This window comes from Melanostigma gelatinosum, assembly GCF_949748355.1.
Source record: "Melanostigma gelatinosum genome assembly, chromosome: 4".
Taxonomy (NCBI): Eukaryota; Metazoa; Chordata; class Actinopteri; order Perciformes; family Zoarcidae; genus Melanostigma; species Melanostigma gelatinosum.
This window is the reverse complement of record NC_136637.1, coordinates 29,809,988-29,882,076: the sequence shown is the minus strand read 5'-3', so window position 1 is coordinate 29,882,076 and position 72,089 is coordinate 29,809,988. Positions and strand designations below refer to the sequence as shown.

At 45.2% G+C, this 72,089-nt stretch overlaps 1 protein-coding gene across 1 annotated transcript; it reads right to left on the bottom strand.

Moving 5' to 3' along the window:
- Nucleotides 1-20,009: 20,009 nt before the first annotated feature.
- Nucleotides 20,010-61,271, bottom strand: prdm5 (PR domain containing 5). The gene is made up of 16 exons (XM_079267333.1): nucleotides 61,056-61,271; nucleotides 59,555-59,638; nucleotides 59,176-59,298; nucleotides 55,896-56,064; nucleotides 55,595-55,772; nucleotides 54,550-54,642; nucleotides 53,493-53,614; nucleotides 50,711-50,790; nucleotides 49,072-49,156; nucleotides 48,835-48,992; nucleotides 48,004-48,097; nucleotides 46,686-46,846; nucleotides 42,696-42,789; nucleotides 29,648-29,733; nucleotides 27,018-27,122; nucleotides 20,010-21,682 (listed from the first exon to the last, which is right to left on the bottom strand). Exons 1-16 carry the CDS (start codon nucleotides 61,152-61,154, stop codon nucleotides 21,521-21,523), a joined length of 1,893 nt encoding a protein of 630 aa, XP_079123459.1. The 5' UTR covers nucleotides 61,155-61,271; the 3' UTR covers nucleotides 20,010-21,520.
- Between the last annotated feature and the right edge of the window lie 10,818 nt (nucleotides 61,272-72,089).

Genomic DNA, 72,089 nt, shown 5'->3' with positions numbered 1-72,089 from the left:
AGGTAGACAGAGAGACACAGGTAGACAGAGAGACAGGTAGACAGAGAGACAGGTAGACAGAGAGACAGGTAGACAGAGACACAGGTAGACAGAGAGACAGGTAGACAGACAGACACGCTTTGCTATCATTATATTATAATTCACTCTTTCTTGCACGCGAGGAGTCAAATATTGTGGGAGCATTTTCCGTAAATGTGCCGTCATGTTTGAACGAAGCCGTAATTAAAATGGTACAGTGATGACACACATGTCATCACTGTACCAGATGAATGAAGCCAGCGATGTTGCGTAACTCCTTCCTTGTTAAATATCGTTCCATGGCTATTATTATTGCACCAGAATGGTTCGAGGCAAACGCCGTCTTTCATGTGCTTGTAAAAGCAGTTAAACGTTGTGAGTCATCACACCGATCAGGACGTGATCAGAGAGCAGGCAGAGGAACATTTCCTCACCAACAACATTTGAAAAGACCGTAACTTTGAGATCATGTGACTGACTGAACGATAAGTCTGTGTCTGTATCACACTTCACAGCTTCAAACACATTCCTCCTGTGTGCTGAGAGCTTCACTTTGAGGAAATGGAGTTGAAGTAATCCAAAACTCCGGAAATGTGAAAGAGAGATGTTTTTCATGCACTGGTCAATTTAGAGATTTTGGTCTATTTTTCCTCCATAACTCGTCTTCTTTCAGACTAGAGGAAATAAAATATTTATTTTATTACTTTGTCTGTTTACGTCTGTAGATTTCGACTAAATTCACCAAAAGTTACCATTACATAATGCCTCACTTGCATATTTAAACATAACATTTCAGAAAACATCTAATACTTAGTTTATTTAATTATTTTAAGTCCAAGCTAACGAAATGTTTTTTTTGCCTGAACCTAACTGAAACCGATTCACGGTAACGAGGTGGCGTCAAATGAAGAAAAGTCTATAAAATGCATAACAACGACACTTAAAAAGCGTCATGCTATTTGCACGTCTCCCCGTGAGATTGGGTTGGGCTGAGATGAAGTGCTGTCATCAAGGTATCGCCTGTTACATGCATCCGTCTGCCGCATGATGTCATGTCTGTGAGGTCCAACACGGTGAAAAAAGCTGGGACTTTCTGGATTTCCTGCCAGAACCTGTGTGTGTGTGTGTGTGTGTGTGTGTGTGTGTGTGTGTGTGTGTGTGTGTGTGTGTGTGTGTGTGTGTGTGTGTGTGTGTGTGGTGACGTAGGGAAACTGTGATGGCAGAGCTCTGATCACAGGTACAGGGCAGTGAAATGAAGCGCTCCCCTGGAGCAGAGGCCATGTGTTTGGCGTGAAATGTTCCAGAAGTGTTACATTTTTCCTGCACGAAACTGAATCTATTCCCCACATCGTCACTCCGGTTTGGAAACGTTCCATCTCCCGCTGACACCCCTCCAAGATTTAAGAGAAACCACTTTTTTTTTAAGCTTAAAACCAACACATATGTTTATGTGTCTTGATATTTTTGTGCAATTATTTGAATTCTACATATTGTGGCTAACTGGCGACCGACCCTGCAGGAGGACTTTAGTGAAGAGTAGCTGTTACCTTTCAATTAGCCTCTGAATAGCTCAGACTAAACGCTTGCACTAATGCTGATAGCTAGCATACATACACTATGTCCCAGCATTGCATGCAAACTATAACTCACAAATGTCTCACAAGAATTAATTCTACAATTTGTCACCATAACAGACCTCTTACCTAAGCATAATCATTACAATATTCATTAGCCATTAAAGCTAGCGATTAGCATAAGCTAATTAAATGGGTAACAACTGTGCTGAACGTTAACTTAAAAACAGTGAAGATCAACTAAATGTTAAAACAACGTAGACCAAGCCAGCAGTTCATGTGGTGCTTTTTATGTTCTGACACTGTGGCATGAAATCTGGTTTAGTTAGCTAGCTAGCTAACTAGCCAGCCGCTAAAAGAGTCAAATTGAACGTCTTAATGCTTCATGAGAAGTGTAGGAACGTACATCAGTCATCAACACTGATTCACGAGTTTCGTAATGTGCTGATGTTTTAATTTCTAGTCGTAAAGTAAGAGGGAACGGCTTCTGTTGTGCCTGTAATGCTGCACTGGTTACAGATAATTAGCCAACGATAGCCACGATTGGCGTGAACACAGCATTAGACCTCCTTTTTCCACGTTTGAGAGGCATTATTAACATTTTTCCAGGGTAGTTACTTCAAGGCAAGGCAAGTTTATTTGTACAGCACATTTCAACAACAAGGTAATTCAAAGTGCTTCACATAAAACCATTAAAAGCATCAAAACATAAGGCAAAAGAAAAGGAGATTTAAAAACAATTAAGAACATTCATAGAAACAATAAAAAAACATAAAAAAACAGTGTAAGAAATAAAATACAGTAGTAAAATGCAGAAATTCAGCCAAAACTCTGACGTTTAGTTACTTTTTAAAGTCTTTTAAATGTTTATTTTTCTTCTGTACATTCCTGTATTACAAGTAAACAGTCATAATAATGGAAATGTCCTTTGATGACTGAAGTGAAAAAGCACCAGACATTGTCTCTCAGGGGCTCCGACTGTTGTTCAAAGACCTACAGCAGAACCATAACTCCGCTTGAACAATACACGAGCCACGCTGAGGCTTCTGGGAGCTCGTCTGAACACCTGAAACAGCAGGCCGAGCGCAGGATGGGAAATTCCCATTTCGTCAAGAGCGGCACGGTGTCGTATCCTGAGGGTTGCAGAGAGAGCCTGCATAGCGTGTAATTACCGGACTGCAATATATAGCTGCTTACTCACACTCAGACCCCACACACTGCATCAGCGTCAGCGCGGAGACGAGAGAACGAGACGTTTACTGTGAGCGACAAATGATGGAAGTGTTTGTAGAAAGGAGCCGCTTACTGTGGAGTACGTGAATGTGACTGTACGTTGTACTCATGAGCAGCACAGGTGTCGTTCAGAGGTACAGTATGTGTATATTCTGCTCAGTCGAGGTGTAATACAAACCATATGCACTGTTATGGGATTCAGTCTGGCAGCAGGCTTGAAATGTACAGCTGTGTAATTAACTTATTTATTTCCTATACTTTGAAAGATGACGAATACCTTCACTCTTCATTTCTGTACTGCAGCACTGAGGAGGAAGCACTGCACGTCTCGGTGCTCCTGAGCACAGATTTTAACTCGTTGCAAAAACAGTCCAATTCTCAAAGATTAGATCCCAAATAGTGTTTCTCTCTGTTACCTTTAAATTCCTTCCTGAAGTTGTGAGGAATCCCGTTGCACGTTTATGTATTTAGCGCATGGATTAGACCACAGCCTACGTATAAGACGTGGACGTCGTCTTCCCTCATTGCTTCGTGATGTTTTGAAGCCTTGAGTTCGCCGTCGCCATCTTGGATTACAGCGTCTAAATTTGCGATCAGATTTTGTCAGTTGAAGTCTTAAATATCACTTCCAGACAGTCGGCGTGTTACCCGTGTGTTTCTGGTAAAAGAAGAGAGTAAAGTCATGACCAATGTTCAATATTTAGTTTTTTTTAGTTCATAAGTAAAATGCTTGACTACGCCCACTAAGTGCAGACTTGAGTGCAGCGTTGACGTAAAGAAGAGGGTACAATAGACACAATCTGGAAAAGTAGTTGAAATGATTGTCTTTAACTTTAAGAGCACGTGGAGGTTTAGCTGGCGACGACAGGAGCGGTGTTTGTGTGTCTTACTCTGACTCGGGGGCCACGGGGCCCCTCGTGACATGAATGAGCGCTGACTGGATGACAGACGCTAACGGCAGAGCCTTGTGTCAACACGGCCATTGAAGGCAGCGTCAGTCAGCGGCCCAGATTACAGCTCGGCCGTTTAGTCGAGTCAGGAATCCTTCAGCGGCGCTTCAGCACAACGGGAGCACGAATAGAAGAAGAGCCGGCGGACCGACTTCACCCGCACACAACGAAACGCTGTGACTGTGAATTATGGGAGATGATCAGAGAGGCTGGGGATGTAAAGCTGGAATAGCTCTGAGATCAAAGCTTGAAGGAGAGAGCAGTCAGAGAGCAGACCAAGGCCAAACGATTGGCCGGCACTTCACAGAGTCACAGAGTCACACAGCTGTGTGGACTCAACTCAGTCTCACTGCAGTTACCGAGGTCGGCATGGAATGCAGGCGATCGCGTTCTATTTCCTGCGCTGTGGAACCGTGCTGCTGGTTAACGTGGTGCTCATAACCTCTGCTGTTTGTTGGGCCGAGGGACTCAAAACGCTCACGTTCAGCCGGCTGGATTCTTCAACACAGCATGATGTTCATTTAGTACATTATGGTCCATTTAGAGTCACACAGACCATAAAGCAGGGGATGCTTTAGGGCGGGGCTACAGTGATTGACAGGTCGACACCAGAGACGTACACGGCGTCTCTACGTCACTCACCCTCAGTCCTTATGTGGTCACTTCCTGTTCACTGGTTGCAAAAAAACTAACATGGCGACGCCGGAATCCAAGATGGCGACAGCAAAATCTCCAAACTCGAGGCTTCAAAACATCAGTCCACAAACCAATGTATGACGTCACGATGACGACGGCCACTTCTTAAATCCAGTCGATGGTGAAAATGAGGCTTCAGAAGAAAGAAGCAGACAAATCAAGTCAGCATCTCGCAAGCTTCACGGTTATTACCAAGCTCCCACTGGATACATCTGAATTCAGCTGACTCTCAGTGTTACATGTCCGTTTTAATAAGTGGAGAGCAATGACTACTGGTGCAGCGACTCTCTCTAGACGGTTGCAGAGATCCTCATTGGGAACAGTTACAACCCGCTGGCTGTCAGAGGAAGGTGCTCTGTGCACACAGGCCTCACAGAGCAGAGGCTCTTGTTCGAAGTTCATGCAGGCAAAGTCAAGTTCGGGTCTTTTCTTCATTTCATTCTAGCGCTCCTCTTTCACGCAGGTCCACACATTCCCGGGTGCCGCGTCGGCCGGGCCGAAGGTTAAGTGCCTTGCCCCAGAGCACCTCATCAGCAGTCATTGAGGGGAAGGAGAGAGTTACTCATTCGCTCTCCGCCGCCAAACGTTCCCCCTCAGCCAGAGTGGATGCGGTGCCAGCCTGGAACAGCCGTCCTCGCTGCAGCGCTGCTGGCACGCTGCACGAGCACATTCAAACACAAACACTGACATTCCTGAGCCTCTGGAGGCTCCTCGCTCCTCCGCCGCACGCTCAGCTGAGATATACGATCCAGTGCTTATTAAACTGAGCTTACTTGTAATTAAGCCTCCCAGATGCTTTGCTTGAGGTTCACTTTAAGCCTCTCTCTCTCTCTCTCTCTCTCTCTCTCTCTCTCTCTCTCTCTCTCTCTCTCTCTCTCTCTCCGTCTGTCGCCCTAAAAACAGTGAAGAGTGATCGGCTTCATCATGTGCCACAGAAATATGTTTAAAAGAACGGAAAGGGAAACCTTAAACATTCTATATTTATCTCATACAAGTCAAAGTGCAGACAGGATCTCCAGTCATGATGTCATCGGCCCGAATGAGATAAAAGGTTTGACTCGTCCACTGACCAGATCCCCGCACGGCATTCCTGTCTTTGACGACGTGCAACACGAGGAGCGCGGCGCTGCACAGCTGTGCCGGGAATCCCTCTGATGCACGGTGAAGGACTCGGACCTGCACCGCACTCACGGCCTCATACGGAAACATCTGGCCGGCGACAGGTCTTATTCTCCTCTCTCCTGCCAATTAGTGTTCCACTGCACTGCTCGACACACACACACACACACACACACACACACACACACACACACACACACACACACACACACACACACACACACACACACACACACTCTCTCTGTCCCGCCAGGTTGGACACAGAGAACGCAGGAAAAAAAACATGAAACGAAACCAATTTAAAAAAGGGCTAATCTACCCGCTTTTAACATGGAAGTTTATTTTTACAGTCTCCAGCTGGACGTGCTTGGAGTGTGTGGAAGCAATCAGGAAACAGAGGGGGGGGGGCTGGAGGTTAAACTGCAGAAGTGTATTGTAGCCCGTTGAGGCTGATCTGACTCTTGGATGTGGCGTTCTGTTTTTATTTGCTGAAGAGGTTTGTGAGCGGGCAGCTTGCCGATCATTCGCCACTTCAAAGCGCTGGTTTGTCGGTCGGTGCGTTTGTTTGTCGGCCTCTGAGTCTCACCAACACGTGTCCGGCCTCGCTGTACGCAGTCATACCTTTCAATATGTTGCTCCTGCAGTAATGCCTCTGTTGTGTGTTTTTAGTGCGTCTGTATTTAAAGGGGCAGGAACATGTAACTCTCAACCTCCTCACTGAATCAATGCTGATACAGATCATGTGACTTTAGAACGAGGAGCAGGCTCACAGTGGGCACCCTGCCCTTGATTTGATTGGCCGTCGGGGCTCTTGGAGTTCGTAATGATGGGATGTTTCGTGTCATATTGTCAAGATGGAAATCTCTGTTGTACATCTTCCTGCTGACAACGTAACAGAAGTGACTGCTGCCATCCCAACGTGCACCAACAGCAGCACGTCGGAGGTGTTTGTCAGGCTTAAACCCTGTTTGACCGGGGGGCCGATAGCCTCCGCGCTCACTGTTTGACATGTTGCTCCTCTGATGGATGTCGGCCATCTGGACGAGGTGGTCCGGCGCTTTCATCAGGCCCTCAGCAGGCCGAGGGGAGAGCATCCCGAGGCCTCGGCGCCGGAGATACAACAACAACCGTCCCATGTCACCACGCGGGGCGAAGATAAAACAAGGCTCCTCTTCACAGCTCGTACATCAACATTATACCAGCTGACGCCAGGAAGCAGCAGAGCATGCTGGGTAGATGACACACCTCGGAAGATGGATCTCTCTAATCTGAGGAGCAGAGACATTCATTATCCCGGGTATATCTAAGCCTTCAGTTCAGCTCCTGTTTATTTAGAATTCATTTCACCGGCTTGGGGAACGAGATTGAAACACTATTTATGTTTGTTGTATAAGTATCTGTGAGTGTGTGATCGTGACATGGCATCATCCTGCTGGCACAGTTAACCTCAGCACTTCATCTTGGAGTCCAAACACGTCGTCCTCATGTCTGAATGCTGCAACGCAACATCTCCTGAAGAGCAGAGGAGACGCAGAGGAGCTGTGACGTGTTGCCCTCTGACCTTTACTCAACAGAGGGGAAGCCCCTCCCCTCCCGGACTCCCTCATTGGACCTTGTTTCAGAAAATATGTACAGATGATCATTAGTACCATTTAGTTTTGAGTAAAACCACGATCGATATATTGACGATATATCATGTAAACCAGTTTAACATTCGTGTTTCATTTCAATTCAAACCTGATTAATTTCTATTTAAATTAAAATCGTATTTCGTATTTATTCTCATTATTATTGTCAGTGTTTTGGTTCATTTTGTAAAAAAGAAAAAAAAACAAGTTGAATGAAATCCAAAGTAAAGAGGTGAAGAATGAAACATGAATATGGCTTTGATCTTCTACCTCTTGTTGTTATTTGAGGTATCGTCGGAGCATTGATCTGACAGCGACGGTGATTCTGATCTTTCCCCGTTTCCTGTTTGCAGTCTGACGAACACTTGACACGAGAAGCTCGATCGCTGCTCTGAACCTTTCAAAGCACATTTACATGAGAAGTTGTTCTGATGGCCTCCCGTCCTCCTCCTCGCCGGACGAAATGTGTTTCTCATCGTCTCCTCCGTGCTTCATGTTCCTCTGAGCTGCTGCACTGTGAGCTGCACGGTGTTGTGTTCAGATGCCCGGTGGCCTGCGGGGGGGGGGGGGGGGGGGTCTGTTTATTTGGAGACCTGGCACTCAACATTGTCTCAACAATCAAGTGCACCGCGAGCCTTAATTACTGGAGTCTGAAATGAGGCTCCATTAAAAGGAATGACCTTCATTAAAGCGGTATTAAGGGACAGATGCCTTTGCTGGTGGGTGAACATGGGGGGGGGGGGGGGGGGTCACTTGACCAGACGTGGCTAAACAAACAGGTTTTTCTTTCCTTCGCCCTCGTTGAGGCGAAGCACTGCGACCGCCATCTCGATTACAACCACCTGGCGGTGCGTCCCGCTCGGCCCGCACATTTTAATCACGGATGAAATTCATTTACATGTTGCGATGATTGTGCCTAATTGTTTCTTTGAAGGGGGACTGAGGCCGCAGCATCTGGCTGACATGTGGCTGGACGCTCGTGAGAGCTTACTGCGGGTGAACGCCAGCAGCAGCGTGGTGTGTCCGTTGCTGCGCGGGCACAGAGTGCTGCAGTGTGTTTGTGCATTCCATCACGAGGTCTGTGGGCCACATGCAACGTACAGTACAACCAGCAACGGCCAGCCAGCTGCTGTGCCCCGGCAGGAAGAGAGCGTGGGCCCGATCGCCTCTTATCGTCCATTCAGCAGCGAGTGAGTCCGAGCCTCTCAGGTCATTGAAGACGACCTGGTGACTGAGTTGGACCTGAAAGCGCTCCGCTCTCCTCCACATGTGCGTGAACCCCACTGAAGGCGTGTCGTCGGCCAGGCTTGGCTGGAACATGTTCTTCTCTTTAGGAGTTCGGCAGCTGGCTGCCCGTTGCTGGTTGTACTGTACGTTGCATGTGGCCCACAGACCTCGTGATGGAATGCACAAACACGCTGCTGCTGGCGTTCACCCGAAATAAGCTCTCACGGGCCAGAATCCCGGGAGTTACCTCCATAATGAAGGATTTACATCCACTGCCAACATTTTACACCAGAGCAGGAAGTGGTGTGTGTGCAGCGTTCATAGCTATACAAAATAGAATGCGCTGTCATTCGTAGATATTGCACAAAATCAAATCGTACGTAATCCACGTCATCGTGAACCGGACCGCAAAGCCCACAAACGCCGGCTGGGAGTGGAGGTGGAACAAAAAGCGATCTTTCATCCAGGAGGCCGCCCTCGTTCCCCGTGACACGAGAAGTCTACGTTGTTTTAATTGAATCGTAATTGCGTACGTCGGTAACAGCACTTCTGTCGCTATTTTAACCCGAACAGCAATCTTTTCCTCAACATCTCAGCAGCTTTGTTCTCTAAACTAACTGTCAAGGCGTGAATTTAGTTTGAAAACGGGCAGAAATAAACACGAGTTGTTAGCTTTCGTAGGAAAATGCACAAAAACCCTTTTGTGGGATATCACATTATGCGGAATCGTTTAATACCCAATATTACGTAGAAATCGCTGTGTGAATCTTAGTTTTCATTTGTTCATGTAACACACATTCATCACAGTTTTGTACACACACACACACACACACACACACACACACACACGGACATAAAAAACATTGAACACAATCCGGGGTTTTGCAGGACCAACGTTCAACGTGTGCAGGCAGGCTCATGAATGCACAGCTCCTCTGTGATTAAAGGATGTGTGTGTGTGTGTGTGTGTGTTTCTCTCTTTCATACACTCTCATGTACTACAAGGCAAACGTTGTCACTGAAACATGCGCACACAAACCTGCGAGCAGTCGTTCCCATGTAAACACAACCTTCCCCCCAAAAAAGCGTCCGCAGATACAAACACAGGTCGCCATTGAAGAGATGATTATTTTTCTCTTTCTCTCCTTGAGTGATATTCTCATTCACGCTGAGAGCCTGTCAGCCCCCCCGCCTCATCACTGAGTGTCGTTGATGCTGACATGTCACATCTGGAAGCTCTTCCCTACATGTGCTTCGTAGACATTTCTCTGCTCACTTTCCCAGGAGGCTGATTGTGAAGCTCCTGTAATGATGTGAGAAGAGGAGCCTGAGATCTCCTCACCACAGCTCTGGGCTAACGAAGGCTCCTCTGGACACATTCCTCCCCCCGATGTTACGGGATCGGTTTCCTCAACAGACGGGAGAATGAAGGGAGATCAAAATGGAAGCAATTTGCTGCGAGTCCCGGAGTCTTTAACACCTCGTTTGTTCCGAGGGGCTCTTTGTGTAAGGTCAGAACAGTCAAACCTATTTTAAGATGACATGGATGAGACGCTGTGTGGCATGTGTGATGGCATCGCATCCCAAATCTCATGACACATGACACTTGTTGGCTTAGCAGGCGGCAAAGGAGCAACTCCAAGTCTGTGTTTTCTGTAAAATATAAAACCCAGTTGCTAAAGAACATTTTAGCAGCACACATTCTTGCACAGCACAGATGAATGTCGACGTTTCTGAAAAATAAATACGTTTCCGATCAGTCTCGTATCACACTCGCAGAAACGCACAACGCCACAAGGTTAACATTACGAAATGATGGAAAGGTTTAGGACACAAAACGTCTTGGTTCACGTGACAGACCAGAGTTTGTGTGAAAATAAACAACGTAACACATCGACGTAATGTAACGACGTAACATAACAACGTAACGACGTAATGTAACGACGTAACATAACAACGTAACGACGTAATGTAACGACGTAACGTAACGACGTAATATAACAACGTAATGTAACAACGTAACACATCGATGTAATGTAACGACGTAACATAACAACATAACGACGTAACGACACGGCGTAATATAACAACGTAATGTAACAACGTAACGACGTAACGACATAACGACGTAACGTAACGGCGTAATATAACAACGTAATGTAACAACGTAATGTAACAACGTAACGACGTAACGACATAACGACGTAACGTAACGGCGTAATATAACAACGTAATGTAACAACGTAATGTAACAACGTAACGTAACGACGTCACGTAACGACGTAATATAACAATGTAATGTAACAACGTAACACATCGACGTAATATAACAACGTAATGTAACAACGTAACACATCGACATAATGTAACAACATAATATGACGACGTAATGTAACAACGTAATGTAACGACGTAGCGTAACGACGTAACGTAACGACGAAACGTAACGACGTAACGTAACGACGTAACGTAACGACGTAACGTAACGACGTAACGTAATGTAACAACGTAACACATCGACATAATGTAACAACATAATATGACGATGTAATGTAACGACGTAACGTAACAACGTAATGGAACAACGTAATATAACAACGTAATGTAACAACGTAACACATCGACACAATGTAACAACATAATATGACGACGTAATGTGATGACGTAACGTGACAACGCAATGTAACAACGTAATGTAACAACATAATGTAACAACGCAACAAAACACTATACAGCGTAGCGGTGCGGCGCAGCGGTAGGCGTAACGCTTAGAAACAACAAAGCAACTTAGCTCGTGTAAATAAATAATTAACGTAAGAAGTGTAACAATGTTTCATAACAAGTGTTATAACTAAGGCCGGTGGGAATCCACGTGAATCCAAAATTCACGGGGACTCCCACCGGCCTTTCTCCCTCTTTATACTTGTTATAGTAAACATAACACATTCAACGTCATCGGGTTTGCAGAGATGTATAATGGCAACATTTTTTCCTGGCGTCCACGTTTGGAAAATATATGCTAAGTGTGCTACTGAGCTGGTTACAGGCGAGGGTGTTCCCTCTGCAGCAGGGAGGATGAAAGAAGCATGAATACGTCTGACGGGTAAATGATGTCATGCACGGTGGATAAATGAAGCTGTCACGCCGGATGAGATGTTCGCAGAGGGACTGACACTTTGGGCGATGATGTTTCACAACCACAGATATGTTACACACTGAACTGTAAGGTACACTGCATATAACAGCAGAGGTGTGCGCACACACACACACACACACACACACACACACGTAGCCCAGCCCATTGATGAAGGGAAGGACGATCTGCTTCCAGTTAAGGTTGCACACTGTTCCTGTTCGGCTCGCTTGCAGAAGGATCCAATTTCAGGACATGCTTTTCAAACTGAAACACGTTTCTGATTGGAGAACAAAGACAGAGAATCAAAAGCTGCTTGGCGAAGTGACCCGGGCTAAAGCGTGCTCACAGCTCTAAACACCAGCTCTTCACAAAGGGCCGACTCCAAACAAGGCCCCTCCGGAGCGTCCTGTTCCCCAAGCAGCCCGACAGACTTCATCCCTCTGGTATCTAGGATTACGTGTTGTTTTGAAAACTGTGGCTCACGGATAAACTACGATGCAGGTTGCTTATGACTTCCAGAGATGTAAAGAGCAAAAGCTGAGGCTACTGAAACCTCTGAGAGCTTTGAAGACGAGAGACATTTAAAAAATCAGTAGAACGAACGGCAATCTCAAACATATGTCGCCTTCTGCAGCACAATGGTGAAACGTAAACATCGTGAATAAAGTTGGATGAGAAACAGTTCAAACAGGAATATTCCACCACGGATGTATTACAGAGTGCGTTGAGCTACGATTGTTCAACGTTTCTGTAAATGATTGCATTTGTTTTGTTGCAGAACGTTGGATGATGAAAGTCAGACCACTCTCATGGCATGTAGTCAGCATAATTAGCTTAGCTTAGCATAAAGACTGGCAACAGAATCTGCATACCAGCACCTCTAAGATGGACTAAATAACACATTATATTCTCATTAGTTAAATGTGTGGAGAAATGTGAGTTTTTTACTTTGGTTTTTGTACGAATTAAACGTTACGCTGCAAACCTGAGAGGTGCTTTGAAAGAGACGTTGTCTTCGTGCTCAGCTGGCTGCTGTATTTGTGTCCACCAGATATGAGAATCAATGGAATAACATAACTCTCACAAAGAAGACGACTTCCAGCTCTAAAATGACAAATATACGAGATACAAAAGCAGACCCAAAACTCTCCTTCCAGCAGTGTCGTGCTGCTGTCTATGGGAATAAACCTTGAAGATTGCTCAATCCTTTGTAACCTCAGCTCAACACACAAGACCACATGAGCACAGATCCCATTGAAATGGTCCGGACCAACGTCCCAGAGGTGAAGAACATTCTGCAGTCAGCCCAGGAGGGAGACTCATTCCTCCCCACAGAGACGCTGTGGCCGGTGGTCTCTGAGCTCAGCCTGCACCTGTGGACGGAGAAAAGAACAAATACAGTGAAGAACAGCCCCTCGCTCTGATGGAGCTGAAGAGTGGCCGTGCTCACTTGCCGTGAAGAACAGAGGGCTTGAAATGACTTCCAGCACCACGGCTCAGAGTGTGAGACTCTGGCTCTGCTCTGCAGGAGCAACCGTGTGATCGTATCCGTCTGAACTGTGTGCTGCGTGAAACGGAGATGTGAGAGCAACGACTGAAAAGGTTCAGTGCAGAGGTTGAATGTACGGGTTGCTCACATTTGCAGGAGAAACAAGCGTAAAGTCCAACACAAACATCTTTGTCTGCTACTGAGGCGCAGAGACGGAGGCTCCGTGCATCAAAGACTCATTCAAGGACCTGGAGGTCTCAGTGCATCAAAGACTCATTCAAGGACCTGGAGGTCTCAGTGCATCAAAGACTCATTCAAGGACCTGGAGGTCTCAGTGCATCAAAGACTCATTCAAGGACCTGGAGGTCTCAGTGCATCAAAGACTCATTCAAGGACCTGGAGGTCTCAGTGCATCAAAGACTCATTCAAGGACCTGGAGGTCTCAGTGAATCAAAGACTCATTCAAGGACCTGGAGGTCTCAGTGCATCAAAGACTCATTCAAGGACCTGGAGGTCTCAGTGCATCAAAGACTCATTCAAGGACCTGGAGGTCTCAGTGAATCAAAGACTCATTCAAGGACCTGGAGGTCTCAGTGCATCAAAGACTCATTCAAGGACCTGGAGGTCTCAGTGAATCAAAGACTCATTCAAGGACCTGGAGGTCTCAGTGCATCAAAGACTCATTCGAGGACCTGGAGGTCTCAGTGCATCAAAGACTCATTCAAGGACCTGGAGGTCTCAGTGAATCAAAGACTCATTCAAGGACCTGGAGGTCTCAGTGCATCAAAGACTCATTCGAGGACCTGGAGGTGAACTGTCTCAGACCCAACGCCAGCTGAGACCTGAGGATGCAGACGAGCTCTCTGCCTTCACTATCTGACGGACAAATGTCCACTCAGCAGGTTAACAGGGAGAGAACAAAGAAAGAAAAGCCGAATGTTGACTCAACATTACAACATGTGTGTGGAATGAACAATGTGTGGAGTATTGAATTCAACAAGAACAGTTTTTTGTGCAGACGTTCTGACATAATGTTAAATAAAATGTTAGAAACAATGAAACAAATCATCTTAAAGAAACAACGAAACTACTGAACTAAATAAGCACGCTGAGAAGACTTTCTTACATTATGTCACATAAAACTGAACAAAATAACGCAACGGAACATCTCAATGCAACGGAACAACCGCGCCGACGGCACGTTCTCACGTGTTGAGTGTTGGTTTACTGTTGGTGCCACACGGGCACAGATGAGGGTCTCCTGGTGAAAGTCCTCTTTGTTTGACCCCTCATGCATCCCACTCACCTTTCTCGCTCTTATACTGCAGACAAAAGACGTTTTCTGCCTTGAATCCAGCACTGGATTTTATTCATAATGAGGGTGTAATTTATGAGAATCTGAAGGCCCTGACTATTCCATCACCCAGCTCAGACTCTCATTCTTCAGCATGACAGGGCTGCTCTCCTGGAGTTATGGGATCAAGGCTGATGTCTACCAGAGCACGGCTCGAGAGGACGGTGTCTGCACTTCCTTATTTTATCAGCTCTCCCACAAGTGAACATGAACACGGGCCGCGATAAATCATCTGCTTCTGGGGACAGCCCCGAGGCCGCGAGGCAGACCGTCGCCTCGTGTCCTACGTATGTGCCATCTTCTTCTTCTTCTTCTCTTGTTTTAGCTTAGCAGAAACGTAGCATGACAGACTGAGCTCTCCTCCAGCACCTGTGTGGGTGGAGTACAGCAGCAGCGTGGACGACTGAATCAGTCGTCCACGCTGCTGTACCAGCAGAAGGGCCTCCCTCCTGGGGACGCCTGGTCTACCAGCCAATGGGAGGAGACAGAAGGGTCTCCAGCAGTCAATGAAATACCCAGTGGCAAACCCCCCCCCCCCCGCCCCGCCCCTGCAGACGGTGGACGACTGGTCAAATGATTTCTGGGCCGCCGTTGCAATACCGCAAGTCACCACTTATGAACTGGTTCACTCTGTTCTCCTGACTCTTTGTGTTCTCACTTACAGAAGGAAGTGCGGCTGTTAAGCTTTTAAACAAAGCTGTTAATAAGTTTTCATACTTTTCTGTCACTAACATGACTCCTACCTTTACCACCGGGCTCTTTATGCTCACTGGGCGTGGGAGTGAAGCAGCTGCCTTCATGTCCACGGCCTTGATTCTCTTTCCTCTCTGCTGTTTGTGTCGACGGCAGAGAGGAAGAGAACGTGAACGCACACACATGAGCGCTCGTTTTTCAGTGTTTGCATATCGTGTGTGTGTGTGTGTGTGTGTGTGTGTGTGTGTGAGGGGGGGGGGCAGATCTTGTCATGGTCAACAAGACAAGAACAACAGATTCATTACATTTGTTTGACCAATAACTTCCTGTGGAAGATAGATGTGTTTTGGCACAGCAGCTGTTCGCTCTGACAACAGTCACTCCCCTCGCATGATGTCCTGTATGGCAGGGAATTATCATTCAGTGCACGTGTGTGTGTGTGTGTGTGTGTGTGTGTGTGTGTGTGTGTGTGTGTGGTCTGGGTTAACAGGTTCAGCGTGGCTAATTCAGAGGACCCAGACGGAAACGCTGGTCCCCACATCACACTTTTCAGAAGGGCCACAGACACTGGAGGCCTTTCTCCATGAAGTAAGCCTCCCGATGCATGTGTGTGTGTGTGTGTGTGTGTGTGTGTGTACAGGCAGGTTTTACCCATCTTGTGGGGACGCATATCTGACACATTATGGGGACTCGCCTTTTTTTTTTTAGGACAAAATGCAATTACACGTCTTCATAATGTAAATCATTACATTTCAAGGTGAAGACTTGGTTTCAGGTTATGGTGATGGTTAGTCTCCAGGAAGTCAATGTAACGCCCCCAAAGGCATGAAAACACGACGGTGTGTGTGTGTGTGTTCCACTGTTGGCTGGACCGAGACCTAAATCAGCACATGAAAGGTGTGTATCTCTGAGAGGAAACAGACCCTCGCCGGGGTGTTTGCTTTCTCCAAACTTGTTTCAAACATTGGTTCCAAATTCAAAAGAGAAATGCAGCACGAGTGGAACAACAAGGCCAATGTTATGTCACTGGTTGAGTTTGACTCCGCAGATTGCTCACTGCTGTTTCAAATGTATCAACGTGAAAGAAAAAAGGTATTTTGCATCCGTTGAAAATTGCTTTTAATGTCGTCCAACTAACTGATGTTTCAAATTGACTTGAAAAGCCTTTAAGCAGATTTAATCACTTCGTGTCGAGTGAATCCTCGTCTGTGTGTGTTCTCACAGTCACACAGTCATTACCACTGCTGCTGCAGCCCAGCAGGAGGTTGGTGTTATTTGTGTTGGGGCCGTGTGTTAACATGGGTCTCGCAAAGCGCCAAGATTATGGGGGCGGGGGGGGGGTAGTGTGACCAAAGAGAACAGAGAGGAATTATGGCCCATCTATCATCACATGTGCACAAATGTTTTGGCTACTCTTCTCTGTCATCACTAATCACCCGACAATAAATCCCCGGGCAGAGGGAGGAGTCACAAAGACGTGTTTTAGGGGCTCCGGTCTACACGTACACGCATATTTTTAAAACAGATGTGTTCCGCTACATTCTAAAATAACAATTTTATATTTACAAAATATCAATATGACTCCAAACGCGTACCGGACCAGTAGGTGGCGATGAAAACCTACGTCAGCAACACGTCAAATACCAGAGAAGAAGACGCTGAGCACGCTCAGCGAGCCGAGTCTAACAAATAGTGAACCATCGTGAAGCACTCGCTGAGCGTATGTCTGTACAGCGGTGGAGCAATGTTGAGTTTAAATGTCAATTGATCATTAGACGCATGGTTGTTACACAAAGCATCGAAGGGCACGTGTGAATTGGGGCGATGACGTCATCGTTTCCCAAACGATCCGTTTTACTCGTCGACACAAATACAAAGGAACCAGAGTCTCTTTAAACAGAGGGCTGCAGGGTTTGTCTGATGTCTTTTTGTCACTTTGCTGCTGTGATCCTGCACACGTCCCTGCTGTGGGAATAATAAGGATTCTCTGATTTTGTCTTAAAATACCCGTTTTGGTGAAGCTTGTGTGGACGAGCGGTTAAAACGTGGAGGATAATATCCGTCTGAAGAAATATCCGTACACGTGTCGACAGAACGAATGTGTTGAATTGGGTTCCTGACAGCTCATCGTGGGCATGCGCCCCCTCGTGGGTCACATGGAAGTCTTTGCCAGCTGCTGCTCTTGTGTCAGAGCACACTTTGTAAATAAGCAACTTGTGACTCGTGTATCTGTTCCATTGCTTCAATGCACGGCCACGAGGAGACACGGTGCGTCAGCCACATGCACATGAAGAGGACAGGCCAATAGCTCCTAATGAGGAGTGATGGCACCCAGCAACAACGTGCTGACAGAAGTCACCAACACCAGAGCTCCATGGTGGACCGGGACACTGACTGATGTCACTCAGAATGAGCCTCTGTGTCCCGAGACGCACCGCGCAGCCTTTCGTCTTCCGTTCGTCTCCAGTTAGAAGAAGTCACGGTTCTTGTTTATTGGAGTTAGCGGCGATACGTGGACATTCTTAGTGTTTAACATCCCAAAGAGGACAGAACTGGAGCAAAAGCAGACGATCCTCCATCATTCTTCTGCAGCGTTTCCTGCTCAGCTCTCAGCCCCTGTATGTTGTCGAGTCCTCGTCTTTGTGTCCGAGGCACCATTGTGCTCCAACGCTTCAAATGTGGTTCCATTTCCTGTTGGCATTTTGAACATAAACAACCGGGGAACTGTGTTTCCACCTCAATATACTCTATTTAGTTTCACATGGGTAACATGTTCCCATTCTTTCTTTAGTTTGATATCTTTACTCAAACCAGCCACTTCAGCGGTGAACACATGAGGCTGTAGCGCCAACTTCTGACCGAACGAAGCTGTTTATTCCCTCCAGAGAACTCCAGGAAGTGTCTTTTAGTTCATGCCAACAGTTTGTGTTTGTTGTTCGGTGACGTACGGATACTTTTTATGAGCACATTTTTGTGAAAACAGTTTGCGTTTGTTTGTTTCCGTGTATCGATAAAGTTTTGGGCTGTTTGTAGGTTGGGGGGGGGGGGGGGGGGGGGGGCTAGGAGTGGCTGTGTGCAGTTTCATGATAGTTCCTTTCTCATGAAATAATCCCGTCTACCTGACCTGATGCTGGCCTGGAGTCTGAAGAATGAATCAGAACCATCTTGTAAATCAGCAAGCGAGGCGAGGATGGTGTGTGTGTGCGTGTGTGTGTGTGCGTGTGTGTGTGTGTGTGCGTGCGTGTGTGTGCGTGTGTGTGTGTGTGTGTGCGTGTGTGCCTAGCCCTATGGCCTTGTGTCAAGCATTTGACCCGTTGCTGGTTTAGGTGTCGAGGCTCTTTAGGCACCAGAGTGTGTTTCCATGGAAATGTGGCTTTAAAGGAACATCCATCACCGCTGAAGGGCCGACCCAGAATACCCAAACACACCCGGCCCGCTCGCTTTAGAACCCTTCGGCATGGCATTCACGGCATGGCACGCACATTCCACATTACTCCGGTCAAGCGCAGGGGAATGGAAAAGGCTACCCGTTGCCACAGCAACGCCGGCCCCAAACACACAGGAGGTCAGACAAGCGTGTCCGAGTCGTTCCCGACGTGACAGCGGTTTTGCCATAAAAACCCGGCCCGGCGTGGTAATGATACTTCCCGCGCGGTGGGCGGGGCTCTCTGCGGACGCCCGGTCTGAGCCGCACTCGCTAACTGGGAGGAACACAGGAAACTGGAGGCTTCCAGTAAAAACATGTAATTAGAAACACATTGACTGGGAGCTCTGGCATGATACACCCAGCAGGAAGGGAGGGAGACACAAGCAGGCAGGGACGACTGAAGTGGGGGACAAGATCACTGGGTCACTGGGAAAGTCCCACGAGGAACATCAAAAGACATGGACGGTGACAGGCAGGACACATTGTGAGAGACAGAGAGAGATATCTCAACCGGTCCGACCTGCCAGCCCCTCGGGACACGAGGCAGACAGTAACACTGCGCCGCTGGAAGTCCCTTCTACTTCTACTGCTGTAAACAGAATGCTACTGTATGGGAGAGTGCGTCAGCACGGCCCGGAGGCCTCACCACTAACAAGCAGGCACCAGACCAGCGAGGCCACGCCCCGCACGGCCACGCGGTGAACCGAGCTCCAGAGAGCGAAGACGGTCACGTGGGATCCGAGAGTCGCCGCTAACCACGCTCCCCAGAACGAGGGATGCCCCGAAACCCGGCTCTCAACAGGAACTGGTTCTAAATGAGCAAACACTTGTTTGTGTTGATGCGGTCCAGAGTTACCGTCTTAGTTCCTGAGTGAGACGTCCTCGTCGCAAACGTTTTCTTCATTAAATGTCTTTTTTTTCTCACAAAACAATCCAAAAGAGCCGATGAGAGTATCAGTGATCTGGTTTGGTGCTGGTTTGAGTGAAACCTAATCTAACATGAACTCCAGTAATTAGCTGAAGGTTAAACAAACAGCACAGTGAAGCAGACATACTGTCGGAGTTCCGTGTTTCTTAAGAAGCCAAAACCACAAAAGACTTCACAGAACACCATCAGCTCCGCTCCACCGCTCAGCGCCAGACTCTCGCAGGACGCTCTGCTGGAGGGGACGGACGTGAGAAAGCGTCTCCGCGTCCACAGAGAGAGTGAGTGGATCTACAGAGCAGCCGAGTGGTGACTGTGGCCTCAGTGGAAGCTTCAATTAGCCCGACCCAAGAATAGTGCTTCAATTACCCCCCCCCCCCCCCCCCCCCCTTACATCAACAGTTCACAAACACATAATTAGAACGGGCGGAGGAAGTGGATGCTTGGTAGGTGATGAGGTTTTATACATTTCAAAATGCAAAAGTGTGAAGTGACAATTCACAGTCTGCAGACGCTGAATAAACAGCTGGAAAAGGTACATTCGTCACAGTGGCAGTGAATGAAGGTGTGGACGTGAAACAGGACAGAATTATACTCAAATACACGAGATGCTGTATTGAACAATGATCAACAAAGAACAACTTCAACACACACTGCAAGGCACAGCATCCAACCACATCGGACTCAACAAACACATCACAGAAGTCAACGAACAGTACTTTGGATTTTCTTTGTGTCCCGAACACAACTTGGGACGCAGAAACAGTAACTTTCAGCACCAAAGGAGGGACAGGAAGGACGTCATCCATCTTCAATGAATAATGTACAGCTGTCTGCTGAACTATTGCTACAAACAGACGTCTAGTTTTACAGGCGCTTCCAATCAGACGTCCCACAGCACGACTTCTTCTCTGCACGTCTTCTTGGGACCATTCATTCACTTTTTTTTTTTAAAGTAGAGAATAATAAGTTTCTCCAAACCACGGGAGACGTTGAATGTCGACGTTTCCAAACCAAAAATAAGTTTCATGAAAACTTTTGATATCAGTCTCGTATCACGCTTGCAGAAACGTACAAGGCCACGTGGTTACCGTTGTGAAACGATTGGTTGAGGTTAGAAAAGAGATCATGGTTTACGTTACAATAATAACAATGTAACGGAAAAATGTGACGCTACAGCGCGGCGCTACAACGCGGCGCTACAACGCGGCGCTACAGCGCGGGGCTACAGCGCGGCGCTACAACGCGGCGCTACAGCGCGGCGCTACAGCGCGACGCTACAGCGCGGCGCTACAACGCGGCGCTACAACGTGGCGCTACAACGCGGCGCTACAACGCGGCGCTACAGCGCGACGCTACAGCGCGGCGCTACAACGCGGCGCTACAACGCGGCGCTACAACGCGGCGCTACAACGCGGCGCTACAGCGCGGCGCTACAGCGCTGCGCTACAGCGCGGCGCTACAGCGCGGCGCTACAGCGCGGCGCTACAGCGCGGCGCTACAACGTATCTAGCGTAAATCATTGACATCCGTCCTTTGTGGGCCACTTGAAAAATCATCCACATCCAACGTATCCGTGGATGACGTGTGACACATTTTCCTGGCTACTGGGAGTTTGATCCGAGGGCTTAACAGAGTCTAAATATTAAACATGTTTGGGCACCAGGTTGGTAACACAAGAAGAGTGAGCTTGAAGGCCTTTGGTTGGTCGGTGTTCTTCGACACGGATGCACAGTACCGTGTTCAAGCAGTTGATGCTACAGTGGAGGTCAGGCTGTAACCGTATGAACAGTAACACTGGTTCTGAGAGCAGACAATAACAATGTGAGACAAAGATTTACAAAAGTACAGCCTATGTTTCGACTATTAAATACTCGCCCAAATGTTTCCCACATTCTACATGTGTGTATCTTTACCAACAACACTGCTGCTATCTATCCATCTGTGTGTACAGTACGTATGGACCACTCTGGCTGCAGGAGGCACGAGGCCGGACTTTATCTGAGGAATCAGATATCGTTCCCAGCCAGCGGTTCCATAATTGGCTCGAGCTACTCCGTCTCCCCGTGGACGTTCTCCATGTGTACTTTGAGGTAGTCGTTCCTGGTGAACTTCTTGTGGCACAGCTGGCACTCTGCCATGGGCCGGTTGGGGTTGTGTGTGAGCTTGTGCCTGCTGAGCATCTTCTTCAAGCTGAACGACAGGTCACACACCTGGAAACCACACAAACACACAGGACGTTAGAAGTGGGCATCAAGGAGAGAAAGTCCAGGAAAAAACTTTGAGATTTTGGTCTATTTTTCCTCCATAACTCGTCTTCTTTCAGACGAGAGGAAATAAAACATTTATTTTATACTTTGTCTGTTTACGTCTGTAGATTTCTACTAAATTCACCAAAAGTTACCATTACATAATGCCTCATTTACATATTTAAACATCACATTTCAGAAAACTTGTAACACAATAAATACTCTTAATGTGAGTGATGAAGTGGTGAATGTTCACCTGTAGAGTCTTAATGTGAGTGATGAAGTGGTGAATATTCACCTGTAGAGTCTCTTAATGTGAGTGATGAAGTGGTGAATGTTCACCTGTAGAGTCTTCTTAATGTGAGTGATGAAGTGGTGAATATTCACCTGTAGAGTCTCTTAATGTGAGTGATGAAGTGGTGAATATTCACCTGTAGAGTATCTTAATGTGAGTGATGAAGTGGTGAATATTCACCTGTAGAGTCTCTTAATGTGAGTGATGAAGTGGTGAATATTCACCTGTAGAGTCTCTTAATGTGAGTGATGAAGTGGTGAATATTCACCTGTAGAGTCTCTTAATGTGAGTGATGAAGTGGTGAATATTCACCTGTAGAGTATCTTAATGTGAGTGATGAAGTGGTGAATATTCACCTGTAGAGTCTCTTAATGTGAGTGATGAAGTGGTGAATATTCACCTGTAGAGTATCTTAATGTGAGTGATGAAGTGGTGAATATTCACCTGTAGAGTCTCTTAATGTGAGTGATGAAGTGGTGAATATTCACCTGTAGAGTCTCTTAATGTGAGTGATGAAGTGGTGAATATTCACCTGTAGAGTCTCTTAATGTGAGTGATGAAGTGGTGAATATTCACCTGTAGAGTATCTTAATGTGAGTGATGAAGTGGTGAATATTCACCTGTAGAGTCTCTTAATGTGAGTGATGAAGTGGTGAATATTCACCTGTAGAGTATCTTAATGTGAGTGATGAAGTGGTGAATATTCACCTGTAGAGTCTCTTAATGTGAGTGATGAAGTGGTGAATATTCACCTGTAGAGTCTAAATGTCTGTGATGTAACTAAACGTCTCTTTAAAGACGTTTCCTCTCAATGAGTTTGTTCTCAGACTCTGATGATAAATCTCCACTTCAGCAGCTCTTACATTCACCAAACTTCACTCGTTCATTCCTCTCTGTGTGCTGAAGGTTCACACAGAGGGGTTTGATGTTTTTACATCATAAATGTAAAAACCTTTGACTCTAATATGTCAATAAAATGGCTTTATCCAATGTTCACATTTATGTTCTGGAAATGTATGAAAATTAGCAGCTATTTCATAAGAAAATGCCTCATTTGCATCCGTGAACTTAAAATTTCACAAAATGTGCAATAAGATAATCATCTTAATGTCAGCGATCAGCTGGGGGCCGTTTCACTGTCTCCATTAGTTACCTCTGTTTGACTCTATTCACCTGTAGCGTCTCCTCTTTAAGCTAATAAACCTAAATGTGACGTCTGATCTGTGGAGCTCATCACAGGAACAGCCGGAGACACGCAGAATGATTTTGTAAATCTTACACGCTGGATGGACCGTGGCGACAGATATGGTTTTTTGATTTTTTTGATTTTCCCCCACCAGCAGCGAGAGGGAATGCATGCAACTTAACATCCATCATAAATGAGCCATTTTACACTGAACAAATGACTCCATCATCCTCCATCAATCACCGTAATCCGCCTGCTGGCTGCTGTTCAGCTGCAGTTTAACTCGCTGCTGCGAGAGTCACAGCGTGAGTCCTCTCATGAGTCCTCTCTCCATCTGTGAAGAGCTTCACAGCAATGAATTACACTCTGACTAAGCCTCACACGCTTTACATCTGTGGCCAAGAGAAATAGATGTGAATGACATCGTCTTTAGTGTGAGAACAGACTTCAGAAAATTCCTGTTTTATTATTATGTGGTCGGTCCAGAAATAAAACAATCTGTTTCTAACTCTTGAGTGGTTCAATGTCGGGATAAACTCAGGGTTCGGGTTGTATAGTATCGGATGGAAATATAACTTTCAATGATCCCCGATCACAACAGACGATTAGTGATGATCCTATAGGCCGATATGGATCGTTGTTACAACAACAACGATCTGGTCTACATGACTCAAGACTTGTTTTTTCGCCACCGTCCCCGAAATCCTTTATTTCAACGCTCTGAAGTTTTATATTCATGTGAAAACATCTCCTTCAAACTACTGGTTTATTCTAGTTTGTCACTAAAACTACATTTTACAGATGACATGTGAACACATCATCATGATAACGTTATAATGTACCTTCAGCCAGTACTCATGTTCACTGAGCAGAGCCTGAAGGCATCATAGTGTAACTGAAGTGAACCGTTGGTTAGCCGTTAGCGGTGCTGCTAACGTTACTAGCTCTCCTCCTGTTGGTTAGCCGTTAGCGGTGCTGCTAATGTTACTAGCTCTCCTCCTGTTGGTTAGCCGTTAGCGGTGCTGCTAACATTACTAGTTCTCCTCCTGTTGGTTAGCCGTTAGCGGTGCTGCTAACATTACGGCAACCCTGAAGGGACATATCATCTCCAATACAAAACGATAAACATGAGACAGTCTGTTACAATAATAATAAATAAATACAATTATGCGTTAACGCGCGATAAAATAATTGTCTGCGTTAATTAATTAATGCGTTAACGCGAAATTAACGCGTTAATTTGCCCAGCACTATTAATGTTAAAACTTTATTTAAACTGTGAAGGTTAACGTTAAAACTTTATTTACACTGTGATGGTTAAAGTTAAACTTTATTTACACTGTGATGGTTAACATTAAACTTTATTTACACTCTGATGGTTAACGTTAAACTTTATTTACACTGTGATGGTTAACGTTAAACTTTATTTACACTCTGATGGTTAACGTTAAACTTTATTTACACTCTGATGGTTAACGTTAAACTTTATTTACACTCTGATGGTTAACGTTTAAACTTTATTTACACACTGATGGTTAACGTTAAACTTTATTTACACTGTGATGGTTAAAGTTAAACTTTATTTACACTGTGATGGTTAACATTAAACTTTATTTACACTCTGATGGTTAACGTTAAACTTTATTTACACTCTGATGGTTAACGTTAAACTTTATTTACACTCTGATGGTTAACGTTTCAACTTTATTTACACACTGATGGTTAACGTTAAACTTTATTTACACTGTGATGGTTAATGTTAAAACTTTATTTACACACTGATGGTTAACGTTACATTGTGAAGGTTAACCTGATCAATCTGTGGGGGGATGAATACGGATCGTTGACCAACAGGTCCGTTACATCACTAGTTCTATGTGAACAACTGTACAGTTTATCATTAGTTCTTCAGCTCTTTTAGACCCTCGTATTGATGTGCTATCATGTTCTAACTTTGTTATCCAAATATCTTTCAAACAGTCAACAAATCTACTCCGGTGTCAGTAAAACATTAGATCTTTTCTACAAAGTGAGGCAGCGACGGGAGCTGATGAGAGAGAGGCCTCCTCGTCTCCCAGATGTTACCGGATGCTTCTACAACATGTTTAATGCTGTTATGACAGAAACTGCTCATACATCTAGCTTTGTTCTGGGAAGTGTTCCTGGAACCATGCGACCCGCTTTTTTGTCTCACTCAAAATGAAACGCACATGTTATTTCTATTATCTTCAGAATTATTAACATGAGAATGTCTCTTCCACGGCCGAGGAAAAAAGAAGAATCCAGATGAATGTTGGGAGACGCTTTCTGCTGATGCTTCACTGGCGATGAATGGGATACTGAGTCTGTGGTCTGAGACAACAACGCTATGCCCATTTTCTGCTTTGGAACTTGAGGCGATGCCACGGATTAAAGGCTTATCGGGGTGTTAAAGCTCAAACGGGAATCTGAGGATCCAGAGATGGGTGATGGATTAGACGCGATTGTTTCTTTTTTGTGATATGTTCTTCAAAGAATGGAGAGATATTTGGATTCCAGAGTTACGATCTGAAAGTTTTGTGCATGACTGAGCTCTCAGGGTCCGATGCTGTGGACCCTCTTCAGACTAAAACCCGCTCCTCAGAATGTCGTCAGGTTCTCAACTAAGCAAATGATCTGAGTTTAAGCAAAGTCAACATGATCAAGTTTTACTCGGACAATTATTCTTTGCCTTTCTTATATTTTGGACATTTGGACATTTTATTCCCACAAGGAGATAATGAGATTGGTAGAGTGAGTGTGCATCTCTGTGTCTGTCCGCGGCTGATCTCGCATGCTGCTGCAGCAAACTGCATTCATACTGTAGGTATGGGAGTGGAGACACAGTTATAATGTTTTGGACGATGTGTTTGGCTAACAGCTAACAGCTAACGGAACTCCCAGTACACACAGTTATTCCGTGCCTTTGTATTGAGAATCAACCTCACGTTTACACGCATACGGTGAAAAACGTGAGTGATAAACACGGCTGATATACTTGCGGTCCAGATTGCCGGTTATCCAGTCGTGGGTTGTGTTCATCCAATCAAACACTGCAGCAGTGGTCGTGTCAGACACACCTGTTTTAAGGCTGTACTTGTTTGTGGCATCATTAAAGGTTTGTTGAAGGTTTGCAGCTCGTGCTCACAGTGTTTCCATGAATGTTCAGACAACTATCACTGGAAAACTTAAAAACATGAGGATCCTCAGGCTTCTTCTGCAGAGACACGGTTCGTGTGGTTTCATGGACGCTGAGTTGCAACAGACAGAATGATATCTAACACACACGTTTACCACGTCTGTGTAATCAGGTCTGACTGAGTTATGACTCCGAGAAGAAGCATCTTCAGTCCTTAAATCGACCGTGTTGGTGAGCGAACCAGACTCCATTGATATTCCTGTTGTCTTTAGAACACCTGTCCCTTTTAAGTCTCGCAGCATCAATTTGAAAACCTCTGGTCTCACAATAATCATCTTAATTCAGTTTGCCTGCTCATCCATCACTTTCAGAAAATGGCGATAAAACAAAGCGTCTCTCCAACATCCTCTGTTCCCTCCGCCTGGTCTCTGAGAGTAATTATTGCTGCTACAGTATTATAAGCAGAGGGTAATTTCTCCCTCTGATCCTCTCAATGTGTTTACGTGAGATCAGCCCACTCGGCCCCCCCAGAGGAGCAAGATCACTATCTGCCTCTTACTGAGCCCCCCCCCCCCCACACACATCTGGCCTTGTGCCATCACTTAAACACACACACACACACACACACAGGCGAAGACGTGGGAGCTGGTTGGATACTCACGTCACATTGGAAAGGTTTCTCTCCCGTGTGGGTCCTCATGTGCTCGTCCAGTCCTCTCTTCTGGCTGAAGGCTTTGTTGCACACGCTGCATTTATACGGCTTCTCCTGCAGCGACGCACACAAACACAGCGACGTTTGAAAGATGCAGCGGGACAATGCGTATAAAAACAATGCTTCACATGTGGACCGAACGCTGCAGGAGCATCTGTGTCCATTACGGCGTACGACGGGTTAATGACACACACGTGTGCGCGCGAAAAGAACACACGCACAGCACACAGGAGGAAGATGTGGAGATACATATCGCGCACACCTCTCACTTTCACACCCCCTGTGAGTTTATGGAGATATGAAATGCCCCTGCAGTAGGGAGGAAATGACCGGCGCAGGGGCATCGAAAACACACGGATTCCTCAAAAGAGTAAGAAAACACGGCGCAGGAAGTTTCCCTTTGAACGTGTACGAGAGCACCGGCACTCTGGGGCTGCAGAACACCACTCCTCTGTCTCCACACCATCAGTTTACCAAAGAACATTTCCTCTGTGCCTCTCGCCGGCCCGTCTCAGCTCAGTCAAGGCGGCTATCTCCCCGTGGGTGTGTTTCCACACAAGAAAACAAGTGTGTGTGTGTGTGTGTGTGTGTGTGTGTGTTCACCGGGGTGGACGGCCTTGAGGAGGAGGCGTGACTGAAACCAGTGGTGACGCCTAGAAGACTTGAGGAGAAAGCGTGGAGAGATAGCAGGAGCCGGTTCCCACTGTCGCTCTTTGGGAGGCCCGCCGATAGCGGCAAGGAGGCTCGACCCACTTCGAAAGCTTAGTTGTCATGGGAACGGGGTGAATGCAGGAAGTGAGGGTCCTGGGAAAAGGCGCTATCGTGTGGGCGGGGCAAGGAGCGCCCAGCGACACGGGACACAAAAGGAGGTGAAGATCAGGTTCACTGCGTGCGGAGCTTTAAGGATGCAACTGTGTGTGTGTGTGTGTGTGTGTGTGTGTGTGTGTGTGTGTGTGTGTGTGTGTGTGTGTGTGTGTGAGAAAACAGACTCTGTGATCTGATGCAAATTTCCACTTAAGTCTTTAAGGACTCTTTTTCCAGCGGTTGTTGTGTGACAAAGAAACCAGGGGTCAAAGTTGAAAAGGTCAGGAAACACATGGGTGGACTTAGGTGACGTGGTGTACCCAGAATGCATCACTCTGACCTCGGTAACATTGAACATCTGTACCTGGCGACCTTCCCTCTCCAGCAGCTGTTCACCGTCTGACCTTTGACCCGAGCTTTTCCTCTCAGCGTGTCCGTAAATGCAAAGATAACAGGTGCTTTTATTGTGAAGGCGGTGGCACGTCGGCGGGTAGCTCACATTAGCTCAAGTTTACAGCGTTTTGTTTTCAGATTCTTTGTGAACGGATCATTCTGAAACTCAGCAGCGACTAACAAAGGTTGAGAGTGAGGAGTCACAGTGGTGACTCAGCCTGTCGCCCTCTAGATACAAGATTCCAATGTTCATACATGTGCAGTAGGACTGACGGGGGTCTGTGCTGCACATAGGACGCGTTCACACGCCCCAAAATCCATTGTTGCCCGCAAGGAAGGAGCGAGATCTATCTCTCCAACCAAGATACCTTCTAAATATTCTCATCAATTTAAGGACAATTGTAAAGCCTCCTCGTCAAAACAATAAATAAAGAGCCTTCACGCGCAAGAACAAATGTGTGTTTGTAGACATACAACATGCTCCCACCACCAGAGATCAAAGCAATATCAGAAGGAAACTCTCAATGTCCAACATGTCAGCGCTTCCTGTCGCCATTATGTGTCCCATTCAAGTCGGCCGACGCTGCGGTTTTGTGGTAAAAAGAAGTCGTGCGTACGTTAACGCTGAGCTGCGGCTCTTCGCAGCCAAACGACGTTGGTTTTGCTCGACAGTGACTTCATCTGGCTCTGCTGTTTGTAACTGCTCAGCCCATATTTCAGAGCGCTGTGAGCAAAGGCAGATCCGGGGGGAAACATTAGGAACACAAACATCAGTCAGTGTAATCAGCGGCTCGCTACACAATTATACCTGCCTGCTTGTGGTGAGGGGACGTGGACCTGAGCAGGATACGTCCGTTATTGGCTCGCTGCTCTGGACAGCGTTAACGCAGGACGACGTCTTTGAGACCGACAGAGTCGACGGGACGGGACGGATGATGTAAATCTACGACCAAACACGTCTCATGCAGCGGAGAGCGAGTGGAAAGTGTCGCTCTGGTGGAGAACGCCGACGGGTCGAGGAGTGACGCTGGGAAATGAGCGCCGTCCCGACCCAGGAAATGACCTCACGGGTTTCCTTTTCTCCACCCGGAGCCCTGACTCACTCTACATCCACATGGTCCGGACATCGAGAAGATGTTTCCTACGACTGCAGGGATCTCTGAGAGGATGAACTCAAGCACCAAGGGACCGTAACAACACAATGTACAAAGCAAACATGTCCAAACCCTAAATATGCATTCCATTGAGACGAACTAACACAATCCTGATTGAACTTGTGCTTCAGTGTGCTGTAAAGTGAGTAAAGCTGCAGTAAGAACAACAAGACGACAACAAGTGAGTTAGAAACAACAAGAAAGGTCAAAGTTCTGAGGGAAACTTACTCGAGTGTGTGTGCGGATGTGCATCTTCAGGCCGTCGTTCTTGCTGAAGGCTTTGTCGCAGTAGGGACACTGGTAGGGACGCTCACCTGGGGAAGAACAACCGTCAGTGAGTCTGTGTGTCAGCTGCTCACAACGTATTACTCGATGTCTTGTTTTTCTCTCATGCCGTTATTATGAACAAAACATGTAAAAACTGAGGAAAAGTCTCGATCAATGAAAGCCAACAGAGGTCACGTTTAACGACAGCAGATGTCAAACATCAAACATCAAAACATCCATTTACAAACTCTCACACAACTCTTTGCAGGACAATCATTTATGAACTCACTTATTCCCCAACACATGCACCTGTGCTTTCTTTTCTGCACATGTGATGGAACTGACCACAGACTGTTTGTAAGAAGTGGACGTAGACATCGTGACGTCACCCAATGCTTTGTGGATGTTTTGAAGCCTCGAGTTCACCATCTTGGATTACGTCCGTCGCCATGTTGTTTTTTTTCAAAACCAGTGAACAGGAAGTGACCATATCTGGACTGAGGAGGAGTGACGTAGAGACGCCATATACGTCACTGGTCTGTCACCTGTCAATCAGCGTGTAGCCCCGCCCTAAAGCATCCCCTGCTTTATGGTCTGTGTGACTCTAAATGGACCATAATGTACTAAATGAACATCATGCTGTATTGAAGAAGACTTGAAACTAGAGATTGAGACATAAACTCATGTTTACAATGTTTACTGAGGTAATAAATCAAGAGAGAAGTAGAGTCATTTTCTATAGACTTCTATACAACCAGAGGAGTCGCCCCCTGGTGGACACTAGAGAGAATGCAGGTTTAACACATGAAGCTTTGGCTGAAGAAGAGGTTGCACCTGGTACTGCCCAGTGGTAGTAGGAGTGAACGTGTCGATTAGCGGAGGACTGGCGGACGAGTCCTTCTCCCCACAGCCAAAGTAACAACGACTGCAGCAGAGTGTTTATCTCTGCGTACATATCACTCCATCCTACTCGATGCAGAATGAAAGCATGTGGTCAAATAGAGTCAAAGCATATGTTTTCATACAGTTTTGCTGTTGTTAAACATGGCCTCCATTTCTTTCAATTGTACACAGACGGTCATTTTGTGGCTGAGACGTTCATGTATGTATGTGTCCGTGCTGAAAGGTGATGCTGCAGGTGTGTGTGTGTGTGTGTGTGTGTGTGTGTTGCTGTCCCTTCCTGAACACACATCTGCCTCTAACCACTGCTCCATCAGATATCTTTCACTCAGAGCCGCTCGGTCCTGATGCACACTGACTTTCCACCGCAGAGCAAAAAATAAAAAGCTGACATCGGCTCCGCTTCACGTCTCGCTATCGGAGCTTCGACCGGCCAACAGTTTGTAAGGCAGCACATCAGAGGATATGTGGCGTACCCCGGGTCGGATCAAAAGCAGTCGGGGGGCCAAAACTCCTCCAGATCCTATCTGAGCGCTGCGGCGATGACGACGAAGAGGAAGTGACAGGCTGTCAGTCAAACGGGGGCCGCTGACACATGGACCTGTTTACCGTGTGCCGATCCACCGGCCCGATAGCAGCGCCGGAGCCGAGTACTGATCTATAGAAGGGATGTGAGGTAACATGTGGAACCGCACTGGAATTAAAAGTCCCAGACAGGAAAGTACAGTCAGAACTCTGGCTTCAATAATTGCTTCATATATTTCATAGACGCAGCGCTAATCAGGAAGCTGCAGCACACCAAACAAACCTCTGTATGTCCTGAAGCCTCCTTCCTCATGATGTCAGGAAGGACTCTTCTCTGCGTCTATAAATATGCCTGCAAGTGCACACGGTCCAATCTCATGAAAATAGATACCTACAGACACGTTCCTTCATCTAATCTGCTTCATCTCTCTGTTAATGACTCAGTGCTGAACAGGCAAGCAAGTGGTTGTATTGATGGGGGAGATGCTCTGGCCCTTTAAATAATAAGGTTAATTAGCTGTGTTTCATTGGGATTCAACGCGCAAAGATGCTCATTAAATCAGAGAATCTGTCGAGGGAGTTTATGAGAAGAGTAATATCGTCTCCCACTGCTGCAAACACACAACTGTGCTGAAGGAAATGTTCTCTTCACACAGTTTTATATCACGTCCTGATGTTTTACACTCAAAGACAGATTAGTTGGTGGGTCTGATTTTGTCCAAATCCTGATCACACTGATAGACTTTGAGGCCGTGAGGGTTTACTTCTATCCACAGACTGTGTGTAAGAAGTGGACGTCGTCGTCGTGACGTCATTCATCGGTCTGTGGATGTTTTGAAGCCTCGAGTTAGTCAATTTCGACATCTTGGATTACGGCCGTCGCCATGTTAGAATTGTGCAGGCGATAAACAGAAGTGACCATATCTGGACTGAGGAGGAGTGACGTAGAGACGCCGTATACGTCTCTGGTGGAGACCTGTCTACGACTTCTCCAGTGCCTTCAACACCATCCAGCCTGTGCTTCTGAGGGACAAGCTGGAGCAGACCGGGGTGGACCACCACCTCACCGCATGGATCCTGGACTCCCTCACCAACCGTCCACAGTATGTGCAGAGACGAGAGTGTGAGTCAGATCGGGTGTCCTGCAGCACAGGGGCCCCACAGGGAACCGTTCTGGATCCATTCCTCTTCTCCATTTACACCTCGGACTGGACAAACTGGTGAGGAAGGCCAGCAGCGTGCTGGGGTGTCCACTGGATACTGTGGAGGTGGTGGGAGACAGGAGGATGATGGCGATGAGGATGATCTCTCACGCCTCCCGCCCCGTGCAGGACACTGTGGCAGCTCTGCACAGCTCCTTCAGTCACCGGCTGATTCACCCCCGGTGTCTGAGGGAGAGCTACCGCAAGTCCTTCCTCCCCGCTGCTGTCAGGCTGCACAACAAACTGCTCTCGGTGGACCACGAACACACTGAACACGAACACTCTGAACACTTTAACACTTTAATTCATTCACCGGGTGCAATATCTAATCCGTTGAAGTATTTATTTTATGTTTTTATTTCGTCTGTATATTCTGTATATACTGGTATATTTAATATTCTTCTTTACTGTCTTATTTTACTACTGTTTACTGTTTAGTTTATTTATATTACTTGATTTTATCTTTTATTTTATTTACTTGTGAGCAATGCTGCTGTAATCCTGTAATTTCCCCACTGAGGGACGAATAAAGGATTATCTTATCTTATCTTATCTTATTTTATCTTATCTTATCTTATCTTGTCAATCACCGTGTGGCCCCGCCCTAAAGCATCCCCTGCTTTATGGTCTGTTTGACTCTAAATGGACCATAAAGTACTAAATGAACATCGTGCTGTGTTGAAATCATATCCCACAAACCCAGAGTGTTTGGAAACAGAAGCTGTGACGTAGCAGACGGGAACCCACCAGAACCCCCCCCACAAGAGGGCTTTGGAGGAGCTCCCGTCGGCGTGGAAAGGGTTAACTCTGGTGATTACACACACTGAGTCGTGTGCTCGAGATTCTCTCCTGAAGAAAGAAATCCTTTCGGAGCCGCTCTGGCCTCCAGGAGGCTGTTTGTTGACAAACAGGAAGACTGAATCCCAGATGTGTGCTGGGTCTGTGTAGCATGTGCGGTGTCGGGTTCTCGGGTTCAGGCCCAGCGTTGGCCCCGGGGAGTCCTGGGGAAGGCATTAGTGTGCTAATTGCACCGGAGCACCGCGTGCCGGTACCTCTGTGGATCTCATCGCTCCCAGGAGCTGGCTAGTGCCAGTTAATACTCAGCGGAGAGAACCACGCCCGACGGAGGATCGCACCTACTCACACACATGTGCTCCTCATCTGGGGAAGATTCACACTCTCTGTAGTTCATGATGGGGATGTTTCATTAACGCATGAATGTTCATCCTCTTTGAGAAACGGAGGCGTTTCTACTCAACGCTGCGTTCGCTGCATTGTTCTGACGAACAGACAAGATGTATCACCTCCTTCTGCTGCACGTTGCTGTCTTCACTCGTTGTGTAATCACATTACTGCACAATAGAATAGGAAGTATCTGTTGTGAAATACTACTTGTGTTTTTATGTGGAGCTGGTGTGAAACGTTTAACCTTTTCACCTTTTAAAGGAGATTACAATTCTAAATGGGATCAACGCGGAGAAATAAAAGTTAAACAAAGAAAAATAAGAAGTCTGAAAAAATGCAAAGGGAGAAGATGATGCTGCTCTGAAACTACTTTTTGGCTAAAGCGGCAACAATTAGTCAACCGACATAACAATGCTTCCAGCCTCTCGGATATGGAGAAGTCCTGCGCTTCTCTCATTGATATCACATTAAACTGAATATCTTTCTGCTTCGGACAATTCAAGACATCACTTTGGACATTTTTCACTATTTTCTTTCATTTTAGAGGCCAAACGATGTATTCATCTAATAATAATCCATCGTGAATCGTTGGTTGCAGCCCTACTTTCGTCCAGCAGCTTTCCTGGTTCAACCTGCTCTGAATGAAACAAGAGCAGCGCCGTCCTTTAGCGTAACAGGAAATAAACAAACGCCAGTCGTAACATTCTTTCACCCGTGGGTCTGTTATTGGTGTGTGAGTGATACTGTAACTGGAAACCCTCCACTTATTCTCCAGATTGAGCCAGATTGTTTGGGGATTATGAGGGGTGGCTGCGGCACAGAGCCGGGGCTTTATGGTAACTGATTTAGCATGTGTCGAAACGGGACACCGTCTCTTTGACCCTGGGTGTCCCCCCCCCCCCTACGGCCCCCCGCTGTGGCCCTCACACTCCTCGTCTGCTAATCGATGCGTTTGGCACCCCTCGTGTGTCGTATATGTGTGTGCGTGTGCGTCTGGTTAGCAGATGGTCGGGCCGTTTGTCGTTTTCCGCCGCTCCGCGCGGCCGTTGGTGTTATGGAGAGCGCTTTGTAGCTTCGGGGCTCCGGTCTGAAAGACATTAGCGCTGTCCGTCACAAATTAATTCCCGGCTTCCTCCAGGTTCAGCCAGACAGTGGCCCTAAAACCGTCCTGCGCTGTCACATGCCGACGTGGGGCCGGCCCCGAGGTAACGCGATATCGGCGTGTTGGAGATGATAAGAGTTCGCCTTTGATGAGCCGCAGGAACGCCCCAACAACGTTTACACTTGACCTTTCCCATTACCGCCGGGGTCTCGGCAGAGTTCTCCACTTCCTCGAACAGTCGTCCGCGAGAAAGGCATCAGACGGACTCGTCTCACCGCACATGAAGCGGATCCGAACTCCCGACACGCATCTCAATCCAAATGAAACGAGCTCAAGCTGCGATAGAGAGGCGCTTTTCATCGGACAGTAATTCATAATAATGATTACGGTAATGCTTGTAACCGTGACCACGGTCGTGACAAACAAAATCCTCAGCGTGTAAACAAGTTCAGTGATTCCAGAGTCCGACCAGATGTCCATCTGAGGGACATGTTCTGACCACGTAAAGCTGCTTTGTTTTAAAAACATCCCGATACGACTGTTACCAAAACAAAAGACACCACGATTGAGACGATTGGTGTCCTTCGTGTTTATGAAATATAAAATGTTCTCTATTCCATGACAGGAAAATAAATATTAATGTTGTTTCATATAAAGTCTGATCTCACTGAGAAACCCATCATCACATGAAAAACAGTGGCCTCAGAGCAATCTGTATTACGGTAATTCACTGTAAAACACATGCATGTTTTAATTTTTTTTTAACAGAAAGAAATATGCAATTAACTGGTTTTCAGAATTTTTGATTACTAGCATAGCGCCAGTTAGCGCCATGCCCGTTTGGGAACGGCTCTATTGTTTGGCTCCTGGGAATTGCTGCTCACAGCATTGTTGGGGGGGCACAGAGCGCTGTTCGCTAATTTATTCAAAGTTAATTAATATTGAATAACGTGTTCAAATTGCACCAAATATCGACAAAGCACTTCATTGGGTCTCCGACAAAACACAGACCAATTAAAGCCCCCACTTTAAAAAAAGGTCCAAGATTTACGATACGTGTGTATACTAAGTATTACGGTAAGAGCGTGTAACAGCTGACTTCAAAATAAAAGTGACCAAGAACTGACTTCCGGTGAAACTCAATAATAAATAATACATTTACAAAGGCCAATCAAACTTCAAAATAAAAGTTCTGGTGAAACTTAATAATAAAGAATACATTTCTAAAGACCAATCAAACTTCTAAATAAAAGCTGACCACCTCGGGTGTCACTCAGAAAACAGCGGGACATCCTGATGTGTAAAATGAAAGCCCTGTAAAATGTCATATAGGAGCTGTGTTCTAATTCAGATTAGTTCACGACTGTGATCCTCAGGCGTATCTTCTAATCTTCTGTATGTCTCATACCATTTCGCCGCTGTGCATTTGGGCAATCAGCTTTTTCTGGAAAACAGTTTTGCTGACATTTTCTGATCCAACTTAAAAGGTTTGTTTAACTTTGCAGCTCAGCTCTGTTCTCACTGCCCTTCAGTTCTACCTCACGGTCATCTTGCCTTGCTTTTATCTGCCATGCACACATTTGTGATGCGTTACTGTGTGTAGCTTTGTATTGCGTGTTCTTTCATGTGTAACTGTTTGTCATGTTTTTACTCTGCGCTGTTTGTTCTCCGTTCTCTTTGTTTTGACCTGATAAGGGAGTACAGATGTTAATTGAGCTTGAAGCTATGATCTGGTACGGTGCATCGAATAGTGACATTTATGTGTTTGAACCGTACACGGTCCCTTTCAAAGCAAATAAATAAATAAAAACAATAACATTGTTGGCACGTCCATTTGTATAATTATACAAATGCTTCAAAATGTAGACGGCAATGATTTACTAATGTTAAACTGCTTCAGGTTGTTCACAAGCTTTCAGTTCAGTGAGTCAGATCTACTTTACTTGTCATCTGTAGTCCAGAATATAAACGGACCACTCCTCACTGTCCGTGAGGAAAACCAGACATTATGTGTATTATATACAGTATCTACCGGATAATATCAGAAGAGAGGGTTTGACAACAAGTGGTCTGGACTATTGAGAACCTTTCTCTGACCAGAACGTTGAAGGGCCAAAGATTGTTATTTTACAACTTGTATCATTTCTGCTGTTTAAAAATAACTCAATGAAACTAAATTGTTTCATTGTATTGTAAAAATGATGACGCCAGCACTAATACGAGCACCCTTAAAGTGATACCGATACCAACGGAGTACGTCATGAGAGACCCACCGTGTGAATGGAAGCTGTGCGTGAACGCCGCCACACTGCACAGCGTTCACACTGCTGATAACGACGACCCACCGCGTTGTCGCTGGAGCATAACACCCATACAACTTTCATGATTATAGCATTTTCAAATTATTCTGATGGAATATGTTTTTATTTTTTGGAGATACACAATGTGACAACTGTGGTGTAACGGACCATTGTGGCTCCGTGATCCGTACAGGTCCCCTTCACGTCTCAGCACGCATGTGAACCGCGGATCAATGACACAGTTTAACGTTAACCATCACAGTGTGAATAAAGTTTTAAAGTCGTTCTCCTCCAATATTCAGTCAAACTTGTGTTTCTAGTCTCTGGTCTCTGATAATGTTTCATTGTAAACAACCAATCAGTGTTTAAAGCAGCAGGAGAGCTAGTAACGTTAGCAGCACCGCTAACGGCTAACCAACAGGAGGAGAGCTAGTAACGTTAGCAGCACCGCTAACGGCTAACCAACAGGGGGAGAGCTAGAAACGTTAGCAGCACCGCTAACGGCTAACCAACAGGAGGAGAGCTGGTAACGTTAGCAGCACCGCTAACGGCTAACCAACAGGAGGAGAGCTAGTAACGTTAGCAGCACCGCTAACGGCTAACCAACAGGAGGAGAGCTAGTAACGTTAGCAGCACCGCTAACGGCTAACCAACAGGAGGAGAGCTAGTAACGTTAGCAGCACCGCTAACGGCTAACCAACAGAGGTTCGCTTCAGTTACACTGTGATGCCTTCAGGCTCTGCTCAGTGAACATGAGTACTGGCTGAAAGTAAATTATAACATCATCATGATGTTTTCACATGAATATAAAATAGATATTAGAGATGAGTTATGAGCTGTTTCACTGGTGCTGTCTTTGTGTGTTTCCACACTTTGAATGGTGGCTTTAACAGACCCATCACAGACAGCTGTGTAGAGATGACCCACTGGTTGTTGTTTTGTTTTAGCTTGTTAAATCTACACATCTTTTGATTTTTGGTTACGATGTAGACGATCTGTTCTCTTTTTGACTCCTGAACATGTGCGAACACACTGGAGACCTTGGTCTGCCGAGCATGTGGGAAAAGTCTAAACACTGAAGCTTGAATCATAATACAACATAAACACTAAACCAGCATTTTTAAGGGTTTGAACAGCAACACACCAAAGTGTTTGTACCACAGCTCATGGGGTTACACCGTGCCCACACATGACATGTCCAATGATGTCAAGTATGACAGCGTGGCTCTGGGTTCTGTCAACGTTTCCCTTGGCACAAATCATGTTCATGACCCCACTACGGTTATTTACCACATCATGGCACACATGGTGGGAAAATCTACTCTCACTGAGCCGTGTTGTGGACACACAACGTGGGCCAAAAAGAAGAAACAATCCATCGTGACGACGGAGTTCCACGACGTCCTCGACATCCTGGTCCAAGTTTTTGAGGGATCACATTTTATGGCTCGTCTGTGATCTTATGACGGCTGCTCTCTGAGGAGACGCCTGCCTCTGTGGCACTACGACTCAACAAGATATTCTGAACAAATTACACTGAAACCAGAGCCAAGCCAAATATACACCCATGTAATACCAGCTACTTAACACTCTCAAGTTGATGTTTTGAAAGTGTCAATTTACCCAATTCTCCCGTAATGTTTGATGGTAGGGCGGTTGCAATTACTACAGTTTTGCAAAACAGCGCTATGGTCAACTCTTTCCAAATTATCGCATTATATTTACCAGGCGGCAACCGCCGGTCTGACAAGTGAAGCCAATGCTGAAGAGTCTATAAACCTGCATTCTCTCTAGTGTCCACCAGGGGGCGACTCCTCTAGTTGCATAGAAGTCTATAGAAAATGACTCTACTTCTCTCTTGATTTATTCCCTCAGTAAACATTGTAAACATGAGTTTATGTCTCAATCTCTAGTTTCAAGTCTTCTTCAATACAGCATGATGTTCATTTAGTACATTATGGTCCATTTAGAGTCACACAGACCATAAAGCAGGGGATGCTTTAGGGCGGGGCTACACAGTGATTGACAGGTGGCTACCACAGCGTTGTCTGGTTTGAGAGTTGTCCGTGATTTCGTCTTACAACTTTCACCCTTTCACAGAGTTTTCACTTCATGGAGGTTAATTGTAACCTTTTTGGTCAACTAACAATGTCTTACTCGTTCAGTTGCTCTTAGCTCCGCCCTCTTGTGTCACTTCTGGTTACAAAAAAAAACAACACAGTGACGGACAAACCAAGATGAGGGCAGTCAAAAACCAAAAACCAAGACGAGGAAGGTTAAAAACCTAAATGCCGACGGTCAAAAACCAAGATGGTGACGGACAAACGGCTCATTTCAAGGCCTCAAGCAAGCAGTCCACTGTTGTGTTTTGTTTTCTGGTCGCCAAGAACAAATATAACTAAGAACCAACCGTCACATCCTATATGTCGGCTACAAGTGCTGAAGACAACAAAAAGGAAGAAATGAACACATACAAACCAACGGGTTTGTCTCCTGTCCCGACATGCTGCGGCCCTCTACCTTGTGCCGACGTTGCAACCAAAGCGTAAAACTAGTATTCAAAGCGTATTTATATCGAGCTAAAATCAGGCTGACTTAAGTAATTCGCATTAAAAAATCAATAAATCACGTGTCACAGCAGGGTTGAAGTTGCAGCCGTATTTTGGTGGTAAAATGATCGGGGAAGGAAATCTCCAAGGAATCGGCACAAAGTCCTCTGTGTTTAGCAGGTAAATAATCGACGCTGACTTGTTCCTGTGAAGCAGGAAGACAAACAGGATCAAGCTTTCCTGTCTGCCTCGACTGGTGGCCATCTTTAAGAGATTACTGACAGAGAACACTGGCCGTCTTTAGAGTTGTTCTTACATTAACGGGGTTGTTTTATGATTGACACGTTGTACATTCATCACACCGAGTTACTCTCCGCTGTGTGAGTCGGGATCGTCGCTCAGGAAACGACTCACCAAACCTTATTTCTTCCTCACACACAAAAAAAAACCTGCAACAAACAAAAAGCACCTCCCCGTCTATAGGAGGAGGGGACAGATTTACAGCCAGTCGGGGTCAGGGGGCGTCCGGCTGGATGCTTTCTTGGAGTGGTCTTTTCTCTCTTTACTCCTTTCTTTCTTTGAGGTGTCCTCTCGGCTCCCACCCCTCCCCCAGCATTCCTCCCTTTTGTTTGTTCTGTATAAATACAATCAGACCGGCTAACTGGCCACACTGGAAGACATTCTCCCTCTCTGCTGGTTTGTCCTTCACACATACACATGTACGAAAACACACACGCATACAAAGGAGGCTGTTGACAGAGTGCGGTAGGACCACCGTCCTGCCGCCACTCAAACACACACACACACACACACACACACACACACACACACACACACACACACTCACACTCACTCACTCACATTTTGACACACTAATCTTGTCGACACCTGACAGGAAACAGGAATGATTTCAGTGTCTCATGGAATCAGATCAAGAAGCATGACTGAAGCACGACTTAAACACAGAATGTTAGCGCTGTGGATCTTTCCAGATCTCACCGTGGACTCCTGATTCAGTGCATCGTGGGTCTCGTCCAGTCTGCTGAGCTCTAACGGAGGCAAACTACGGCACGAAGCAGAGTGAAATGTGTGTACGACTCACACAGGACCGCTTTGGAAATGCTTTCATCCTCTGGGATTCTGTTGATGTCATGATACTCTTCTTCTGAGTTGTTGGCGTTTTAAATTCCAAATCAATCAAATGGAATAAACTGATGATAAAGTGAACTCACGGAGGCAAAAGGTCAAATGTATTCATGCTCAACAGATAAACACTCAAAGGTTTGTTTGTTTTTCACAATTCTGTCTTTTAAGAACAAGTTCAAGTTATAAATAAAATGTAAACGCTTCCTGTTACATGAATTAAATCGTTTTCTATTAATTAGAAACTTTGCAATTTAAAAAATAAATTGTGCACAAAATCATTTTCAACAAAACACACAATGATGTTCGACACGCTTGACCTGAAGCAGAAGTTTGTTTGTGTGTGATTAATTCAATGTCCATATACTGAGTGAACTGTTGTTTTCGTCACGAGTACTTTCACACAGAAGGAGAACATTACGCAGCACGACGTCCGTCAATCGATTCAGAATCAGAAGATGAGAATCTCAATGTTTACCGACGGACTATGTGAGGTCACTGAGTCACTGATGTCTCTGTGGCCTGGAAACCATGACGTGACTCTACGCGACATTCAGTGTGTTTTATTTCTGCAGAACAGTTCTGAGCTTAAGAGCTCCGTGAAATGAGATATGAGATATGAGGTATGATATTCAATCATAAAAATAAAGAAAACAAGACGATGAGCGAACACGAGAGAGAGAATGAAGTTCAGTCGGAGAGAGGAATCGAGGGAGAGAACGAGTTTAGAGTCCAAGAAGTGTGTGTGTGAGAGTGTGTGTGTGTGTGTGTGAGTGTGTGTGTGTGAGAGAGAGAGAGAGAGAGAGAGTGTGTGTGTGTGTGTGTGTGTGTGAGAGAGAGAGAGTGTGTGTGTGTGTGTGTGTGTGTGTGTGTGTGTGTGTGAGAGAGAGAGAGAGAGAGAGAGAGAGAGAGTGTGTGTGTGTGTGTGTGTGAGAGAGAGAGAGAGAGAGAGAGAGAGTGTGTGTGTGTGTGTGAGAGAGAGTGTGTGTGTGTGTGAGAGAGAGAGTGTGTGTGTGTGTGTGTGTGTGTGTGTGTGTGTGTGAGAGAGAGAGAGAGAGAGAGAGAGAGAGAGAGAGTGTGTGTGTGAGAGAGAGAGAGAGAGAGAGAGAGTGTGTGTGTGTGTGTGAGAGAGAGTGTGTGTGTGTGTGTGAGAGAGAGAGTGTGTGTGTGTGTGTGAGAGAGAGAGTGTGTGTGTGTGTGTTTGTGTGTGAGAGAGAGAGTGTGTGTGTGTGAGAGAGAGAGTGTGTGTGTGTGGCCGTGCCAGGTCTCTGCACCAGTCTGTTGGTAAGGAAACACACAGGAATGTGTAGCGTTCCAGTTTAAGGCAGTTTAATGAACATCCACGGCTCTATTTTCTGTGGCAGAGCAAAGACCGGAGCGAGCGGCGCTGCAGCACCGCAGAACTTCTTAAGACCACAAAAACTGCAATAAATAGTCCACTTTTATTTGCTCCAGGCACTGAAATCAGCCGGCGTCTGTGATATTTTTATCCTTTCACCAGTATGAATATGATGTGCATGGAGATGAGGCTTGTGGAATGAAACATTCATTTGATCAGAGCTCCGAGAGACTGTGAGCAGTCTATCTGGCATCTCCAACCAAACAGAGGACGGCAGGGAGGCTTTTATTTTGTAGCCATCAAGGTAACGAAAACAAGCGTACCCAACGACACGGTGCACACAGAAGAGAAAACATTGTTTCTGTCCGTGAACAGGCAGTGAGCAACGGTCCTCACGTGACAATATTCACAACTTGGATTCATTTTTATGTAAGAAAGTGAGGATATTTCCCTCGAGGGTTTGTTTGTAGCTTCTTTCCTGTTTCATTTTGTTAGTGTGTCATGTTTGGTTTTACTTCCTGTCTTTGTGTGTTTTCCCGCCTTTTTGACTGTCGGCCCCGCCCTGATTGGTTTCACCTGTCCGTCGTTGTCTTTAGTCCGAGTCCTCGGCCAGTTAGTCTGAGTGAGCGTCAGTTGCTGGTGTTTTGTTGGGACAAACCTTCAGCTCCCTTCACTCAGGTCTGGCCTGGTGGTGTTCACTACCTCTCTGTGCTCAGTGTGACTCCTGCGTTGGCAGTGAGCAGGTGTGCAGGTGGTTCACTGACCTGTGTGGCTGCGGATGTGGACCCTCAGCGTGCCGTTGCTGGCAAACTTCTGTCCGCAGTACGGGCAGATCTTCTCCTTCTCCCCCGTGTGTGTCTATCAGAGGAAATAAACAACAGAAGCAAGGAATAAGAAAACATTTGTAACATCCATCCTCACGTCCTTCCTCCATGGAAAAGTCAAATGTGATCGACTGTGAACATACTAACTCATGTCTCAGAAAATCTGATTTTTTTGCACTAAAGTCAAGTATTTAATCACACAATGTAAACAAATCTATTGACCGAGCAGAACACGTGTGATATTTGGCCTCATCGTGCAGCCTGATGAGGATAATATGAGATCTGCGATAACACATTTGAATGTCGCGATAACGATATCACTTCCGATACACAAAGTAAAATCAAAGTGTTCTCATCTTCCTTTCTGCTGCTAAAGTACAACACATTGCTTGTTGTATTAAATACAAAAAGTGAAAGGAAATTATTCTCAACATTCTTTTATTGACAGATTGAACGTAGATCTTTAATAAAGTGAATTCTTTATCATGCTCTCTTTCAACCGACTCAAAGAATCCCTGAGTGCACCATCGCAGTCTTTCGCCATGCTTTTATTGTGAAAATATGCTATATATTGTGCAGCCTTACAACCTCTTTGAACCATTCATGAAAACATGATCTGATTTTGGTATTTAGTTTCCTGGTTAAAAGCATCTCCAGAATCTAGATGAAGCCTTTAAACGCTGTCTCTGGCCGCTTTAATTCAATCTGCGCCGTCTGACTGATGTGAAGAATAAACGAACGGCCGTTTCCTCCGATAACGCTCAGAGGACGGAGATGCACGTGTTCACGTGACGGCGGATCCACTGAAGCCGGGATCAAAGCACGCAGACCGTGCCGGGTCCAAAGCCCGGGGGAGTAAAGGCCAGGGTGCACGTATGCATCCTCCTCCTCCTCCTCCTCTTCCTCTGCCTCACCCTCCACAGTGTAGAGCTCCGTGGGCTCACACGGGCAGCACATGCAGACAGGGAGGAAGCAACACGTGGGCTCTTCCTCCCTCCTTCCCTCCTCTCCTTCACTCCCTCCTCGCTCTGAATTCCTCCTCCTGGCCTGTTATAGATTCCCACAAAATAATCGCCAGAGAATGAGAGGCTCAAACTCGGAGCGACAGTTTCAACAGCAGTACAACAATACAGGAACCCCCCCGCTGTGTCCCTCCGACACCTCGGTGTTTCCTTACAAAGGCTCCACACACACACATGCACATTAACACACACACACAAACTCGTCCACGTGCAGAGGAGCACGTGTGTCCCAGATGGAGCAGCGTTATTTATTTAGCTGTTTGTGCAACAGAGGAAGCATCAGCGCTTCACACGCCGACAGCCAGCAGGGTCACATGGGAACCTCATTTATTGGGAGTTATTATACATTTTTAATATATAAATATATATATATATATATATAATGTATCTGTGTGCCTGTAACTACTCAAAAAGTGATGTAATTTTCACTGATGGGTGAATTTCTTGTAGAGCAGCACCCTGACGGAGGTGAGATTTATCTGGTACAAAACATACAATACATGCACACACACACACACACACACACACACACACCCTCTCATATAGCAGTGAGGAGAAAGCATTGGTGGTAACACAAGGCGCTGCATGAACAGCTCCGGTCTGTTCATTCTCGCCAGCAGCTGCTGACTCCGTTCGGTCCGACTTCAGCAGGAAACGATTCGAATCATCGATGTTTCTTAATTGCTGGTCACAGATTCTCACATGTGACAGTTTGCTGCTTCTCTGTCATTTATCTTTCAACATTCGAGATATTCTTGTTTTTGGTCGGGTTAAGCAAACGATTTTAAAATGTCATCTTTGCATTTCCTCATGATTTTCAAACTATTTTACACTTTATTGCAAGTTAAAATAAAAAGTCTGAGTCGGGGGTGAAGGGGGTAATATTCAGAGAAGAAAAAAAGAATTTCTGAAATTAAATTCCTACATTAACGAGAAAAAAGCTAAATTTGCTCCTAATGAGCATAAATAAATGCTGATAATATTGATATGTTTGCACATCTGGCGTCTTTGTGTGATTCATATCTTTTTCTTTCTTTATTTCATTTATTTACCTACAATAACCTGTCGTATGATTGAATTGATTCATTCAATAAATAAATGTCAGATTTATCTACAAAGAAATATAATCGTTAACCGCAGGCCGACTCAGAATAACGTCAGTAAACTCAGACGTTCAAGTTGAAGCGGTTCCTTATCTGCCTGCATGAGCCTTTCTATCCTCCCAGCTGACGGCTGTGAGGAGTACGGAGCGCTCAGTGACCCGTGGCCGAGCATCGAGTGCAGCGAGCGAGGCCTCGGCGCGTAAACGGGGCCAGCGAGCTGTCGTCTGCTCGGCAGCCTGGCTTTGATCAGGGCCGGGTCTCTCAGCGGCCCTCCGGACCCCGTGAGCAGCGAGACGCTTCAGCCCTACTGTTGGGAGGCAAACCCTCCCCGGACATTTCTCTTTTTGCCCTGTGCCAAGAAGCTGTTTGGCTTCAATCTGGATCCAGAACCGCACCGGACGTTGTCAGATTCGGGGCTCATAATCTTCGGCGAGATCTGCTGGTGGGCTTTGAAACCCTGCGGAGCTAATGGACTAACTGCCATCTCTAATCAACGGAGAATTGATTTCTAAGCCTTCATGGGCAGCAGCGGTCGGGACGGACGTCCCCGCCAGCTTCTACGGTCCAAGACGTTACAACAGACCCACCGGGGGCGTTTTGTTCTGCCATTAATCCACATGTCAATATGTTCTTTCAAAGAGAACCTGAACATCAGGCGGCAAACAAAAGAGTTCTTTTCCAGAACAACTTGGTTTTTCTGAGCGTTCGCAGCGTGAATAAAGGCATCAACCGATCACGTTGTGCTGAGCTGACATGTTCAAAATGTTAACTGCACAACACTGAGGCCAACCTTCAGTTCTTACCTTTCACAATAAAAGCCCTGGACATATCACTGCTTGCCAGAGGGAACTCACAGTCACTCATTTCACTCAAAGGGAACTCAACAGGACTCTGGTCGTTCATCGTCTGCCTGCAGGAATCTATTCAAACCGTCGCAAATCTGCATCTGTGCCAGTATGAACAGTATAATGTGGAATATTCGTGTCTTTTATTCGCCACGCCCCCGGTGTGTAAATCTTTGTTCGTTGCTCCGTAGTGCGACTCTTCCAGTATGAACGGAGGCGTCTGTGCTCTATGAGCGGCTTCATTCTCTGACACTCCAGAGGCTGAACACACAAAGACTCAAGAAGGAGTGTGACTCAGAGATATCAACACAGACCGGAGGTGAACAAATAGATGGACACCAACCTCCACTCGAGAGCAGGGATTGTAATCATCTATAAACTCATATCTCATATCCATGAACTACGTAATCACATTCATACAAACCCTGTAGAGAAAGGAGTCCAGTATTAAATGTGATATAAAGAAACTAAGGCTGAATATGAACGATTTGATTTGACTGATAAATATTTACTCGCATGTCGATTTTTCAGACTTCCTGTTTCTGAAGCATCTGAACCAATTGTTCTTCTTAGAATAACCCTCAGACGTGTAACTGTGTTTTAATCAGTGATCTGTGTGTCAGTCACGTGATCACTACAGTGAGCATAAACGCAGCTTCACACTCGACGGGAGACAATGGAAGCGTTCTGCTGAAATAGTTAGTCTGTCATTTACACAGAGCAGACACCAGAAAGATGATGAAAAGTATATTCCTCCAACTTCCTGTAGTTACGAGCAAGATGCGTGTTTCAGTCGACCTCGTTCTGAAGGTTTCACAGGCTGTTTTCTAACTGTTGGCTCTGAACTGCGTTTCAAATAGAGAAAGGTAAAGTGCAGCTTGAACTGGATTCTGGGGACAAAGCAGCAGACATACAATCACCGCCTGAGACGGAGGTCGTCTGCCTCTTTCTTTCATTCACCTTCTTGTGGCTCTTGAGGACGGACGGAGTGACGAAGGCCTTCTCACACAGGTCGCACTTGTACTTCTTGTGGCCGTCGTGCACCACCTGGATGTGCACGTTGAGCGTGTCCTTCCTCTTGAAGGTGGCGTCGCACTGGTCGCACTTGAATGTCCTCTCACCTGTGGCAACAAGGACAGAGGGACATTAGGAAGAGTCTTTTTCTCCGCCTATTGTTGCGCCTCTGAACACACAGTCATCACGCACAGCAAGAGGGAGACCCAATTTCACCGGAGCGATTGTGAGGAGAGAAAGAGCACAAAGAGGCGCCAGACAAACCCCAACAATGGTCTTTAGAAAGGTCTGCTTCTGGGTTCTGTCCAACAGGAGTCGTCCTGGATTGTGCATCTGTAGCTGCACACAGAAACTAACCGCTCTGCCACATCTTTCATCGGAACGTCAAAATGCTTCTTTTCTTCTTTTTTTACAGTGCAAAAAACAGAAAAGGGCATATTGTATGAATCATTCCACTGACAAGCACTAAAAGCAGCACAGACACAATCTCAGCTGTTCAGAGCGCTACCCGATGTTTCCCTTCACGCCTCCGCCGCCCTCTGTCTCCACACAACGGCCTCCATTGTTGGAAAGTAGTTGTTTCCATTATACGGAGATCATTCAATTACCACAGTTTGGTGTGTGTGTGTGTGTGTGTGTGTGTGTGTGTGTGTGTGTGTGTGAACAAAATATAAAACTGAGTTCGGAAAAAAATTAAAAACAACGATTTGAGCTGAAACCGCTGCGACATCTTTCTCTCACTGACAGCGACTCAGAAAGACGGACGCGTTCGTTCAGCGTCTGTTCTCTCACTGCAGTGAGAGAACAGACGCTGGACCGCCTAGAACCCGATACGGGTCCCGGGGCTGACCGGCCGGCCTCCTGAGAGACGCAGCAGGAAACGCCTCCAGCATACAGTCTCTGTGTTATGGGCTCAGGGCGAGGGGAGCGATGTTTCCTGATCTGGACCCTGAACGCTCCCCAGCGTCTCCTCGTCGTTTGATAGAGTCATGCTGCAATAATAATATTAATGGAGATATCCACAGGGTACGGGTGAGTTGGCTGGCTTTAGCTTCTTAACATTTCTTCTCCTGTGAGACATGAGGAGCGATGTAATTGTAGAAGGTTTGATCAAACTACAGGAGGGATGTCGTCATCTTGTTTAGTTATTGCACTTCATGCATGCAACACCATAATAATGTCATGTGATTTGGCATTTTTACCTGAATAAAAACAACCTTCTTGACATTTGAAACATGCTGGCGCTGCAGCGGCGGGTACTCACTGTTGTGGATGAGGAGGTGGCGCTGCAGAGAGAAGGGCGTGCGGAACAGAGCTTTGCACTCCTCACACTGGAAGGGTCTCTCCTCAGAGTGCGTCTGCAGAGAGAGAGCGTGGGTCAAGCTCACGATGTGAAGGCAGCACGAGCAGCTTCACCAGCGTTAGCTTCAAAGTGCTTCTGTTTTTTTACCCTCGTCCTCCGTGAATGAACTATCTATCTGAGTGACACCTCCATCCCAAAAGTAAACATGGGGGACCTCGGGGGGGGGGGGGGGCAAGGCCAGAGACCCCACAGAAACCAGCCACCAACAAGACCCTGATTGATTACAGCCTTTCAATCAATATCTCCTCTCAGAGATCAGCCACATAGAACGCCATGAAGACTCCATGTCAGCGGGTCAAAGACCCTCTGACCCTCAGGCAGCTTGTTTCTCTCTGTGTTCTGATTTCACTGGAATATAAAGTCCTGCACCAGAAGTAGAGAGAACTACAACACGTATGTTCCGCATTATAACACAGTTAGAATGACATCAATCCTAAAAAAAAGAACTATTTATTAGAGGAGAGATTTAGAATGAGAACATGAAGAATATGAAATGATGAAATATCATGATTTTAAGCTTTGTTTCATTTGCTTTTTCTGACAGAAGCGTTTGTCTCACATGATGTGTTCAAGGACCATCTGAAAGATGGAAACCTTTACGATCCTGACATATTTACCGGCTTCTGGCCGTGATAAACGGTGTAGTTTTGGCGCCCGTTTAAAGAAAACAGGCTTTTCAATCCCGCTGTGGGGGTTCCGGGTTGGGAGGGTCAACGTGTGACATCTGCTCACCTTCTTGTGGTTCTTGTAGACGTTCCGGTGGGCGAACTCTTTCCCGCACAGTTTGCATTTGTAGGGTTTGTCCTCGCTGTGGATGATCTTGTGAGCCGTCACCTGGTCCAGGCGCTTGAAGGAGCGGCTGCAGATCTCGCAGGTGTACGGTCGCTTCTCTGCATTCAGAAACAGACGCATGGCGGTGAGCCGAGAGGGCGGTTCAGAGGCGATGCCTTCACTGACCCGTCTGCTTACCCGAGTGTGTGATCATGTGACGTTTCAGCTGGTTCGTGGAAATGAACTTCTTGTCACATGCGTGGCAGTCGAGTACTTCATGAACCTACAACAAAAGAAGTAAAGAGGGAGCGTTAAAGTTTCTACTTGCTAATCTTTTCTTTAAACTTCGGGCAAAGACCACGTAAAAGTCGACGGTCAACAGAAACTAAATCTTGTCAGTTTCCATGAGACTGATGTCTTCTGACAGAAAAGCAATTAAAGAGATGAAAAGTTCCTCTGCTTCAGAGCAAGGCTCCGATGATTGCTCATCCAACAGCTCCCCCTCCGCACGGCTGCAAGAGCCAACGCTAAGCCGAGCAGCTCCTCTCGTCACGGCCGCCGCTGCAAAACGCTTCTTCAGCTAAATGGTGATAATGGCACATTTAAGCTGCTGCGGAGCCAAACGAGTCATTACGGCAACTCTTGATTGCTCCTCTGTGAGAACGTCTGCGATGGAAGCGAAGGAACACAATATGTGGCATATTTATTATAACACTTTATTGAATGTGTTGCTGGGTTAAATAAAAAAAATCTGATCTAAATTTATAGAAACAGATGAAAAAGTGCAAATCACTTCTGCCGCTATGAGCGACATAGTGAAGAGGCCCCACAGGAATATTACATCCGGCCATTGAGAAAGGTCTGGAAGTGGAGGACACTGACTCAGAGACAGTGAAGGGTTAAACGACGCGCTGCACAACTATGTCACAACTTCCAGGTGACTTTGTGATGAATAACGCCGCGTTGATTCATCTGGATGCTAGATGATGACAACAGAACATGAAGGGTTCACAACCACCAGCAGGGTGACAACAAGGAATCCATGAAGAAGAAAAGCAGTTCTCTACAGATGTTCCTGTTCTTCTGAATTGAACCAGCACATCTTGGACTAGATGGAATGTATTCTGGCTAATTATCTGATACAAATATATTAATTGCACGTACGTTTATTGAAAGTACTTTCAGGGTTCCCACACCTCACACACCGGCCTGTTCCCTCGTCTCTAAAGCAGTATTCTTTTCATGTGTTTCTGGTTTTGAGAAGATTATCTTGATGATGTATCATAAACGTTCAGATTCTCTTCTACAATAATCCAGAATACAACGGATAACGCTAACTTCCTGTTGGACTGTCCCAGTAAATAATGTTTATCGTATACAAACATAGAATCTACTGAAATGGATCTGAACCGCTCTCAGCGCTCCCTGATCCATCTATGTGGGTCCGTATCCGTATCGGTGCATCTATAACCTGCATCACTCCATGTAACAGAACTCCATGTGTCAGCCTAGTTTGTGCACAAACGAGTGGAACCTGGAAGCTCCATGCACATGTACAATGACACTAATGACACGCAGCACCAACTTACAACATACATGAACATATCTGTGATCCATCAACAACGGGGACAACCCTGACGCCGAGGTTTACACCTTATTGTCTGCCTCTTCTGTGGGGGAGAGCGAGAGGAAACCAAACCTCCGCTCTGCTCTTTGTCACCCACAATGCATTAGCAACCACTCGGTCATAAAGACGGCCTGAAAACACAGCGGATCCTCCGAGATCCGACGCAGAGTATCTGGTTGCTGCTGAACGGGCTTTAAAGCAGCGCCTCACCTTCCTGTGTTCCTGGAGAGTCAGAGAGGACGAGCACTTTCTGTTGCATATGGTGCACGTGAGCTTCCGACGTGCGCTCCCTGCAAAGGGAAGAAAGAAAGAAAAGATGTGAAGAATGACCAAACCTGGACTGATGAAGTGGGCAATCATGACAACGACTCCAACACAGTCATCACAGCCAGAGGAGGAACAACGACTCCAACACAGTCATCACAGCCAGAGGAGGAACAACAACTCCAACACAGTCATCACACAGCCAGAGGAGGAACAACAACTCCAACACAGTCATCACAGCCAGAGGAGGAACAACAACTCCAACACAGTCATCACAGCCAGAGGAGGAACAACAACACAGTCATCACAGCCAGAGGAGGAACAACTACTCCAACACAGTCATCACACAGCCAGAGGAGGAACAACAACTCCAACACAGTCATCACAGCCAGAGGAGGAACAACGACTCCAACACAGTCATCACAGCCAGAGGAGGAACAACTACTCCAACACAGTCATCACACAGCCAGAGGAACAACGACTCCAACACAGTCATCACAGCCAGAGGAACAACAACTCCAACACAGTCATCACAGCCAGAGGAACAACAACTCCAACACAGTCATCACACAGCCAGAGGAGGAACAACGACTCCAACACAGTCATCACAGCCAGAGGAGGAACAACAACTCCAACACAGTCATCACAGCCAGAGGAGGAACAACTACTCCAACACAGTCATCACACAGCCAGAGGAACAACGACTCCAACACAGTCATCACAGCCAGAGGAGGAACAACAACTCCAACACAGTCATCACAGCCAGAGGAGGAACAACAACTCCAACACAGTCATCACACAGCCAGAGGAACAACAACTCCAACACAGTCATCACACAGCCAGAGGAGGAACAACAACTCCAACACAGTCATCACAGCCAGAGGAGGAACAACAACTCCAACACAGTCATCACAGCCAGAGGAGGAACAACTACTCCAACACAGTCATCACAGCCAGAGGAACAACAACTCCAACACAGTCATCACAGCCAGAGGAGGAACAACAACTCCAACACAGTCATCACACAGCCAGAGGAGGAACAACAACTCCAACACAGTCATCACAGCCAGAGGAGGAACAACGACTCCAACACAGTCATCACAGCCAGAGGAACAACAACTCCAACACAGTCATCACAGCCAGAGGAGGAACAACAACTCCAACACAGTCATCACAGCCAGAGGAGGAACAACGACTCCAACACAGTCATCACACAGCCAGAGGAACAACGACTCCAACACAGTCATCACAGCCAGAGGAGGAACAACAACTCCAACACAGTCATCACAGCCAGAGGAACAACAACTCCAACACAGTCATCACACAGCCAGAGGAGGAACAACAACTCCAACACAGTCATCACAGCCAGAGGAGGAACAACGACTCCAACACAGTCATCACAGCCAGAGGAACAACAACTCCAACACAGTCATCACAGCCAGAGGAGGAACAACAACTCCAACACAGTCATCACAGCCAGAGGAGGAACAACAACTCCAACACAGTCATCACAGCCAGAGGAACAACGACTCCAACACAGTCATCACAGCCAGAGGAGGAACAACGACTCCAACACAGTCATCACAGCCAGAGGAGGAACAACAACTCCAACACAGTCATCACAGCCAGAGGAGGAAGAGAGCGTAACATCACGGCTCTCTGCGTCAGATACACACCTGTCATCTGTTATAATCTGCTTATAGCGCCAATAAGCATATGAATGACACGCCAATCATTTAGCGTCCAATAAGATCGACCTTCTTGCTCTTTGCGTGTCATGTAAACACAGTTTAGTCCGACTGCAGTTTAAACCAATGACTTCCTGTTACGTTGTTTCTGAACCTATAAGCCCGACCGTGATGCTTCCTGCTAACGACGCTGTTTAAATACCTTCCAATGGGATCAGGTTGGAATAATTATATCTATAACCACTCATGAACATTCATAATGCATTATAACAACAATAAAACCTAATTTAAAGCATTTTATAAAGACTTATATAAAGATCTATTATCATAATACTTCATCACTTCTGGTCACTCGAATGTTATTGTTGCAACGATCATTGTGTATTATGATTCCCATGGTTGTAATACATTATAATATTCATATAATACATTATAAGGAAAGTAAAAATACATCTTACAACATTTAAAGAGTTACCAAACGTGTTTTACTAGACACTCGACTCTTTTCATCATCCCACCATTTTGGTCCACTTATCTGGAACTGAATCGCATGACCCACATCTGACGAGTCTGATCCACTTCCTCCCTCGCCCACACACACATGCACACACGCACACACACACACACACACTCACACACACACACACAGCCCTCGTCCCGACCACCTCGGTGGAACATAAAGAGCTGGATCATCAGCCTCTGAGATGAACGTCTTACTCTCGGGTTGATACTTGATTCTGGTGTGAGGCGGCTCAGATCCCCTGCTGCCCTACATCCCATCATAAATAGCTATGGAAGTCCAATTATGTAAAGGAGCGAGCCGCCCCAGAACACACAGGTCAGCAATTATGTAGAGCAAGTAATTAGAGATGCGTCTCAACATCGCGGAGATTTTAACCGATCGAGGTCAAGTACTGTGACTGCAAGTTCCTCGAGTGCTGAGGCGGCTAACGGACGATTCACTTCATTACGGAACGTTTGGATGGAGGAAGAAACAGAGAAGGAATAGAAATGTGTGCGAGACAGAAGAGGAGACGAACCCGTGTGAACGTTTCCTTTGTGCTTCTTCAGAGCGTCCTTGCTCTTGAATCTTTTGCCACAGCTCTCTGCTTTACAGATGAACCGGGCGTCTCCTTTACAGGCTTCCTTATGCTGCTCAAAGCTGCACACACACAGGACACCAGAGGAGGAGGAGAGAGGAGGGAGTGAGGAGAGAGTGAGGAGAGAGTGAGGAGAGAGTGAGGAGAGAGGAGAGAGTGAGGAGAGAGTGAGGAGAGAGTGAGAAGAGAGTGAGGAGAGAGTGAGGAGAGAGTGAGGTGAGAGTGAGGAGAGAGTGAGGAGAGAGGAGAGAGTGAGGAGAGAGTGAGAAGAGAGTGAGGAGAGAGTGAGGAGAGAGGAGAGAGTGAGGAGAGAGTGAGGAGAGAGTGAGGAGAGAGGAGAGAGTGAGAAGAGAGTGAGGAGAGAGTGAGGAGAGAGTGAGGAGAGAGTGAGGAGAGAGTGAGAAGAGAGTGAGGAGAGAATGAGGAGAGAGTGAGGAGAGAGTGAGGAGAGAGGAGAGAGTGAGGAGAGAGGAGAGAGTGAGGAGAGAGTGAGGAGAGAGTGAGAAGAGAGTGAGGAGAGAGTGAGAAGAGAGTGAGGAGAGAGTGAGAAGAGAGTGAGGAGAGAGTGAGGAGAGAGTGAGGAGAGAGTGAGGAGAGTGGAGAGGAGAGAGGAGAGAGTGAGTAGAGAGTGAGGAGAGAGTGAGGAGGAGGAGAGAGGAGAGAGTGGAGAGAGTGAGGAGAGAGTGAGGAGGAGGAGAGAGGAGAGAGTGGAGAGAGTGAGGAGAGAGGAGAGAGTGAGGAGAGAGTGAGGAGAGAGTGGAGAGAGTGAGGAGAGAGGAGAGAGTGAGGAGAGAGTGAGGAGAGAGTGATGAGAGTGGAGAGAGGAGAGAGTGAGGAGAGAGGAGAGAGTGAGTAGAGAGTGAGGAGAGAGTGAGGAGGAGGAGAGAGGAGAGAGTGAGGAGAGAGGAGAGAGAGAGGAGAGAGCATTATCGGGCTGGGAAATCAGACGGCATGTGTGCTTTGTTTCTGTTTGCAGGGAATGAACTCCCTGTGTTACCTGGATATTGAGCCGAAGGTGTTGTGGCAGAGGAAGCACTGGTGGGCTTTTGAGTCGCCTGATGGGTCCAGTGACTCGGAACAATGCAGAACACTGGGGGGGGGGGGGGTTCAAAAGAACAACAGATGAGGCGTCAGATAGGAAATGAAACAACATCAAGGCCAACAGCGAAAGAACAGTAAATTAAATTGATTCATTAATTAAAATAATTATCAGGGTTTTTCTCGAAATTTATGTCGAGGAAAAATACATTAATCTTCATAAATTTTTGATTAAATGAACTAATTACATCGAATTAAAGTAACAGTTTGAGATTTGGACAGATACATGTGTTTGATTTCTTGCAGAGGGTTAAATATAAAGCTGCAGCCAGGAGACGGTTATCCTAGCTTAGCATAACAACTGGAAACAGAAGGGAAGAGCTATCTTTAATCCATACAAAAGGTTAGTTTAGCTTAGCATAATGACGAAGAACAGGGGGAAATAGCTGTACATAATCTGTACAACGGCTAGTTTAGTTTAGCATTTGGTATGTAAACAGGGGGAAACAGCTGCCTTATCTTAGCTCAGCATGAAGTTGTGGATTTGTGGGTTTTATGGAGGTTTTGTATGATATGGTATCATAGCGACCACAAGAGTTCAGGGAGAATCAAACACACAATGTATAACATTTTAAAGCGAAGGTTGATAATCTTTAAAAACACGTTTGTTATATTTCTTAGAATGTTTCATTTTCTCTTTCTCAAGACGACGCACCCTTGCTTTAATCAGTGAGCTTTGAGCTGCTGGTGGGTGGATTATGTCACCGTCGGACAGAGTCAGGCTAGCGGTTTCCATCTGTTTCCAAGTCTTTGTGCTGAGCTAAGCTAAGCTAACTGGCTGCTGGCTCCAGAAGCAAAGAAGTGAAAACCCTTAAAGACTGAATTTCTTCACCTTCCCATATAATCTAAAACATAAATCTATGCCAAATTCGCTGTTGACACATTTCCCCGTGAAGTAAAACGACATTATTACAACGAGTTCAGTGACGGAACGGAGAACCCACTGGCGCTGCAGAGCCTGTCTGACGGGGAACTTCTTGCCACAGTTCTTGCATTTGAACTCCTTCTCCTCTGTGCTGGGCCTCTGGTGCAGACTCTGGAGGTGGGCGGCCAGGATCTCCTCACTGGGGAAGCTGCTCTCGCACAGCAAGCAGGGGTGGTCCTCCTTCTTTATTACCAGTTCTGTGGAGATGTGGCACACACACACACACACACACACACAATGAGCAGAGAGGCAGACACGTCTGTTGTTCTTTGAAATGGAGCTGATGAATTCATTTTCTACGTTAAATAATTCCACTGTACCCATTTCAACAAGACGCTTAGCTTCTTTACTGTTTTCCTCGTCATCTCTGATGACCTCCTCCTCTTCCTCCTCCTCCTCTTCCTCCATATCACTGTCAAGGTAGCCTATCAGGAGCTCCGTGTCCGTCTCGATGTCGTCCACGGCCAGGTAAAAGATGTTCTCTCCATCCTGAGAGAGACAGCAACGTGGTCGGCAACCATTCTGAGACATCGGCAACCTATTCATGGCATTCCGGCTTTTTCATTGGCAACAACTTTTCAACATATAAAAAGAAAAAAGGAAAACATGAAAACCGAAATAAATGTTTTTTTCAATTTCTTTTGCATTTGTGAGGTTTAAATATTTCTGTTACAGTCAGAACTGGAACCAGAACACGCTGGACCTCGAGTAGGGACGGGAATCAAGAACCACTTCCAGTGGAGAACCGGTTCCAAGTTGTTGGACACAGTTATTATAAAGGAATTAATAAAGAATAAGACCAACATGCAGAATCAATAACAGCTTTGGTATCAAAATACCGTATCAGTTCCCATCCCGAGTGCGTTGATGCATTCACTCACAAGCGTCTGGGGTGAAAATTTCTAACCAACCCGTCAACTTTACAAACTGACAAAGAACGAATGAATCTGATCGACAAACTGATTTGTGAAGTGTTGGGAGGAGAAGGAACCAGTGGTACTGCAAACATGTACCACATCTCAATAAGTAACTCCACCATTCACACGGCTTTCATTATCAAGCCAAAGTATAACTGCTGATAAGTACTGAACAATAAAATGGTTATAATCTATTAGTCACAAAACAATACTAATACCATCAGTGTTAATGGTATTGGTATTAACCATTAGTGTTGCAACGGATCATAAAACTCAAGGATCAGAGTCACAGATCGGATCAGCACAAAAGAAACAACTTCATGTCCATGATCAACATTATTTGCCGCCGATATTAATGATTGATCGTTGATGATCCATATTAACGGCTACAGATCCCTTAGTTGTTTGATTACAGCAGCTGGTCTACAATGATCCACAATATTATTATTATTACCACCGTCCCCATTCTATCCTTTACTTTGTTATAGTCATTTGTAGATTTTTTTTCTTCATAAAAACACACAATTAAAATGAAAAGGAAATAAAAGATTGTATTTTTAAAAATGAAAACAAAACTTGTCCTTAGTGGTGGTACGATGATGAATAATAATGTGCGTAGAGCTCATGTTAGGAAGTTAAACAGCTCATAATTCATCTCTAATATCTATCTATAGCAGAGCCTGAAGGCATCATCATGTAACTGAAGTGAATCTCTGTTGGTTAGCCGTTAGCGGTGCTGCTAACGTTACTAGCTCTCCTCCTGTTGGTTAGCCGTTAGCGGTGCTGCTAACGTTACTAGCTCTCCTCCTGTTGGTTAGCCGTTAGCGGTGCTGCTAACGTTACTGCTAACGTTACTAGCTCTCCTCTGTTGGTTAGCCGTTAGCCGTTAACTCCCGGCCCGCGGGCCAAATCCGGCCCGCCACGTCATTTTTGTGGCCCGCGAATCCGCCAGCAAAATTTAAAAAAAAATTAAAGTTAGACTTGATCATAAAAATATCCACATAGTCGAAATTATGAGATAGAAAGTCGAAGTTATGAGATAGAAAGTCATAAATATGATAGAAAGTCATAATTCTGAGATAGAAAGTCAAAATGATGAGATACCTAAACACACAGTCACAGAAGCAGCTCTTTGGCTGGTTACTGTACACTCTACATGAAATGTATTGAGAGTACATTGAAGACTACTTCAAACGTGGCTTTACAAACACATGAAATACTTCATGATTGTGCAAACACACCCTTGAAAGGATTTTAAGCTTTGAACAAAGTTATTATAATAACTTGTTTGATATTTGTCTTTGATATTTTCTTTAATAGTTTGATCTTTGATAGAGTAATGTGGGTTTCTTAACCCTCAATTAAAAGGATTTAGGTAATAATAACAGAAATGTGCTTAAATATACGTTTATATTTATAGAACTACATGTACAATATGTTTACACTTGAATAAACAATAATCAAATGCAGAGAGTTATTTAACAATATGTTAGGAGTAGTTACATTTACACAGTCTTACATTTACAACCGGCCCTTTGAGGGTGACCGTGATGCTGATGTGGCCCAGAGTGAAGATGAGTTTGAGACCCTGATCTAAACACTGATTGGTTGTTTACAATGAAACATGATCAGAGACTAGAAACATGACCAATGTGAGAAGAATCAGCTGTGATGTTCATGATGCAGCTGAGGAGGTTGAACTGGTTCCACCAGACGACAGTCTGCTCAGCCTGATCGAGGCCGCAGGTCAAAAGCTCAAACCCTTCAACATGTTGCCATTAACTTCCCGTCCTTAAAGGTCACGCTAATAAAATCAAACAAGTCATTTTGTTTTAACTGTGGGATTCTAAATGTACATAAATAATGATTAAGAAGAGGAAAGCTGCACAATAAATGTCACTGTTGATGGAACGCAGAGCTTTAACACACATGATGACCTTTAAACGCCCAATCACTTCAGGCATCGGGGTATTAATGGCAGGAACTTGGACCTCAGACCTGACATCTTCATCTCGTATTCACCCCCTCCTCCTCATTTTTTTTCATTAACAATCTGTTTTATCTTTTACACAAGAGTGCAGGAGGTGAACTTTCCCAGATCAGTAGGATCTTAATGTTCAGTCCCTCGCCGCTGATCATCGTACTGTAACTTATTCAGTTTTTATCTCGTGTGTTAAACTAAACTGGGATGTCTTACACATGAAAACACAACAAAAGTTACATTTTTCTCTCGCTATGAAGGTTTTCCTGGTTTAAAATTCACATTCAGGCGTTTATTTTACTACTCTGTTTACGTCTGTAGATTTCTCCTGAATCCACGGAAAGTTACCAATAGATAATGCCTCATTTGCATATTTAAACATAACATTTCAGAAAACTTGCAACACAAAAAGCAACTGTCTTAATGTCGGTAATCAACTGTTGAAGTTTCCTGGTATATCTAATAGATATATAATATCTATTCGTTAATTTTTTGACCCTATTCACCTGAAGTGTCTTCCCTTAAATATGAAGAAAATGTAACTAAATTCAACATTTTCTGCCTGTATAAGTAGAAGAATATATGTGTCTTAGGGGTCTCTTTACAGCCGCATATAAAAGAAGCTCGTCCTGACAGATGTATATCATATCCTTGTCTTTCTAGTCTGTCTTTTTATGATTCATGGTCCTCTGGGAGGACTACCTGTATGGCCGCCAGGTTCTTCTGCTCCTGTGAAGGCGCCTGGTGGACAAACCGCAGCCAGTTGGCGTGTCGTGGGTTACTAGCATCCAGAATATACAGCACATCTCCTTTACTGCCGCGGACCTGGAAGAAAGAAACAATAACTAGTCTTCTTCTTCTCTCGTGGGTTTGGGCCTCACATCTGAACTCAGGCCGGTTACCTCCCAATGTGGCCGCCACAGATAACTACATCACAGCCTTTAATTTCACCGGCTCCCGTCAACCTGAGACGAGTGTCCCTTTAAGTCAGCCGTGTGGCTAATTGATCTGCAGCTTAATTCAATGTCGCTGTCATGTGATGAATGTACCGTGTGTTCTGTGCACAGATGTGTTTATTCACCTCCCACATGAGCCGGGTGTCGGAGCTTTCCTCCAGCTCAACGGGAAGCTTCTTCTCTCCGGCAAACGGGCCGAACTTTTCTCCCTTTAGAACAAACGATGTAAACAGAAGCACACATCCAGGATGAATCGTATGAAAACATCTGTCACTCAGTGGACTCTCATTAACTGTGGGTACGTGTACGGCGCTTTAATCACGTTTAAAGACGCAATCACGGTTTGTACTTCAGTACACATTTCAGGTACTTGTTCTATACTTGAGTATTTCCATTTTCTGCTACTTTCTACTTCTACTCCACTACATTCATATATTTGACATCGCTTACTTTCAGAATATTAATACAAAATATAATTAACAAACACATAATGACGTATGATTATGGATGAAGAGAAGACATTAACATTAATGCATCAATAATTACAATCCAATAATATTACTACTTTTACTTTAAGTATATTTTGATGCTAATACTTTAGTACTTTTACTTGAGTTACGTTTTGAATGCAGGACTTTTACTTGTAACAAGAGTATTTCTAAACTGTGGTATTACTACACTGTAAATCATTTCCAGATATTCACGAGATTTAACTAGTATTTCACAATAAATTACACTATTATCACTTTACAGGCATTTACTGTGATATTTGACAGAATTGTACTGCACTGGTTTGTGAAATCAATGTAGGGGGATTACTATACTGTAATACTATCATTCTTTACTGTAAAAGCACCGTTCAATGCAGTATTACGACAGCAAAATACTGCTATATCACATAACTGGCTGTGAAGTTACAGCTGTCATTTTTACAGTACATTGACTGTAAAAAGCATAAAAGTAACTTGCTGTAGCAGTAACTCACAGTAAACATACAGTCAAATATCTTTACAGTGTACTTTTACTACCATATCTGACCCCCTCTCCCCCACTGAAGGAGCCATGTGAGTACATCCTTCACTACTGTACATTCATACAACCAGGGGGGTGGTCACAATGTATACTTCATGTTGTACTTCATGTTGTTCTTCATGTTCGTCCTCAACCTTCTGTCTTCCAGCATCAGAGCAGCTCACATGAAGAGAACAACTGTGCACACGCGCCTGCTCATCCTGCTGACACGTTCACGCGCCTCCTCCTCATGTCTGACAGCAGCTGAGAGGGAAACCGCTGCAACTTCATCAAAGAAGTCACAAAACGCTACAAATAAGCTCACATGTAGCGGTCGTGTACAGTTCGTGGGCTACTTTGTTGCTTCACGAGGCAGCCTCGCGACCCTTTCTCTCTGTTGACGACATGAATACATTGTTACGTAGAGAAGCGAGGGGAGCGACTGGAGTCTCTGCAGCTACGTGGCACATCACGTCAGAGCTGCCCCGGGGTTCGAGCCTCACTGAGACACTTCAGAGGAACAAGCCGAGCAGAAAAACTACCTAGAACGCTGAGAACACTTTCTACAAAGTAACAGAACTCGGCTACAAAGTCGCCGAGTCGGAAACAACAAACCTTTTTCACTCGCCTCGCCGTGTAAAGACCGATTCCATCCTGGACCTTTGACGCTTTCAGAGAAAATCTGTCTGGCACGTACATACCCAACATTGTCATCACTCGGAACCAAACGCGCGTTCCCTGCAGTGACAACAGTTGTTGGCTATCGGGTGTGTCAGCGCGAGACAGTGAGCATTGGACGGTTTGGATTTAGGAGCAGATCAAAGTGTCTGTTTGTCCTCGTGAAGCGGCTCCAGGTTGAACTTCTGCTGCTCCTGCTGCAGGACAGCAACGCGGCGCTCTGATTGGTCCAAAGTTTGTAACCAGAAGCTACCTTTACTGTCGGTTCATCCGGTCTGCTTCACTCTCATAGTACACACACAGTACTGTAGTAGTACTGGAGTAGTACCACAGACCATGCATACTAGTTACTTTGGAGTATTATAAATGATAGCAGTCTCAGGTTAGTTTCATGAGTTATTGGATATGATTTATTTGGGGAGGTGAAAATAGATCCTTTATTGGTTTGTAATTAATTTGAGTTATGTATTATACTATTATACTGTGTTTATTGCCATGCATCAATCACCAAGACAATAAAAAGACAACAATCAAATTCATTTTTTTACTTTATTGTGTGTTTTGTCTATTTTTTTGTCCATTTATTTACACTGAAGATATGAGGCTAGGGAGGTGGAGCGAGAGTCTGTAACCATAACTGTATATATATACATTTCACAATATTAGCATGTGTGTTTTAATACCACAATATCAATATTTAATTATCATGGTTATCAATATCACGACACCCCTAATATTATATATTTATCTTTACACACATATCTGAGGAGAAGTTTTGTTTTGTAAAAAACAGTTTATGTGAACTAAACATTGTTTAAGAGCAAAATCACAGTAGATGAATAATCTGAATATATTAGAAAGTTATTTCCATTGTCATCATACATCCTATGAGATAAATAATTGCTGTAAAATGTCCAATGCAGCAGCTCTGATGCACTTCATCATTTCCCTTACTCAGCATTAACCTCTGACCCCTCAGGGTATCTCGATGCTGTGTGTTCTGGCTTGAATGGATCTGTTCTACGATTCAGAAACCTCAATGTGCCAACAAGCAGCAGAAAGGAGGAGGTCCCACTGACCCTTTCAGCTTAAAAGCGTCCACTCAGCAGAAACCACAATGAACCAACAATCAAAGGCTGCTGTTGTTCTTCTGAATCCATGTGAACCAAACCGTCCTTATGATCATAAATACCTGGCCCAGGGATTTACACTTTATTTAGTCAGGAAGTCATATATATATATATATATATACACATGAGGATAATGGCATTACAAGCTGTTAATAAATGCTTTCTCAAATATCCTGGCAAAATAAAAAACACCTCAAATCAATAAAACCTGAGGAGACGTGATTGCGCTGTTGATCCCAGTGTGTCGTGTTCCTCTCTGCTCTGTGAATGATTGCACACAGATGGGGCAGTGGTGGCTGGTTTTAGTTCATGTATAATAATCACTACTTTCATCATGCTGGTTATGAATGAATTAACGGTCAGAAGTCCATCTGGTGAGTTCAGTAACTGTAGAGTCATGTAAGTGTCACGATGTACACGATGCATGGGTCAGTTACACATTAAACGAAAGCAGTTACTTCCACTCCAGCAACACATTGGACGAGTCTCAAGAAGTAGAAGTACACCGACTACTGTCGACTGCAGCGCCACTTTAGATTCCTACCTGAGGTTCGTTTATTTGTTTAAGCTTTCACTGTTCAGTGCTTAAGGCTGAGAAGATGGAGACACGATGTGAATAGAGTAGAAACATTTAACTCATAGATATCACCATGAAACGTCACCACTTCATCACTCACTTTAAGAACATCATGTTTTGTAGTACAAGTTTTCTGAAACGTTATGTCTAAATATCACATTATCACATTAAGAGCAGTATTTATTGTATTACAAGTTTTCTGAAATGTGATGTTTAAATATGTAAATGAGGCATTATGTAAAGGTGCTTTTGGTGAATTTAGTAGAAATCTACAGACGTAAACAGACAAAGTATAAAATAAATGTTTTATTTCCTCTCGTCTGAAAGAAGACGAGTTATGGAGGAAAAATAGACCAAAATCTCAAAGTTGTTTCCTGGACTTTCTCTCCTTGATGCCCACTTCTAACGTCCTGTGTGTTTGTGTGGTTTCCAGGTGTGTGACCTGTCGTTCAGCTTGAAGAAGATGCTCAGCAGGCACAAGCTCACACACAACCCCAACCGGCCCATGGCAGAGTGCCAGCTGTGCCACAAGAAGTTCACCAGGAACGAGCGAAAACTGGAAATTTCACAATAAAAGTTCACAAAGTAAAGCCAGATGACTCTTTTTTTGTTTTCTTCGCCAACAATCCACTTACTCTAAATGCTCAGCAGTGGATGTGGTTTGCTGAAAAACACACAACTTATGGATGAATGCTTGTGTCAAAATGAAACTATCATGCAGACCTCACATTATCTACATTACGATCTTTTAAAAGCATCTCTGCTCAGCCTGATTTGTTGACTTTCTCCCTGCGCACAGAGATTAGTATCACTGACTGTTTGTGTATGTTGTGTTTGTGAACACCTCTTCGGCGAACGGCTTCGCCCTTTAATCAGCAGCGTGGCAGCGCTGTGTCATTTGTTTCTCCTTGTTTGTTTACTGTGTTTGTAGCTCGTGTTTATGTCGATGGCTTCCTGTTGTGCCGCGGCGCCAGGCCAAACTGCTTCATGATTGGTCCGGGCGACCGGCGTTGGTTAGACTGAATCATGATGTACATGTTTGCTTCAGAGTCAATGAGCTGCTGCGTTGGAGTGTCTCTATCAGACTTCACTGTTTTTTAAAGGGTCTAAGCTTCAAACATTGGGGTAAACGTGTCCTTCAAGAGGGATTTCTCCCCCCTAGATGTCTATTGTATGTGAGCTGGTGTCACCAGTGGCCCCGGGGTCATGTTCCAGGTGTATTTCAGAGAGTTAAGCCGTAGGAGGGAGAGCTACAGGGAGACTTATTGGGTGACAAGTCTGATCACTGCACTGAGAGGCTCTTTGTGTGCGTCGGCCCCACCCATGTCCTCCGTGGTCCATTTCTAACCCCCCCCCCCCCCCGACCTCGCTGTCAGTGCCTTGGCCTGTCGGGGCAGGACGATTAAATGTCACGACCCCTTTCTCCCTCCGTGCCCTCTGAGGACCCTCCGTCCCATTAACTTTCACTCAGCTTTCACTCAGATCCCAGGGTTATCCCCACCAGCACTGATCCCCAACACCTGCACAACAAGACACACACAGACACACACACTGAACTAATGCAGCGAGGCCATTAGAAGACGACAATCCTAACATTTTCAAATCTGTGCCGGTCTGCACAGGTAATTTGGATTGAGGCCCCACATTTTAAATCGTAAGACAATCTGAACAAAAACCTGTAGTTTGAGCTGTGAACTCTTTACTGTGACTGTCAGCTGAGAAAGTCCGTTGTTAACCGTGTGATACAAAGTATTTTGTAGTCCGATAGGATTCAAACAAGACAGCCACGCTCGCCATACAGACAGAGCGCACTTACTGTGAGTCACGTCGTTAAGGGGGAAATAATTCATCGCTCTGCATTGACTGTGTGGTGGGATGCAAACACAGGCTGAGAACCCTGCAGAACCAAAGAAAACTGAGGATACCCTCAGTAAGACGTGAGGCATCGGCAGGAGGAATGGGAAAGCAATGGACCCTGACACTCAGTATGTCCAACGGTACGTGTTTTGTCCAAATAGTTTCAGGCAAATTACATTTCTGTGAGTTAAACTAACGCATTTTGACAGGATGACACTTGTGGTATCATGAAATGTGGATAAATCAGAAAGTTATGCATGTTTGCGATAACCTTAGCTGTTAGCTAACATTAGCTTGCTAACAGCTAACTAGCGTGTCCCATCATCGGGGTGCTACAATGATACTTTGACGTGCTGAAATCATTTTTAGCTTGCTCAGCGTTTCCAGTCATTGCTTGCATATTGTGGCGCTGGTTGTCTTCCCCTCAGGTGTGTGTGGCTTTCACATTGTGACGCATTGAGCTCTGTCTTTGACGTTGTACTTAACCACGTGGTGCTTTGAGCTAAATGCTAACATCAGCATTTTAACTAACAATGCTGATACAATGTTGAAAGTATTTACCTTATTAGTTTGAGTGATAGAATTCTAATTATTTCTAATGAGCTCTAAACACAAAGTCCAGCTGAGGAATATAGTAGGCGGCAACCTACTCCTCTGGTTGTATAGAAGTCTATAGAAAATGACTCTACTTCTCTCTTGATTTATTCCCTCAGTAAACATTGTAAACATGAGTTTATGTCTCAATCTCTAGTTTCAAGTCTTCTTCAATACAGCATGATGTTCATTTAGTACATTATGGTCCATTTAGAGTCACACAGACCATAAAGCAGGGGATGCTTTAGGGCGGGGCTACACAGTGATTGACAGGTTGCTTCCACGGCATGTCCGTGTTTTAATCTTACAACTTTAACCCTTTCACAGTGTCACAAGTTAATTGTAACATAACTAAAAAAGGTCTTATCCAGCATTGGGTTGTACTTAGCGCCACCCTCTTGTGTCACTTCTGGTTGCAACAACCCGAGATGGCGATGGCCAAACTCAACGTCACGGCGACTACATCCACTTCTTATACTCAGTTTATGGTATTTGGTCTGAAAACCAAATTGAAATTTTGACCTGATGATGGCGCTGGATGAAAGGTTAAGGGATCAAAGCTATTACAAGTCATCGTCTGTGGAACATGCATGTCTGCACCGAATTCCATGGCAATCCATCAAATAGTTGTCGAGATATTTCAGTCAAAACCACAAATTTCAAGCTCATGGTGGCGCTCGATGGAAAGTCGGAGATCACCAAAGTCACATGGATTTAATCCACTGGAGAACATGAACAATGAATCTGTACAAACTGTCATGGCAATCCATCCAACAGTTGTTGAGATGTTTCAGTCTGGACTAAAGGCTGACAGACTCACATTGCCATTCACAAAGACACACCACAAGCTAATTTATGGTCTGTTCCCTCTACGTCAAACACATATGGACAGAATCTCCTTTGGAATCTGAGCACATTTAAAAGAAAAGGTCTTAAAATCACCAAAATCATCACCAGCTCTTTTATTTGCAACGGCTATTGAATGCATTGGGAGCACATATCGTGAGGGCTTTGTTCCCAAACGTCTGTCACCATGTCTGACTAACGCCGGCATGTAGGCGTGAAAGAAGCTTTCCATGAACGGCCCTGTAAAGTGATGACAAAGACTACTCAAGGACACAACAGCACTGGGAGACAATGATGCATTGAGGACTTAAAATCTCTATTTTAACTAAACAAAGACATTTGGATCATAAATCCTGCAGGACGGAGACGTTGAACCTGAAAGTACCCAGCCTCGGACTGCCAGTTGAGTCTCCGAGGGCCAGAAACTACAGAAATCGGACTGCCAGTTGAGTCTCCGAGGGCCAGAAACTACAGAAACCACATTGAGGACATGGTGCAGTAAAGGATTGCCTTGAAATAAATACTTTCAGTCTTTTTCTTTTTTTTTAAGTAAATATTTTCACTGGAGGAAAACCTCAGTTTGGCAAACATACAAATGGTTCCATACAAGATTTTTCCAAATGGATGTGTGCATTTTTCTGAAATCTCTCAAACCTGATACTGTAGATTGAGGGGCCAGACCACCTTTTGTTTCATGTTTCACAAACCCCCGCAGTCTCTCACCACAGCTCCCTGTTTCAAGGCTGATCGCTGAACAGCCAGCAAACCATTTCCTGAAGCTCCGAGGTCACTGGATAAATGATGTTTTCATTTGACAACCCCAGGTCGCCACTGAAGGAGGGTCTTCAGAGGAAGCCTTTTTGAAATTACAGTGGAGATGAAGCGTGAGAAATTACAGGCATTTTGAAGTGATTTCACGAGCACAAGGGAGCAGTGGGACCGGACCACCCCTGTGCAGCTCTATTGAGAGGGAGCGACGGCAGTAAGTACACAGATACACACCAACACGGTCTCATGGTAGTTTGTGAAACAGTCACCAAATGCAATCTATTAGTTTCCTGCACAGGGACATGAATTGTCCGTTTTCTACGTGTCCCTCGGCACAACTTTTTTTCCGAGACGACAATACGTTAAGAACGAAAGATTGGGCAACGAAACCACTGAGTTAGGTTGGTAAAAAAACATCTAGGATGGGCGCATAACCCATAACTTATTAATAACTATTAAGTTAGGCTTAGGCAACAAAACCAACAGTTAGGTTTAGACAACAACAACAGTTAGGTTTAGACAACAACAACAGTTAGGTTTAGACAACAACAACAGTTAGGTTTAGACAACAACAACAGTTAGGTTTAGACAACAACAACAGTTAGGTTTAGACAAAACCAAAAGTTAGGTTTAGACAAAACCAACAGTTAGGTTTAGACAAAAACAACAGTTAGGTTTAGACAACAACAACAGTTAGGTTTAGACAACAACAACAGTTAGGTTTAGACAAAACCAAAAGTTAGGTTTAGACAAAACCAACAGTTAGGTTTAGACAACAACAACAATTAGGTTTAGACAAAAACAACAGTTAGGTTTAGACAACAACAACAGTTAGGTTTAGACAACAACAGTTAGGTTTAGACAACAACAGTTAGGTTTAGACAAAAACAACAGTTAGGTTTAGACAACAACAACAGTTAGGTTTAGACAAAACCAACAGTTAGGTTTAGACAACAACAACAGTTAGGTTTAGACAACAACAGTTAGGTTTAGACAAAAACAACAGTTAGGTTTAGACAACAACAACAGTTAGGTTTAGACAAACCCAACAGTTAGGTTTAGACAACAACAGTTAGGTTTAGACAACAACAGTTAGGTTTAGACAAAAACAACAGTTAGGTTTAGACAACAACAACAGTTAGGTTTAGACAAAACCAACAGTTAGGTTTAGACAACAACAACAGTTAGGTTTAGACAACAACAGTTAGGTTTAGACAAAAACAACAGTTAGGTTTAGACAACAACAACAGTTAGGTTTAGACAAAACCAACAGTTAGGTTTAGACAACAACAGTTAGGTTTAGACAAAAACAACAGTTAGGTTTAGACAAAAACAACAGTTAGGTTTAGACAACAACAACAGTTAGGTTTAGACAAAAACAACAGTTAGGTTTAGACAAAAACAACAGTTAGGTTTAGACAACAACAACAGTTAGGTTTAGACAAAACCAACAGTTAGGTTTAGACAACAACAGTTAGGTTTAGACAAAAACAACAGTTAGGTTTAGACAAAACCAACAGTTAGGTTTAGACAACAACAGTTAGGTTTAGACAAAAACAACAGTTAGGTTTAGACAAAAACAACAGTTAGGTTTAGACAAAACCAACAGTTAGGTTTAGACAACAACAGTTAGGTTTAGACAAAAACAACAGTTAGGTTTAGACAAAAACAACAGTTAGGTTTAGACAACAACAACAGTTAGGTTTAGACAAAACCAACAGTTAGGTTTAGACAACAACAGTTAGGTTTAGACAAAAACAACAGTTAGGTTTAGACAACAACAACAGTTAGGTTTAGACAAAACCAACAGTTAGGTTTAGACAAAAACAACAGTTAGGTTTAGACAAAACCAACAGTCTGGTTTAGACAACACAACCCTGAACAGTTAGGTCTGGTCAGCAAAAAGTACGTCACTTGCTCTGACTGTTGCTTAGTCACTTAATAAGGATCCTCATTGACTTATTGGCATTATTTTCGTGCTGCGCGACACGAAACCAGTCGATTACGTTTGTGCATATGATAACAGGAGTTGAATATGCAGCAGGATTGAATGTAAATCATGTCGTTATTTCTTTCACTACTTGAATTATCCTCATGGAGCTGGGCTCTCCACCCTTTCTGGGAATGGGCTCGTGGTCTGGATGAGTTTGGAAGGAAAGCCTTCCTCTCCTAACTCGGAGCTATGTCGGGCTGGTTTGGACCGGAGCCTCGACAGTGATCTATCCCCGGAGCCCTGAAGTGGAATCATTTTCATCACGGCCTCGTCCTCCACGGGGCTCCATCTCTGCGTGAGATTTCAAAGCGTCATCATTTTATTACACACAGTTTACTTTGGAGATTTCCAAGACAGAGGCACCAGTGTGAGTCAGAAATCATTTCATTCAACTCTCCAGCATAGCGCCGACCCCGTGGATGGCAGGCAGCCCCTCTCTGTTCTACACTCACAGCCCTCCCAGCGCCGCCGTCTGCTTGGATTCTGCTCCTCCCTTTCCATCTCTGTCCAAAAGTGTCACTCAGCTCGAAGTTGAGCAGCAAGTGCATTCACGTAACACACGAAACACGCACTAAAATGCCAACTGTTGCAAGTCTATAAAGCATCTGCGACTCGGAGACACTACTTCAGTGGAACTGGCAGTGTGATGGGTATTAACTCTTACTTTGACGTTTTGTGAAACACCCTACTCTTCTTTCCTGCAAAGTAACTGAGAAGATTGACTCTCCACATTGTCTGAGCGATAAATATGCTACCGCTAGCAGCCGGTTAGCTTAGCTTCTCACAAAGGGAAACACCTTGCCCTGGTCCTGTCCAAAGGTTGAAAGAAAAGCTCACTAATTCTCACATGATATCTCATATTATGCTCCAGTCTTGGTTCCCTTTGGACAGAGACAGGCTAGCTGTCACCACGACACATTCTCACTCCCAACTAGTCAAATACCGACACAACACTTCAAACTTCGTTCCCCTCTACCATCCGTTTTGGTCATGTCAGGGACGACTCGTATCATATGATTGGCTCCCATTGGTTGTTTATACCTATGGCTAGAGTGTCTTTTCAAAATAAAATTCACAGGAAGCGAGGCTTAGGCAACAGAACCCTCTTAGTTAGGTTCAGGGAGAGAGGTGGGTGGTTGACACTTAACAACATAACAAATGACTCACGCGAGTCTCATGACTCACAACTCTTGTAATGATGTGACAAAATGTCAACATCAACGTAAAACGACCCCGTGCAGCATCCTCATCACCAGTGAATCTACGCAGGTCTCTGAAGTGTTTGATGTGTCGATGTCCTAACATGTGGTTTATCAGGTATTTACTGTACTGCTATGAGCGGTAGCAAACCGTTACTTTAAACTCTGACTCTCTGAGACGAGAGCCTTTTCAAAGCACAGATATTTCTGAAAAATGGATAAAACTAAAGTTTTTTCTGACACTATAAGTTCGTCAACCACATCATTTAAAACTCGGTTTAATGGAGATTGTTTGGAGTTGTTTCGATAGCTTGGCGGCTCACGTCAGTAAAAGCAGGAATCAGAGCGCCGTCTTCCGTGCGCCGCTGTGATTAATCCACCGCTGACTAACATGTCTGTCTCCACTCTTTACTCATGTACACACAACTATACAAAACCCATGCATCAAAGCCCGGCGCTCATTAGCACGCGGACGGCCCTGCAGATGCTTCGCTCTGGGACAGAGGCTTCTCTGTATGTGTATGTTTGCATGAGACAAAATATAATAAGTATTATTCACACATGCAGGGAGAGCATTCGGGCAGAGGCAGCTTCATTAGTGGCGGCGGGGGGGGGGGGGGGGGGGGTATCCATGACACTCCCACGGCGCTCTGGAAGCTCCTCCACATCGTCCCAGGGCAGCGGCAGGTTAATGGAGGCCAGGTGGAGCCTCCCTGCGTTTCCTCCGATCCAGCGGCGCGTGATTGACAGTGAATGGTGAGTGCGGCTCCCCAGAATCAAGGGGCGGGACGGAAAACACCACGATTCCAGAGCAACAGCTGCTTTTTCTTGGCCCACAACAGAGAGAGAGCATTTCCACTCACCTGAGACTGCTCTTTGATTGGAACGTGTGGATATGTGCACTGATGTGTGTCTGGCTTTTCTCTCTGCTTGTTTGTGGTGAACTCTATCTAATGGGTAAATAGTATCGCAAGTCACCCGATGCTCCAGATGTTGTGTGTTTCTATTTAAGTGCGTGCACTTAAACAAGGGCAGGTGAAGCGAAAGGTTGCTGTGTATGTGGAGGCCTGTTTAGTATCGCCGGTGGAATGGTGTCATTTTTAAAAAGTCATCCAAAGACCAAGTGCAAAAATGTTCTATTTTGATTAATGTATAAATCCTTTTGCTTGAAAAGAATTATAATTTATTCATCCTCTTACAAATGAAAAGTTGTTGTTGTTCAGTGTTTTCATTCTTTTGTATTTGTTTCAGCTGTCATGTCATTATCTGGGTCATGTGATGGCCTCCCATAGGTTGTGTGGGGCCACACCCGTCTTTTTGTTTTTGTTTGTTAAAAGCCCCGACGAAGACCTGCAGCGTTATGCCGCGTTCACACCAAACGCATATTCGCGTCAATCGCGCCGCCGGTCAACACGCCGGGGACCAAGTGTTCATTCGCGTCAATCACGCTGGACGCGCCGGAGAGGGGGCGGGGCTTATCGCCCTGAAAGCCGTTCAACTGTCCGCCATTAACCATGAAAAAAAATAACCTCTATTTCTGCTTAGTACGTGTTGTGGAAGTCACAGATATCCCGGGAAACTAAACACCGTCATGTCTGGTTCATAATATTGTTCAGAGGAGCTCCGTGGATTGTATCGAGCTGTATTCACTGTCTAGCAAGCCACACGTCGCTCTTTACTACAGCTGTAGGAACACTAAATAAACTGATTTGGCTGTGATTCAACAGCAATAAACCGACAAAAAGAGACTCCAAAATAACTACCGTACGCAATGATGCCGATTTGCACTTGTCTTCTCAATGGAGCGGATGGATCGGTGCTAGGCTATGCTAACATCGTAGCAGCTCCACCAACACTCCATAACGTCACGTAGACGTAAATACGGCAGCGTCTATTCATTGTTTGTACCGTATGGTTTACACACACACATGTATACACACAGTTTGGTCCGGTCTCTGTTGATATGAGGTATCGTAGAGCTCTGGGTGAACACAGACGGCTACAGGA

Coding starts and splice junctions, on each gene's coding strand:
- prdm5 (XM_079267333.1), bottom strand. CDS start 61,154: ATGACAATGTTGGGTATGTACGTGCCAGACAGATTTTCTCTGAAAGCG. Junction 46,847..48,003: donor CCACCTCCTCATCCACAACA/GTGAGTACCCGC, acceptor TTGTTGCCACAG/GTGAGAGGACATTCAAGTGC. Junction 29,734..42,695: donor CCACATCCGCAGCCACACAG/GTCAGTGAACCA, acceptor GTTCTTCCCCAG/GTGAGCGTCCCTACCAGTGT.